At 37.2% G+C, this 72,089-nt stretch overlaps 5 protein-coding genes across 13 annotated transcripts in view; 3 read left to right on the plus strand and 2 right to left on the minus strand.

Moving 5' to 3' along the window:
* Positions 1-16,858: 16,858 nt before the first annotated feature.
* Positions 16,859-22,332, plus strand: alkal2a (ALK and LTK ligand 2a). Of its 4 annotated transcripts, none has more exons than XM_079587593.1 (6): positions 16,859-17,784; positions 18,622-18,898; positions 19,718-19,771; positions 19,864-19,944; positions 20,179-20,252; positions 21,523-22,332. In XM_079587593.1, the coding sequence occupies exons 2-5, from the start codon at positions 18,667-18,669 to the stop codon at positions 20,241-20,243; spliced, it is 432 nt and encodes a 143-aa protein (XP_079443719.1). In that variant the 5' UTR covers positions 16,859-17,784; positions 18,622-18,666; the 3' UTR covers positions 20,244-20,252; positions 21,523-22,332. The 4 variants fall into 4 exon arrangements, with proteins under 4 accessions (XP_079443719.1, XP_079443718.1, XP_079443720.1 ...); XM_079587592.1 differs by having other exon boundaries at positions 17,034-17,784; positions 20,160-20,252; positions 21,526-21,663; XM_079587594.1 differs by having other exon boundaries at positions 17,128-17,784; positions 21,526-22,332.
* A 323-nt stretch (positions 22,333-22,655) lies between these two features.
* On the minus strand, positions 22,656-39,476 carry acp1 (acid phosphatase 1). Of its 3 annotated transcripts, XM_079587590.1 has the most exons (7): positions 39,368-39,476; positions 38,361-38,434; positions 37,651-37,764; positions 32,510-32,571; positions 27,903-28,008; positions 27,395-27,410; positions 23,080-23,225 (listed from the first exon to the last, which is right to left on the minus strand). In XM_079587590.1, exons 1-7 carry the CDS (start codon positions 39,408-39,410, stop codon positions 23,218-23,220), a joined length of 423 nt encoding a protein of 140 aa, XP_079443716.1. In that variant the 5' UTR covers positions 39,411-39,476; the 3' UTR covers positions 23,080-23,217. The 3 variants fall into 3 exon arrangements, with proteins under 3 accessions (XP_079443715.1, XP_079443714.1, XP_079443716.1); XM_079587589.1 differs by lacking the exons at positions 27,395-27,410; positions 37,651-37,764 and adding an exon at positions 37,485-37,598 and having other exon boundaries at positions 22,656-23,225; positions 39,368-39,475; XM_079587588.1 differs by lacking the exon at positions 27,395-27,410 and having other exon boundaries at positions 22,656-23,225; positions 39,368-39,471.
* A 6,085-nt stretch (positions 39,477-45,561) lies between these two features.
* Positions 45,562-48,772, plus strand: fam110c (family with sequence similarity 110 member C). Its single transcript, XM_079587595.1, has one exon. The coding sequence runs from the start codon at positions 45,698-45,700 to the stop codon at positions 46,658-46,660; it is 963 nt and encodes a 320-aa protein (XP_079443721.1). The 5' UTR covers positions 45,562-45,697; the 3' UTR covers positions 46,661-48,772.
* Positions 48,773-49,291: 519 nt separating this feature from the next.
* On the plus strand, positions 49,292-59,351 carry fbxo25 (F-box protein 25). 2 transcript variants are annotated; one of them, XM_079587596.1, is made up of 11 exons: positions 49,292-49,426; positions 49,893-50,043; positions 50,927-51,030; positions 51,910-51,959; positions 52,127-52,219; positions 53,185-53,278; positions 53,423-53,607; positions 54,761-54,943; positions 56,437-56,580; positions 57,400-57,426; positions 59,089-59,351. In XM_079587596.1, exons 2-11 carry the CDS (start codon positions 49,916-49,918, stop codon positions 59,176-59,178), a joined length of 1,098 nt encoding a protein of 365 aa, XP_079443722.1. In that variant the 5' UTR covers positions 49,292-49,426; positions 49,893-49,915; the 3' UTR covers positions 59,179-59,351. The 2 variants fall into 2 exon arrangements, with proteins under 2 accessions (XP_079443722.1, XP_079443723.1); XM_079587597.1 differs by lacking the exon at positions 57,400-57,426.
* Positions 59,352-61,478: 2,127 nt separating this feature from the next.
* The window catches only part of LOC306985439 (testis development-related protein), a 22,947-nt gene continuing 12,336 nt past the window's right edge, over positions 61,479-72,089 (minus strand). The window contains exons 2-5 of one of the 3 annotated variants that reach the window (XR_013794800.1): positions 71,458-71,505; positions 65,482-65,597; positions 62,964-64,108; positions 61,479-62,276 (exon numbers count right to left, since the gene is read on the minus strand). Coding sequence is in view for 1 of the 3 variants with exons in the window: in XM_079587688.1 (XP_079443814.1) it covers positions 63,676-64,108; positions 65,482-65,597; positions 71,458-71,505 (597 nt within the window). In the remaining 2 variants the exon portion in view is untranslated. Of the gene's footprint in view, positions 64,109-65,481; positions 65,598-71,457; positions 71,506-72,089 lie in introns of all 3 variants that reach the window. The other 2 variants (XR_013794801.1, XM_079587688.1) reach the window with 2 other exon arrangements.

Below are 72,089 nucleotides of genomic sequence, written 5' to 3' on the forward strand. Positions count from 1 at the left end.
TAACAACATAAATGTATTTAAACATGTCGTGTGTGTGTGTGTGTGTGTGTGTGTGTGTGTGTGTGTGTGTGTGTGTGTGTGTGTGTGTGTGTTCTGACTAGTTTACTCATTTTTTATAAAAAACTACTTTCAGCCAAACTGAAAAATAAAAACAAGGTTAAATGGGTAAATTTTCTATAAATATTTTTGAGACTTCATTTTCTTTTCTGACGTAGCCTAATCCAGTTCTTGTTAAAACACACTAGACATGCACATTCTGTGCATTTTGGGCACTTTTTTGTGAGAAATCATATTTATTTTGTCCATCAAACGTGTGCTTTCACTTTAATTGAGCGTGAGCAGCGCAGCAAAAATAGACTCGGCGCAGAAACCCCCGCTTCACTGCTGCTCACACGCGATGCTCCTGTGAATGCACTCATTGATTAACATGCACGGCGGAAAAAATATGGGGTGTGAAACAGCCGTAATGCTTTTTCTGTCAGTGGTAGAGTACCGGCTACATACGAGAAGTAGCCGTATGCAAGAAAAAGTGCAGGTCACTTAAGAGTATAAATGTAGAAATGCCGGTACTGTGTACCGGTGAGTACCGCCCCACTTCGAGCACTGCAAGCAACAGCTAGCTTTTATAGAACAGTTCAATAAACAAGACTTTAGATACAATATAAGTCCCCTTCACACCAAGATCGATAACTATTATGATAACTATATTAGCGTCCACAACAATGCCACTTTAAAATGCTTGAGCTCTTTAAAGTCGTCATGACACGGAAGTTGAGATAGACTTTCTTCCCTATTGTGAAGTATCTCTGAGTGAAATGGCTTTTTGAACAAGAAAACATGTAGGATGGGACTTCATTTAATATCTTTAAAGCAAACAAACATGCTTATAAAATGGGATGAGTTGCATGCTAACATTGGTTACCTACAGGGTTAGGGGGTTTTATTGCTGCTATAAATATAGAGGGTGATTTTAGTCCACCTTCTGCAGCCTCTGCTGGCAACACACGCAACACATGACAGTAGGAGTATGATTGAAGCATTCCTAAATTTTTGCTTTTATCTTGCTACAGTCAGGGTGAGAGGGTCAGGGTCAGAACCGGCTTGATATGAAAGTTACAGATTACACTATGAAGGTTTATAGGTTCAACTTAATAACACATGATGCTTAGAAATGCTCAAAGAGGGGCTTTCTTTAGGCCCTGATATAGGTTTTTGATTGTTAGTGCCGTTGCCATGGTGATGACGGAGGGAGTTCATTAATAACTAACAGGATGAAATGGAACGTGTCTGGAGAAATCCACACATATACGCAGAGAAACTAACTTGGGCTGCAGACAAGGCATTACGAATGACTCCTCTCTCTCGCTCTACACCCCACCTCCTTTTCAAAGATGAAGATTTTCTGGGCAGATAATGATAATGTCAGAATGTCAGATATTATCTTTCTATTTCTGTGTCTCAAAGTCTTCTATCTACTTTGCAGCTTTAATGAATGGAATTGTGAATTAGGCCGCAGGCTGATGAAGTCGGATTGGATGAAGCACGGCTCTGAGAATGAATCCGATAAAGTGTATGATGAATGACTTGAGAGGTGATCAAAAGAATGACCAAATCATTCATTACACTGAATTTGATCAGCCATACAGCTCAGCTTCCGTATAGTGTAAAGAAATAAAACATCAAACCTCTATAGTATCTGAAACCATTATAGTTTGTTGTGGTTGGCTGCCAGGGGGTTGCTATGTGTTCTGGACTTCTGAGTGGTTTTAGCAGGGATGGATCCAGAAATCATTTAAATGAACACTATGATTCTTTTTTTATTTTTATTTTATTAATCAAATTTCAATAATTAGTCAATACATCATTAGCCTGATTCATTAGGAAGTCTATTATAAGTGTTTATATTTAAGACTTGACGGGATAGTTTTGGAAATGGCGTACATGTCACTCGCCAGTGCGAGTCTCGTCATATGCATAAAAAGGGAAAAGTTGCTCCAGCTACTTTGACGTGTGTATGGTGTGGGACAAAAAGTATACTTTATTGTATTTTAAATATATTCCCTTTTTCAATAGTACATTGCAAATATACTAACAAAAATGTTACTATCTTTAAATATATAAAAAATATATTAGCATCATGCTTTTACCTAATTTCACAGTTTCAACTTTTAACACACTTTACAATAGTTGTACTTTAGTATATTTTCTAAAAATACTTAAAGTGAAAATTCAGTTTATTTTTTCAAAAGTGTATTTATTTGCACTTTATTAAAAAATATATTTTTGGTATATTTTAACTGTGTGCTGGAAATTATCATTGTAACAATGCATTGAAAGTATACTTTAAAAATAAATTACAGTATACAATAGTATTTTGTACAAAGTATAGCTAAGTGTTATTTGTCTATTAATGTACATTTGTTATTGAAGACAAAGGGCCCTATTTTAACGATCTGAAACGCAAGTGTCAAAGCGCAAATCGCAAGTAACTTTGTGGGCGGATCCAGGCGCTGTTGCTATTTTCCCGGCGGGATAAATGACTATTGCGCCTGGCGCAAATCTAAAAGGGGTTGGTCTGAAGTAGCTTCATTATTCATAGGTGTGGTTTTGGTGTAACGTGAAATAAACCAATCAGAGCGTCCTCTCACATTCCCTTTAAGAGCAGGCGCGCTTGTTCCATGGCGGATCGCTATTATAACGGCGGATTTGCCAGCGCACGCCAGGAGCGGTTCACAGCCGAGGAGACCGACGTTCTCGTCAGGGCCGCAAAACACAGAGAAGTGACATTGGGGATGATGGGAGAAACCCACCCAAATTAGCTTCAGTTAAACAGGCGTATAATTTGGGTAAATGTGTAGCCTAACTAGATTATTTTAAAAAAAAAATCTAGATAGATCTTTTTCACATCTTCACGGACACAACAATGATTTTCCTTGTGTGTTAATATTTTTCCTTGTAATAATGTATGATTTGCAAAAATGAAAACTGCTGCGTCTGTTTATATTAGAGAATCAAAGTGGATTCGCGTTAACACGCTACATTATGGCCAAGCACGCGCCCTTAAAATACCATATCACTAACGCGCAGCGCGCCACTTTCTTTAGACTGTTTTTTTCCTGGTCAGTGGCGCAATTGCTTTCTAAAACTGGAAAATAGCACCAGGGAAGTTTTGCGCCGGAACACGCCTCCTCTTTGCGCTGAACCGCCCCCGCGAGCGCAAGTTCATTCCCTAATTTACCGACGTGCGTCTGTGGAGGGAAAAGTCTGCTGTGCGCGGGTGCAAAATAGGGATGATACATGCGTCGGTCTACAAAGTCAATTGCGCTGGGTGCAAGATAGGGCCCAAAGAGTGCAATTTGTAGTATATGGTCGGTATACTCGTGGACCTTACCCGATTCGATATTTTTTGGCGAGAACTTAAATATTAGAAAAGTTGTAAAATGTGGAGATGGCATTTTTATTACTCAAGCGAGTAAGGTATTTTATTCAACAGATAAGTTGTCATATGCCATATTAGTTAATTGTAAAGCATTATCTACTGAAGGGTCACATTCATCCGCACAGTCACGCAGAGCCGAAGCACAACCAAACCAAATGCCTTTTTATTTTGTAACCGCTAGAGCGCCAAAAGTTACATAGTGTACCTTTACATTTTTCATTTCCTCTTAGCAATTCTGGATTTGTAACAGTTCCATTAACCATTTATTTGGAATAAATAGGCTATTTGGGAAAAATATTATAGTTTTAAAAATACATCATTTAAAACAATTCTTGATTTTTTTTTTAACACATTTTATATGTATCTTTAACTACACGTTCAACAACCAGTCAGCTACATGGATTTAAGCCATGCATAGTTGTAAACTGTAGCTATATGTGTTTGATTCACTAAAAACGACCTGAGTCATTAGTTTGATATACTACACTGCCGGTTGTTCAGTAGCGAACCTTTATTTTATTTTATCATTAAATTAAATTACATTTTACTTATTATTTTGCTTTATCTTGCCTTAGTAACAGGTTTGTAAATGTATCCAGTCCTTTGGGAAATAGGAAAGTACATGAATTATTACAGGTTTGTGGGCCCATGTGCTTCTAAATGATCATATAGGATATAAAACGTTTTTTTTTTTTTTTTAAATCTGCTTGTCATTCATCTTATTAACTTGTTCAGCCGGTGCCCACATGAGGTGAGATCCTGACTCATGCTGTCACTTTACTGTCTCACATCCCCTTTCATGGCACAATGAAGGAAACCCCCCAGCTACCTTTTTTGGAATATTGAATAAAATAAAATGTAGTTGTTATCTGGTAACCACTGTCAAATGTTCAAGTGGAGGTTGATGATTTTTATGTGGGTTTTAGACAATGACTTTTTTGCTCAAGATCAATATGATATTTTTTTCTAATACTGTCTGTTCATGTTCATAACACAGCCTCACTAGGATTCATTCAAATTTTTCATATAAAAACGCTGCTTTTCTTATTAATGAGTCATTGAATCATTCATTCAATTGTTCAAAGCGCTGATTCGTTCATGAACCGAAACGAATGATTCCCGCCACTGATTCATTCAAAAACAATGAATAATTCAGGAATGAAACACCACTTATGTGTTTTGACCGGTGTTGTAAAGTTTCGCTGGTGGAGCAAAAACAAAGTATTTGGCAATATTTTGTCTGAAATATAAGTTTGTTCGTTTGTTTTTTGTTCGTTGTAATTGTATAACAGCAGAGAAAGCGGCTAAATGCTTTCTGCCGAACAGATGGAAATGAATGATGCTTCATTATTTGAATAATAATTCTTCTGATAGGTCAATTTACTAATGAAGATAAAGTTGCCAGCCTCATCGTTTGTGCTTGTGCAGTGATTAAAATACACCTAGATCCATTTTATGCACTATATGCATTTTAATTATGTATGTTAATTTGATCACATTTTGAATTCATTTTTAAGGAGGCCCAGCCTCCGTTCTCTGACAGAGCATCAATGGCTGCTTAATAGGTTTCTCTCTCAGGACAACCTTGGAAAGCCAGAATATTAATAGCGTCTCCCCCTCATCTCATGTGACATCACATCAGGAGTGAGATGTTGTCGGAAGGTTAAGTGAATGACTTCAAAGTGTACTTAAGTCAGTCTGCATTTCCCAAATCTGGTTCAGGAAGACCCCCTAAAAATGTTGCTCCAACTCTGACTCACATACTACGCTAACTAGTTGACAAATGTGTCTGGAGCAGAAACATTCTGTTGGGATAATCTGTCTCTGAGTCATTGGATCCACAGTACAGACAAGATTTCTTGTAATGACTGAAATTTATTACGTGAACATTTACCTCCCTTATAGCAAATGCACCATATTAGAAATATATATCACTATGAAATGAATACATAACATAATTGTCAACTGAAGGTCAGGAAAATCATCTAATATATGTTCAAAGAGCCACGTACACGTTTGTTGTCTTAGGTTTTCAACCAGGCATTATGAGCGATATTAAGCAATTTGGGCTTAGTTTTGTATTTGCCGTAGTAATCTTTGGCTTTAAAGATGACTAAAGTAATTATCATTGAATGTATTTAAATTCAACCAAGTGTAAATGAACATCTTGGGACTGAACAGAAATTGGGATTCCCCCTTAAAGTGAACATTTCTAACAATCACCCAACCATGAGCGTGAAATTGTAGCTAAGCAGTGCACAGATCTCATAATGAAGAACTTCAGTTGTCTTGGTAATCCCAATGATTAACAAATGTGGTTTGCAGTGTACAGCAGAGGCGGCTATTTTGTAAGGGAGAGCATCTTGAATCACTTTTGAACTATATGCAAAAGCTCACAAACGAATGACATGTTTATACAATTGAACTAAAGCTGAGCTGTTTTACCTAAATGCAAAACAAGCCGAAAGTGTGCAAAAGGCAACAGCACATGACGTTTAAAGTATCAAGACTACCATCCCCCTGCTAGAACACATGGCTGTATTTTTCTGAGGCTAAACAAGGACAGATATTTAATATGTAATAGAAATTACACAATTCACCTTTAAGCAGACTTAAGATTGAGATCCTAAAGTTTCAGTTGGTATGGTATTCTGTGTGATATGATATGGTATTCAAAAGTTTGGGGTCAGTTTTTTGAATATTTTTGTTAAGCAAACATAATTAATGCTTTAGTTAAGGATGCATTCAATTACTCAAAAGTCTCAAGACATTTATATTGTTACAACAAATATTTAGGTCTATTTCAAATAAACTGTGTTCTTTTGCACTTTCTATTCAACAAGAAATCCTGAAAAAATTTGATTTCCCACAAAAATATTCAAGATTGTTTATTGTCACTATACAAAGTATACAGTAAAATTAGAGCAATCCTTGTAGTGCAATCACATAACTAGTGCAAACTAAATGTCCAATTGAAATAAGTAAAGTTTTCAACATTAATAAAATAAAAGTAATGTTTCCCAGCTAACAGGGAATGTTCTGAGAGCTTTGGCTAAACGTTCTGGCAAGGTTCTCTCTACATCTTGTAAAAAGGGATATAATAGTTCAGAGAACATTCAGAAATAATGTTTTCATAACTTAATGGAACAAACCGTTCAACATATTTTTGTTAGCTGGGTTCACCTTGAGCACTAAATCAGCAAGCATATTAGAGTGATTTATGAAAGATCATGTGACTGGAGTAAAACTGCTGAAAAATTCATCTTTGCCAGCAGGAATAAAAAAATAATAATTATATATTAAACTAAAAACTGTATTTTTAATCAAATAAATGCAGTTTTGATACGCATAAGAGACTTCTTTCAAAAACTACCCAAAAAAGACCCCAAACTGATGAATGGTTTCGTAATAGAGATCAATTTGAAAAATAACAGTACATTTAACAAAAGACGCAGGATTTGAGGTATCATTCATGTTCGTAGGACTACACGCTAAGGTTTAATACTTGCCTAAACCAGCACCACTGAAATCAAAGCAATGGAGGTCTGACAGAAAGGGTGATTGTCAGCTTTAATAGAGACAGACAGTTTTAATAGTACAAAATTAGGCAGAATGATGGATTATAGAATGATAAAGACCTCAACTGGTCTCTGAATGTGCATTTGATTGGTGTTACAGTAAATGTTTAATCCTCCATCAGGACTGTGGCTTGTGGCAGTGGAGAAACGAGCACTTCTACCATGTTTTTGTTCTTTTAATTCTTTGTTATTGTGCAAGAAAACAATGGCAGAGGCGTTTTATTTAGCCATCTAATTGGCTATAATCAAACCATAGATTGTGACACAAGAGACGTTCTCACCTCAACCAGATGTGCCTCATCAGAAATGGATCACAGAACTCTCTTTCTCTTTCTGCCTCCATTTCCTCACCCGGCAAACTCACGCACACGTACAAAGACCACCAACACACTAATAACTACAACCACCGACACACCCACAACCACTCGGACCTCAGCCACTCCTCTCCTGATAGCCTAAATGGTGGTCATAGGACATTATCATTAGTTCTATCAGAGGACATTTGCTCAGGAAGAGAAACAGAGCCGTGACAGTGGGTGTGGAAGATGAACCCCGCGCACAAATTACGCCGAGACGAGTCAGATGATCTCATCACTATTGATAGTAATGAGTCCAACAGCAAGGAGCACAGATACATCAGATCAAACGGTTTAGGTCATTACCGAGATGCACATGTGCACTCACTCACTCGCAGGCATACCAGACGTGCAATCACAAATACCGCACACAATGAAAATTATACAAATAAGCACACGCATGCCCACACACACGCCATTGAGGCCAGTGTCCAAGGTTTGACTTCAAAAGTACTCGTGTATCTCATACGATTTAACTCATTAACAGTCATTTAGCGTGACATGATAAAAGTCATACATGCACACTCTTAAAAATAAAGTTTCCAATAAGAACAAAATGGTTTTACAGCTTGACAAGTCATTCCTGTATGAAACTTGTGAAAGTTTCGTTATTTCCACGTAGCAAATAAATATTATGTTTTTTTTAAAGTTTCACAGTAAGTAATAGAATCTTGATAAGAAAACCTTTTTCGAAATTTCATTTTGATTTCCTCTTTTTATTCTCTAGCAGGGTTTTTAATGTTAACTAAAACAAACTACAGTGTAAATTATATTATTAAAAGATTATATTATTGATAAGTTATGACAACATATGTTTGTACATTACTTTAACTCGTCAAAATAAGTATAAGTTATACAAGATTCAACTCCTTAAAGTCAGTTTAATGTAATTTAAGTTGAAATTACTTAAACATTCAAGTTTACTGTACCTAACAATTGAAGGCAGCAATTTTCTTACAGTGTAAAACTATTAAAACATTTCTGTTAATTGAAATAAAGCTGAAATAAAATAAATTATAAATATTAGTTGTTTTTTTTGTTGTTGAAATGTTGCTATAAAACTAACTAAAACTAAAACTGAAATAAAATAAAAATTTAAATTAAACCTAAATTTCAATATTTAAAAATAAATAAAACTAATGACTTATGACAAAATCACAAAACTAAATTACAAAAAGTTTACCTAAAATTAACATGAAAACTAAAAATATAAAAAACAATTATCACAAAATTCTTTCTGCAGTTTAAGAGTATATTGTGGTTGATTGTTTACCACACTTATTGGAGATAATGGATGAATTTTGCAATGTCGGCAGTTATTGAACTGAACTGAATCAACACTGAACTGACTCAAGCTGAATAATGACACTATTGTCTTTTTTGAGCTGCTTTACAGCAGAATTTAATTCTGTATGCATCATTGATCATTATTTTCCTGTTTATCTCTGTAAAGCTGCTTTGAAACTATTTGTATTGTATAAAGTGTTATAAATTAAGGTGACTTGACTTGTTGTCTTGAGTTTGACTCTGGCTTATGATATTTTCTGATCCCAGTCTTGCTCAATCTCTTATTGCTTCCTAGCTGTTCTCTTTACACTTTTCTCTCTGTGCCACAGGGCCAAATATAATGTAAAAAAAATACATTATATATAGATTCAACTGCTGTTGAGTTTACAAAAGGACATGCATGTATAGGGCCCACCATGCGAGACAGCATTTTCTTGCTGAAGAGCAAGTGACCCAGTTCAGTGGATTCCTGCATGTTTTCTTCTGACAGCATTTGGGATTTTAATATGTGTTTTCTTTATTCTTTTTTATTATACTGGTTATCCGTTGACTAACATTCCTGCAGCTCAGTGTGTTTATTGTTGCTTGCCTTTTAATCTTTCTTGGTGTTCCACAATCATTAGTCAATCGCTCGGCTCAGCTGAACCTGCAGAGAATCACTCAACATTGTTATTAAATTATTTTGTTATTAAATATTTTGGCTATTTTAAAAATGCATGTTTGACAAGTTTAAATGCATTCTGAAAATTCACACCTATAATGCACACAATGGCCTAGGGCCGACTTTATGTATTATTAATATAACATTTTTAATCTGTTATTGTATAAAAAATATAAATAAAAGATATATATATATATATATATATTTTGGACATACAATTATCTCAAAGAAAAATAAATTATTCAAAATATATCAAACTAATTTTAAAATTATATTGTTCTTTTATTTATATAATTTATATCTATTTTAAAAATTAGTAGATTTTTAATTTCCACAATTTTCTTTTAATTTGTATGTATTTTTGAACATGAAAATTATTTACATAAAATATAAATTATTAAAGGTGCAGTCCGTAACTTTTGGTGCTCTAGACTAGAGGTTAATAAACAGAACTGCATGCATCTTGTGGAAGAACATTGTAGCCGGAGCTACTTCTCTCTGTTTATGTCTATGAGAAGTCACACAAGTACTAGCCACTCCGCAGCCGTACGACCCGTACCAGTCTAAAATAGTCAGAATACAAACACAGTTTGGAAAATGGATTCGTGATGAACTCCCTTCATGGGGTGATATGATGCGATTTCTTGTTTTCCTTTTTCTTTAGTGTGTTATGTAGTTGTTTGTGCATGTATAAAATCTGCAGATTTACAAAGCTCAAACCCAAAGAGATATAAAAGGCGTGGCTCAGCCACGCCTTCCTAAAACGCTTCGTTCAAACACCCCCCCCCACAAATCTACATCTGTGGGGGCAGAGTTTCACAATCTTGCCCAAATGTATAAGCAAAGAAAGAAGGCGTAACTTTTATTCTCGCTGTATTATTGTTGCCGCCGGCGCCACCATGTCGTGGAGACACTGTGTTTTTCGTTGCGAAAGCCAAGCTACTTTGTTTGGCCTTCCAAAAGAGGACACGATTAGAAAGCAGTGGTTAAGCTTAATTTGCAACACTGTTCCAGAACAGTACAACCAAAATATTCGACTGTGTGCTACGCATTTTTCGAAAGACTGTTTCCAGAACCTGGGAGTGGTCGGCTGTACAAGGCCGGCTGTACAGAAAGGCTGATTCTGAAAAGTGGGACAATTCCATCATTGCAAGTACATTCTGGCGGTTCTGACTCAGAGACACAGACTGTAAGTAAGTTTACATATTTTAAGAATTTGCTACTGACTATTCAAACGAGTTTTGAGCAATATAGAGTAGCGCTTGTTTGCCGTTTCTACGATTACAAAATGCAGACGGTTTTATGTTTACTAGTGTTCTTCTCACACCCGTAGCGCGGCGCGACACGTAAAAAGACAGTATAAGTCATTATGTAATTATGTCCCCAATGGATGCAACAAATAAAACTTTACCAATCTGATACGTTCTGGTCCAGTCGCGCTCGCGTTGATCAGCTTGGTCATCTGCATTTTCCGGATCAGGTAGTACTAGTACCGACATTATCACCTGTCATTATTGCTTTGGGAGCTGATGTTCCAAATATTGTAAGGGGCGTGACATTTCCGTCACACGCTTAAGGTATTCGGACCAATCACAATGCCCTGGATCGCTGGCCAATCAGAGCACACCGCGCTTTTCAGAACAATGAACGTTGTAAAAATCATAGACAGTATATAAGATGGACACAGCGACCCCATAGGTTTCAACTGAGAAAAGTGAAGTCAATTAGAAGCACTCACTTCCTGATGGCTGAGCGTACTGCGCAGACTCAAACTGAGCTTGACGATGTAGATGTGACGTGAGCAACCTGTCTGACAGCTGTGAGCATTAGCTGTCCATGAGCTAGCAGCAGGAGCAACTTTATCACTCTCTATGGGAGTTTATCAGACTTTATGCCTCCATGTCCCCCCGATTGCTTGCGAGCTTCTCTGCCTGTCGATACGGTAATTTCTTGACTGTGCAACAGAGAGTCGCGTGGTTATGACGCAATCGTTAGCCTATTTTTACAAAAACTGCTTCTACGGGGCCATAACGTAAGATACAACGTAATGGAGCCTTTTATACATTGTCGTGTTTCTTTAGAAATAAATAATGGACAAATGGAGTCTTTAAACGCCTCAGATGTAAAGTTATTCGCTGTCAAAGTGACGCCAAAATGAATGGGAGTCAATGGAATGCTAACAGCAGGAGATGTTCTGCTACAATGGCGGCCCCCGGGGAAGCTTCAGTTTCCGGCTGATGGATTACCCTCTTGGTAAAAATTGACGTGTTTCAAAAAAGTGGGGCATAGAAGAGCAACAATAATCTAAAATACTTACACATTTTTTTACTTTTTTTAACCTAAAACCACGTAAACACATTGCATCAAACCAAATACACAAAATAATGTTCTTTTTAGAACCGCCATATGACCCCTTTAATAATAATTTATTTTTTTAAGCCATTTTTCTACCCTATTTCTGGAAGATGGAAGAAAGTGAGAGAGAGACTGATATGCCTGAGATCTGCTCATCTTCAACACCTCTCCTCCACAGGTGGCAATCTGAAACCCATCTCTCTTGCCTGCTGATTTTGGCTTGTAGCTGTTATCTTAACTTAACCTTTACAAACTTTTCAGAAAAAGAGAGAAATATCCCTGACACGTCCAGAAGCTTCCCATGCACGGCGTGGCTGCTGTTTCCCTTTCTTACAACAACAGCACAGCGAGTGTATGTAAACAAGACCTCTACACTCGGCTCCATCATTTCATATCACAACTATTTTCTTTTTGATGGGGAATGTGTTTTGCCCTCCCCTGACAATCAGTCTCACTGAAAACTGCGCGCACACACACACAAAGAATTTGGCAGGGTTGTTTGAACTAAGTTACAAAAAAAACCTGTTGCAACTGCAAACAGCACGTCTTTCATTTTGTCACTCGGCACAGATCTGCATGAAAACAATTCATAGATAAAGGCCGAACTGACAGCGTGACATCATTCAACAATCCTTCAATCTGTCTATCTGCTGGATTATACCTCAGTCTTACAAAAGACTCTTCTGACACATAATCAGTCATAATTTGTGATTCTATGCCAAATGACAATTTCAAAATGCATGTAAATAATCAGCAGGATCACGCATGCCTTTCACAAATACTTTAAACACCTCTGTGTTTAATACACCTGCGTTCCCGAGGAGCCACACCTATCGGCACTTTGCACGGAGACTGTATTATACACAATTGATATATATATATAATTTAAGTTAAATTAAGTGATATACTATTAAAGTGATTATTGTGATATATTTTATTGTGATATAATTTATCACAAATTATGTATACAAATACTTTAGCTAAAATAACATGTTTTTAATGATGTCTAAGTAAATAATTGTCCAAAACAACCACTTTAGCAAAGTTTGCACTATTTTCGGTTTATTTTGACAAATAAAACAATTCATTTTAGTTCAATATGCAGTCATTAAAATGTTCATTTAAAAAATATTAAAACTTTTTTTTTTTTAAGTAAAGACTCTGAAAGCACTGAATGAAATCCCATAATAATTTAATATAGATTTAATTATAATATTTGGTTTACTTATAAATATGGTAATTATCTCTTAGGTGGACACCCAATTGGATGTATGGTATGTGCATCTGAATAACCATGTCATGTTAACAAATGGAAAAGTCTGCCAGCTTTTTATCATCATGTTAATGATTGTGCCTTCCCCCAACAGCAGGGGCGCTACTTTTACATATATTCCGTTATTGATAAACTGTTACTTTAAAAGGTAACTAAACCCCTGGTCAGAACCTGACTCCACCCACTGGCAATATTTGAAAAATGCTGGAAAAGTGGGCAGTGCCCAGTGGAGGGGGGCGTGCACCTGAGACATGTCTCTCTGTAGGCAAGGGCGTGGTTAGCTGGTACCCTCTTACATCACAGGGTACCACAACTGCCAATAGGAAAATTCAACTGCAGTAGCCACCGTTCAACCTGAAGAGGGCATCACTCAGACGTTTTTACACAATATATTGTAGAAATAAAACACTTTATACCCAAATGTCAAAAAAAATTACTTGAATCAATGAACAGCATTAATAAAGCCCCAGTTTTACAGATCATTAACTAAAAAAAGTTGTTTTAGGGTTTAGTTACCCTTTAATTACCTTGAACAAAACTGAATATTGTTAACATTAACAAGACCTTTGCCTCAAAATATAGTCTATCATTTTAGCGATTCTCATTTGCTACAAAAATACAACATTTTAAAAAACATTAAATATTAGATCAAATTAGCGCAGAATCAACTTAGCGTTGCTGTCGGCGATCGCATCAAGGATCACTCAAATTTTGACAAGCATCATCAAAAGCAGTTGTTAAGAAAAGTCCTGAGCTGAATATTTGTGCCATCTAGTGGTTTAAAAGAGAATAAAGTCAAATGCACCTTTTACCCCGGTGTGCCTTTAGCCCTGTTGTATGTATATATATATATATATATATATATATATATATATATATATATATATATATATATATATATATATATATTGTTACTAACTAATAATGTTACTTTTAAAAGTATGTTACAATATTGCGTTACTCCCTAAAAAAGTAACTAATATTAATGCACCTTTTAACCCCGTGCGCCTTTAGCTCTGTTGTATGTATATATATATTGTTACTTATTAATAATGTTACTTTTAAAAGTATGTTACAATATTGCGTTACTCCCTAAAAAGTAACTAATATTAATAATAATGCATTTATTTTAAGTAATATTGCATTACTTAGTTACTATTTATGGAAAGTAATGCGTTACATTGCAGACAAAGAAGAAACATGCGATAGAAGCATTGCCCATAACGCGATCATCAAACATTACACGGCATACAAATCTAAACTGCTTAATGTTACTGGATATAATGTTGAACCCATGAAGAGCTTTTGGGGTGTTGATGGACATTCTGAATCTGGAAGTAACAAAAAAAATGTAACGCTATTTTCTCAGCTTTTTGTTCAAAATTGTTACTTTTTTAATTAAACTTACCAAAATTCAAGTGTTAATAAAAAAAAGAATGCATGAATGCTATAATATATATATATATATTTTTTTTTTCTAAGCAGAGACTCAGTTCTTTCTTTTGAGAAATAGTATGTTCAGATAATCCCAACAAAATATTCTGGGGGCCATGAAAGTTTTGTGAAAATTATCAAAAAAGCTGGCAACTTAAAAAAAAAAAACCTGGCGGGGAAAGAGTTAATTGCATCACATGAGCTAAAGTCGCTATAATCATGATAATGCCTAAATCTCATTATAATCGCATTATAAGGGTGCATGTAAACGTAGTTGTTGATATTGCTGTTTATTTGATTGTACTTATGTTTGTATATATCGTCAATAAAGTTGTAATCATAGTCAGTCTCCAGGTATAGAATCAATCAAATGCACCGAAATGGAATAATCCGTCTTGCTTGTAGGACAAGTATTGTTTTGATGCCAGTGTACTTTACCTTGGTTACAAAAGGCTCATTTACTCTCATTGAGGAAACAAACAAAAACCAACACATATTCGCCAACATCCAATAGAGCCTAATTTGTCTTGTAAATGCTTTGTCAAAGAGCTTCCTAGAGGTGTAGGACAATAGTAACAGGGAAAGAGAGAGAGAAACAAAGCCAAAAATAAAAAACAGATTGTCAAGACTGTCTGCCAGTTTATGATGATTCTCATGCAATTGCCTTCCTTGAAGAAAAGAAAAGTAAATATAGGAAGTGTATAGTTTGTCATGTATTTGTTACTTCAAAATATGGCAGCCATTTAACAAAAGAAATGTATGTCAATTTTGCCAACAGAGCACGGAATATTACAGAGAAGTACAATTATATGGACTTCACCAAAGGAGTTCAGCCAACGTGAAATAAAAGAACACAATAAAATAAATTTATTGGACCTAAAGAATCCCCAAGTGGTCACATAAAAACTACTTCAGCATCCAAATGCTATACAGATGAAACGTTTTGTCCATTTCAGAGCTGAGAGGACAAAGGAAGATAAATGGACAAACCAGATGGGCAGTCTGAGAAAGACTCCAACAGACGGAAAAGGTGAATGAGGAGAAACTCTGTTGTGAGATTGACCACTTTTCATCAACAAAAAGCCTTATTTCTACTGCAAGAATGAGATCGGCTCATTTAAGTCTGAGAATTCTGTGGAATGTCAGAATGAGAAAAAAGCCAAAGTCATTATGTCATGTAAGAATGCCATCGTTTCAATTCAGATCAACTCATTTCCCTTACATGCTTTGTTTGCTTACAATAAAGTCTATTCTATAACGGGGCCTGGTGTTTGCCCTTCAACGCTCTTCAATGATTCATGAGGCAATCCTTTGAGTGGCATGTTTGAATTATAGATTTCCAGATATTTACAGTTCTCTCAAGGTTTATTTTAATTATTTGGTACAGGTCGAGAAAAGTTGAGATTCAAAGATATCAGGGAGGCAGAATTTCCATCACTTCCTGTTACAAACTTAATTTTTAATATATATATATATATATATATAAAACACTCCCTACAGCAGCTTAAAATACTTCACCCAAAAATGAAAATCAAAAATCTATTTTTTTTTACTGTAATCTATCTTATAGCATAGTGAAAAAAATTGTACAATATTTAATGGGACAACATATAATTTTTACAGTAACATGCATGACCCATCACATTTTATAATATTTTATCAGTTATGTAGCCTACATTAAGGTGTTTAATGCTACATTATTGTTTGTTATTTCTGCCATACTTCTCAAATATAATTTGCAGATGTGTATATTAAAACTTGGCACATGAAAACCGCAAACAAAATATTATATTTTGCTTCATTGCAACTGTTTTTATGTTGATTTTTGGAGCCTGACATCTTCTGTATATGTATGTCCAGATGTTGCACATTTTATAATATTTAATTTAATACTTATGCTTTGTTCTCAGTTATGTCAAGTGTTTAATGCTATTGTTTGTTATTTACACGCCATACTCCTCAAATATCATTAGGGGATGTGATGTGCATATTAAACTTGGCACATGAAAACCACACAAAATGTTAGATTTTTGGGTCAAACTATTGCTTTATATATTTTGCTTATGCCACCAATTCATGAGGTTTGAACAACCTTTCAGATACCATGCAGTCTAAATCTTCAACCAGTAGGTTGACCGTCATTCTTTAGGTCTCACTGTACAGAAAAGGGTTTTATAATATCTGTAGTGTAATCACTTTATCATGTGTACCTGCCTTTATGAGCACTTCACTTCACTGATAAGATAACCACACACATTAAGCTGTTTCCATGTAAACAATCCAAAACAGTGGAAGACAACGAGTTTCAACAAAGTTTTAACTGGATAACGTTATGTTGTTATAAAAAGCACACAGATTCAGAGGTCGTAGGCAAGCAGGGCCCTCCTCATATACATTAACATTTATTTTCCCTTAAGTTGTTTTCCTCAATGTTCAGGTTTAATTATATGTAAGACAGTGAACACTTAGGCCTGTATTGTTAGGTGTTGGTCTAATTGACTTTTAGGGGCCCTAGACGCTGGCTGTCTAGTGTTGAGTCCGCCCATGCAGATCACCGTTCGTGACCGGGATGGGAGCCAAATTGCTCCATGTTCTCTTTTGCTTTGAGGGAGTGGTATGAACGAAAGCAAACACAAACTAATCCGAACTCACTTTTCTCTGGTCTGTTTGGCTGACTGTTTCTCTTGCGCTATCATTACCATTACGCAGAATAATTACATCAGCTGCAGCCACTTCCAGGCATCGATCTGTAACTCGAATCAATCCTCTGGAGACACGAAGGGATGAAATGGTGATCTATGGTGGTGTGTGAGGGGAAAAACCTGACTTTCAGGCACTATAAGAGTTCCAGTCTGTGCAATGGTGGGACAGTTCCTGGTATAGCTACGTCTCTTCCTGCAAGCACAGCTTTCTAAGTGCTTTAATGAGATAGTGGGCAAGAAAAAATGTCCATGGGATGCTGCATGTGAGGAACGGGAATATGAGGATGTGCAGCGTATGTGTGACGAGTTTCTAATTAAAGACACGGCGATGTAAGCCCACGAGGGACAACTCCTTCCGTCTGACAGCCTCAATAAATTGGCGAGAATCGACGACGAATGTTTCGAGACGTTTAAGCGGCGCGCGCGCTCAGTGTCCACGAGGAGCGTTCACTGGAGTTTTCTCAAGTCTCGGAAACATCAGAAAGGAGTCTGACCACTCAAACTTCCCACGCTTGAGTATAATAAAGGACGATTCGCTTTAAAGGATAGTTCTCTCTCTCACTTTCCCAGCTCGTTTTGCAAATCTTGCGTGGTTATATAGGCACCGGATACTCGAGACTCAATAAAACACACCGCGCGCTCAATTGCCTCAGGCTGAGCCGATTGAGAAAGAGAACAGCAGCCAACGACCGTCCTCAGGTAGGTTTACTGGAGGCATTTATGACCTATGGTGATTTTCTTTTCTTTTCTTTTCTTTTCTTTAACTTTTTTTTCTTTTTTTGACCATATCATACGTTATTGCTTACACATTTTTTTCTCCGGAACTATTTTTACTTACGAAAGGATTGTAAATTAGGAGAAAACCAATACGCTTCTATGGGCTGTGATACTTTAAATGCGAATGTTTAGTTTCTTAGTACTTTCATAGTTTAACTAGTTACTTTATCTACAGTATCAGTCAGTTTGAATTTTTATTCATTGATGTTTAGGAGCTTATTGCACATGCCTCTTAACTTGAATGGTGTGCTCATTGTGTCTCGTAGATTTTTCCATAAAACTCCTAAGACATTACGAACAATGGTTAACAATAAAATCCAGGTGCAACGCTGAGATTATTTGGTCTTGGAAGAATTTGATGAGACATGAGTTGATACTGAAACTTTCGATTGCATTTGTGGGTATCTTTCCAAATCTGAGCACAGTTTGAGACATTGTTGAAATCTGTAACTCTAGAGAAAACACGTGTGAGTTTCTGGGATCTCTTTCTCTGGAGAAACATCCGAGGAGCATGACACTTCTTGTTTTGTTCTTCATGCAATGATATTGCTCTCGAGGAACAAAATAAATGAGTTTTGATTACCTAAATGATTAAAAACGACTGTGTGAATGACAAAATAATGACTAGGTGTGTCCAAACTGTCTGGTAGTGAAAGTGAAATAACACTTCTCTTTTAAGAAATCGTAAAAGCATCCAAAGTTTATTTTTAACGTAAAGTGGACTTTTGCATCGTATAAACCCTGTGACTTCTTCACCAGGACCTGGGCAGTGCGGGACGTGCGCGCACTCTGGTTGCGGGAGCGATGTGCGCGCTGCGGGCTCCGGTGATGCTAATGGGGCTCGTAATGTTAATCTGTACCTCCGCACAAAGCGATGCCAGGGCGAACAAGTTCGAAAAAACATTCAGACGTATAATGGAGATCATGAGACAGGTGGAAAACAGATCTGACGACACGAGCGCGCAGAAGACTGAGCGCGCACTCGAGCCAAAGGACGCTCATAATCTCAAAACGGAAAGTGGGGAAACAATTCTAGGTAAGCAGAACATTAAATGTCCACACAACTAAGTAAGTAAGTTGTCATTGCATTGGATAATTAAATGTGGCAAGTTGCATTTACTTTAAAAAAAGAACAAGGATAGCACTTTTCAATCAAACTGTTTGTTTTTAAACTAAGATAAAATGACACCTACTGGTTGTCAAATCTTATGGACTGACTTCATGCTTCCACCATAAATCACCTTGAGACCAGTTACTTAAGTCATTGCAAAAAATAGTTAGAGAGAGCTTTCTCTGAACTAACTTCACTTTTCTGAACCATTTCAGTCTATAATGTTGCCACTTGGTTTGATATTTTGTTATGTCATGCAATGAAATCACATAGGCCTTATTTTTCCTTGACCTATATTTAGGAAGGATATGACTTACCCACTAGGGCACTAGCCAAAATCTTAACTCTCAAAGCATTGGGTGAAACAGTGTTGCATTGCACCTGTTGTGTGCCGAGTCAGACACGTGGTATTGGTGATCAGCGACTCCCAGTTATATCACTGGTCTCTGGCCTAGAATTTTATCATATAAGAGAGACATAAAGCTACATGTACTTAAAAAAGTACTGAACATACACTTGTGTTGAATGAATAGTTATAATATTGATAGTGTGTCAAATGAATACTAAGAATAGGTGATCATGGTGTACAGAAAGCTTGTTTTGGGGGTCTAAACCGCTTAGTCAGAGCATGTTCATTGCTGGGGAATGTTGAGCTGAGTATTTGTCTGAGCTTCAGACTCATCCCTCTTGAAGGATCAGTGCATATTCAGGATTTGACCTTTGAATGTTTCTTTCTCTTTGCAGAAATCTTTCCCAGAGACCTCAGAAAGAAAGAGAAGGTTATAAAACACTTAACAGGTGAGAGACTTTTGAGTTTCCTGTGACCTCAAAGCAACAAAGAAAAACAAATGTGTTTGAGAATTTTAACTGGGGTGTTTTCCTTCCATCAGGTCATCTTTATTTCAGTCCAAAATGCAGGAAGAATGCCTACAGGCTTTACCATAACACCAGAGACTGCACCATCCCTGCATGTGAGTACAGTCAAGCTTTCCCATCTCTTCAGACCCCACAAACAGGTTACACCTCTGCCCACATGCACCACGACCCTGTACAAACTGTCTATATATTCATGACAGTCTCATGTCGGCTAGGTGCCCCTGATTTACCCCTGCACATGGAGTTTTAACACAGAAACAGTATAGGCTACAAATTCAAGACTCATCCAGCTGATTATCCAACTCATCAGGCTTTACTCCTGTCCTCAGACTACAAAAGGTGCGCGCGACTCCTGACGCGACTGGCGGGGACTCCGAGATGTCAAGAGGGTTAACTTTACCAGGTAAGACACTTTTAATTCCTTTTTTGGTTACACTTTATTTTTATAGACCACTTTACACATTCTACTGACTTTAAGTAACTTTGCAACTACATGTCAACCAACTCTTATTCAGTTGCAACTACATGTCAACTAACTCTCTTTAGAGTATTAGTAGACCGTTAGGTTCAGGTTAGTAGAATAAGTTGACATGTGCTTGCAAAGATACTTATAAGCCGCGTTTCCACCGAAATCACCCGGAACAATTTGTCCAAGGAACTATTTTCCCTCAGACCTGTTTCTGCGTTTCCGAGTACATTGAAGATTAGGCAAATTAGTCCGGTGACGTAGGAATGCACGCACCGCAACAGATCAACAAATGCGGCATGAATTTCAACCAATCAGCATGTTCAGTGCCCAAGTCCCGCCCCCAAAAGTTCCTGAACTTTGAAAAAGTACTACCTCACAAGCAGGGACTTTCTAAGGGGAAAATTGTTACCTGGAACTTCATTTAGACCCTCGTTCCTGCGGACAAAACACACAGATTACCACCCCAAAGTTCCAGGGGACAGTTCCTGCGGTGGAAACGTGGCGTAAAATGTAAAGGGAGCATGACAGTTGACATGTAGTTGCAAAGTTATGGGTAGTAGAATGACTAAAGTGGACCATCAATATGAAGTGTTTCCCTTCTTTCATCACTAAATGAAGGAACATTGAGAGTTACAAGAAGTTGGAGAAGAGATGGGTAATGGGATATCCAGGGTTCCCATGATCCTGGAAAAGTTATGATAATTATGACTTAAAAAGTCATTTTAAAAGCCTCAATTTAAATAATTACATCTATATGCATCGATTAAAAAATATAAATATTTTAATAACTAATTTTAATTAGTCAGTTTTAATTTCACATTTGTCAGAATTTGTGGGAACTACTACACAGATTCGGTAAATGACAAAAGTACACCAAAAAAGGGATTGACTCCGCACTTTCAGAGAGGATGCATGCAGTTTAATGTTTTAAGACTGAGAACACATTCCAGGATTAGATCACTTATCCAACCTATTACAGATAAACCACCGGGTCTTAGCGTTAAGATCTCTTGGATGTGATTTAAGCATGTATACAAACTTTACATCAATACTTTAGAGACCACTTTAGAGGGAGTGCATGTAACAAACCCTGTTTCCAAATTTTTCACAGAAGGGAAAGAATTTTCAGCTGCATCCAAGTGCACACATGTATATGAACACAGCCAAGTCTGAAACATCACTAAACTTCACATCCTTTATCAAGCAGGTTGAAGCCAAACCAGAGTGACCCCAAGAAGGAGAAAAAAAAAAAACAGCAGTCAAGTGCCTTTGGACAAGAGAATTTAAAGCAACACGCAAACATTCCACATAATCAGCATATCGCGTCCAGAACACTGCTCTGCCTCTCCGGAGAATAGATGTGAGAATTGGAGAGGATCCGGAGAATTGATAGAGCAGTAAATGGACACAGAGTAAAGGGATGCACTTGCCCAAGGACGGTGTGATGGACTCCGCATGGAGCCGATGTTAAAATGCAGGACGACAGAGAAAGCAAGCTAAAAAACGCATCTGGCGTATTGGGCTCTGAACCTGTCTGCCAAAAAAGAAAACCATTTTTCCATCGTTTCATCATGAAAAAAGGGATTGCCGTGGTTTTCACAGTCTGTTCTCATCAGATAACAAGACGCGTCACAGCCAGTGATTATTTCGTGCGACAGGCCTCGATGTGGTTACAATTCAGAGCTATGACGAGAAATTGTCCATTATGGTTCATTGCAACGAGAGAGCTTTCCTTTTTCTCTGTGCTAGAACTGAAAACCAGTTAACTGCATGAACGTTTCCTTTCGCTTCTGTTTGCCAGCAGACAGGTTGATCTTTGCAGTAAAACCGTGACCAAAAGCTTTTAGTTTTTGTGAGACTGAGTGTATGACTGTGGAATATATTCAATATATTTTGATATGTAAATAGTGTACAAATGAGACCTATAACAAACATATCAGCGTCTGACGTACGACTGCTTCGTTGGGATATGTATATTTAAAAGACAATATATTTAAATAAATTATGATTGTTTAAACATTGTTGTCTTTAATATATAAAAGTACACCAAGAATTTTTAGGTTCATCTTTTGCAGCATAAAACATAGCCTCTCTATGTAGTTTAACAGCTTATCTCGGCATCAGAAAATATTTTTTTTAGGGAGTTCAGGACCTCTTATCGCTCATGGTGGATGCTTTGAATGCTTCAGAGATATTGAATTTTTTTGTAACCACACCAAAGATAACGGTCAACTTCTGTTGCTAAATATCTTAGCTCATCTGCTAAAAATTCTCCAGAGAATTCCCCAAAATATGAAGAGGATGAATGAGAGAGGAGGATAAAGGGGGGAAAGGTGATGGAAATAATAAAGAAAATGGCACAAGTCAGTTATGTGACATCCATCTTTCCTCATCTAAATCACCTAGATCCTAATTAATCAAAATGAGTGGCACAACTACAATCATATTCAAAGAAACGAGGGAAAAGCCATAAAAATGTCATAGAAATGTACAAAAATGTAGCTAAAAAGAGTTGGTCTAAGAAGTGGAAAAATAATTTCATGCCAAAGTAATTTCAGCATTTTTTGCCGGTTTATTTTGGTTCATTTACTCTCTTCAGAGAGTATGGTCAACAGAAGCGGTTTACCGCTGCTCAAACAAGCATCCTATGACGACTTATTTTACAATTAAGACAAAGTGCTTCTCTATACGCTGCTATCATTTGGCTTGCGTGTTTAGCTTATGAAGACACTTAAAGAATGTTTCAATCAGATATTTATATTTGAGTTTCTCATGATGAGGCGTCGAAGGGTTCCAGAAGATGGTCGTTTTGTGTGTGTGTGTGTGTGTTTATGAGTGCTGCTCCAGGAAGACTTTGCAGCACCTCGCACACTGTTCATACACCGTCTCAAAGTCTTTATCACTCCCCTGCAAGCGAAAACAAACAGAAACCATTAAAGACACCAGAGCAAAGACAGCACAGCTGAAATGTCTTGATAATTGGTTATGAGCATATTCAGCCCTAATTTACTGCTTGTGTTTTTTCTCTAGAATGCATTAATGACTGAACTGAAACAATACTTTTTTTTTTGTTGTTGCCTAATTTGAGCTTAAAAATAATACCTAGTATGAACTACTGTTGTCAGATTGTTTTATTATTGGCAAATAGTAGAGCAGCTGCACAAGTATTACAATACTGGCCAATATAATTCATCTGTCTATATAAATAACAACAACAAAATCAGTCGTTTTAAATGCTACAAATGTACTTTGACATAACAACAGTATAATGTATGTACAAAATATATTTATTCTGTGATTTGCTAAATTAGTAGCATTTTTAAAGATTACGTTTAAGTGAGTGCTGGATGACAGCAAAGCTAATCTAAATGTAAAATGTAAAAAGAGGAAATTAGATTTCTATAGACTGCAATATGGAATAATAATAATAATATGGAGAACACTTAAAATATAATAAAGGCTTCGCATCAGTGCTATTTTAGAATTATTTTATATACTGTTGTAGTATTTAGTCATTTTAAAAACGGCTTATGTTTATGTTTTTAGTTTTAGTCATTTTGTTATTTGCTTGTCATTTTATTACTTTTTATATTTCTATTTAGCTTTAATTTATTTTTATTACAGATTTAGCTTCAGTAATCTTAGTACTTCAGCTAAAGCACTTTATGGACTTCAAAACAGAAACCAGCCATTCACTGATATTATAAAGCTTGGAAGAGCCAGGACATTTTTTAATATAACTCCGATTGTATTAGTCTGAAAGAAAAATGTCATATACACCTAGGATGGTTTGAGGGTGAGTAAATCATGGGGTAATTTAAATTTTTGGGTGAACTATCCCTTTAACGCGCATTTCTCTCTAAAGGCGCATACTTGTCCCATTTATGGAGATGGCAAGTCAGAATTGTCAACTTCATCTTTACAGCATACATTGATTCAGAAAACACTAGTTTATTAATATATTGTTAAAGTCCTCCTGTAGTGTAGTCATTCAATTTTATCCCTTAAAACTAGTCTTTGATCACCAAAATAGACATTTAAAAGTTTTTTCATTGAAAAAAAAAATCTTTCATGCTTTACAATAGCTTGAATGTAACTACTACACACTTTTTTTATTTGGCATTTACGATTCTATGAATATGCAAATTAGCCCACCCTCCCCTCACTCACACAGCTCAGAGAAATACTCGCTGATGATCACACGTTGACCTGATTGGTTACAAGGTAGTTAGTGACGTCAGAAACACCAGCGATTTCAAACCGCGTCTTTGGTTCAAAATACTCAGCAATGGGTGCTGACATATGCATTTGCACATGGTTTGTCTTAAAGCATATTAAAAATATCACATTGACATAAACAACATTAAAAACGTGATTTTCAGCACAGGGGGACTTTAAAATGTTCAGCAGTTTTTTTCTGACACATTCATAATCATTCTGCTTGAGCGCTTACTTTATATTTGAAATGCTCATTATAATGGTTTAGTATTTCTATTATTAAATCAATATCCTAAACGTAAGATTAGTCTACTAATAGCTTAAATAAGCAACTAGTCGACTTGGCTGGCGAATTGGAGCGCACAGCAAACACAGTACAGCGTAGAGGCCAGTTTCCTATTCTGCACTGGCAGAAAGGCCTTCACACTTCAGCCAACTGGTTGTCTGCCATGAAGAAATACAAGAAAGGAAATATACAACTTTACACCTTTCAGCATGTCAATGATAATCTTCAACAACCTCAGAATGGCAGTGACCCACATGTTCTGGAAGCCTTCAGCCTAGTGAAACATCTCCACAATGTGTCCTTAATCAGCCCTTAGACACCTTCTCACCTAAAAGCGAGTTTGCTGACCTTCACAGATGTGGCTTAGAGAGCTGGTGGTGAGAGCGGGATGACCTGACAGTGTCTGGAGGGGGAATGCTAATGATCTCAGTTGGGGTGGCCCGTTAGGGACTTTCCAATTTCTATTTCTCAACGCACTCACCCCGGTTCCCTCCCTATCATCTATCATAATCGGACACTGCTCCCTTCCAAACATCAGTTTTGAGGTTTTATCTGTTGGCTAAAAAACGTATGTCTTACTTGGGTGTTTGTGACAAACACCTCTTTTTAATACAGTTAATAATACTCGTACATTGGTTTTATTTCAACAAACAGACATTGAACACACAGATTCATCCAGAGTTTTTGGCCTAAATTGTTAAAGAGATACATCACCCAAAACAAGCTGCAATTTTATCATAATTTATTCACCGCATGCGGTTCCAAAGCCATGTGACTCTTTCCTCAATGAAACACAAAAGGAGATTATTGGATAATGTGGACCCTCTTTACCATGCAATGACAATTGAAGGAAGGCTAAAGTTCTCAAGCTTCAAAAAGGACACAAAAGCAACATAAAAGTGGTCGATCCAAAACTTGTATCTACATTCAAAGTCTTTTTAATACTATATAATAACTTTTGCGAGGAAGAGTCCGAATTGAAGTCATTATTCACTGAAAATCTTGATCTGGTTTAAGAGACTTCAACATAACAAGCCACTCTTCTGAGTCTGATCTTTTCAATGAAAACTTTTCAACCGAATCAATGGTTCACGAATCAGACTGATCTGGCTCTCCAGTTCAACTGCATTCAATCACTGTGTATCAATAGTAGGCCTACATCATTTTATTTGTCTGTTCCTCCAGCAAATCTATTTTATGACTACAGAATACTTGTAATATTCCATTGCATTAGAAATAAGGAATTATTTGTAAAGTTTATTTGTATTATAAGTTTGAAAGCCTCAGCCCAAATCACTAAAACTGTATGGGGAAAAAGAGCGTCCTTAAAAGATATCCTCTTTTTGTGATCCAAGGAAGATATACAGGCTTTGAATGACACGAGGACCGAATTTTCATTTTTGAGTGAAGTATTCCTTAAAATCTGTCCTCACCCACAAGACATTAATATCCAGTGTTGACAGTTTGCAGAAACTCTGCATGGAGTACGCCTTAAACACACACAGATATCCACTGAGGAATCCTCATTCTTAAACATCAGTCGGAGGCCATGACCACACAATGCATAAAATTCTCATCTTTTCTGAAAAGATCTAGACATGATTTATTGGCTAATTTATTGGGTAAGTTCATGATTATGCCTTTATACAAGCACACCACAACCAAATAAGCAGCTTGCAGCATTCCAAAAAAGTTCTCTACACGATCAACCCTCAACCAACCACAACACGCACTAATAAACTCTCCTGTAGTAATCTTAAAGGTGAACTGTGTGTGAATAATTAAAAAAATGTAATTATAAAAAATTAGGGCTGTCAGCATTAACACGTTAACATATGCGATTATTTGAAAACCCTTAACGCGTTAAATTAAAGCAAATAACGCAAGTAACTTAGTGAAGCACGTGCAATTGTGTCATTAACGTGGCTTGCACATTGATGATCTTAGAAGTCGGGAGTTTATCACACTGCGCTAATGTGAAGAAAACCAGGCTGACTACATCAGAGATGGCAGAGAGAATAGTGACTCGCAGCCAGTTTTCAGTGAATAATTCAGTATTGTAACTTGACTAAAATGTAGACAAGCTCTTTGCTGATGCACTGTACACATACAACACATTGAATTTTCTTCATGTGTGCAGGCATTTATTAATTATGTGGACTCCTTATAACATTTGGTTACTTGGTGTCCTTTTGGGGTTTCCAAATTTTTGGAAAGACACTTAAATTTAACTTATGAATCACCCTTCAAACTGATTGTTTACTTTGCTGGATAGCATCATATAAATTAATGATGGGAAAATGAACGTGTTAAACAAGATGGTGTATGTCTGATTTTACGACAAGTGTCCAATTTATCACGATTAATCACACAAAAGGTGCGATACATTTTTTTAATAAGTCCTATAAAAAAATATAACCATCAAAAATAATTACATATTAGCAATAGTCCTGGCCACAAACTCACACCATTAGTCGAGCCACTGTTGTCTGTCAATGTCGGACTGGTCAGGATGCACAAACAGAGCAATGTTTCGATAGTGCCACAGTGTTTTCTAAAAAATTAACCTTACCTTCAGTTCGCTTTGCCTATTAAGCAGGGATAGAAGTATTCCAAAAATAGCAATATATAAAACATGAAATTATGAATCATCATGAATCACACAAGAATCCTCCTTCCAAACAATGATTACATTTTTAAGATGAATGTGAAAAGGAAGTGATGGTTGTGGGAAACATCAAAATTATCTAACATTGCTAGGTTGATTTGAAACGGTTCCCACACTAGTAAACAGCTGGAGTCGGACTCAGCTGGAATAGCGATTATGGAATGGACATGAACCCCAAGACATCATATAAACTCACCATATGTTCTTAGACCATAGGATCTGAGGCATATGTCTCATTGACTGGATCTTTCATAATAGCTAGGATATATATATAATATATATATATATATATATATATATATATATATATAAACAGGTTTCTTCATTTTATTTTGGGCCTTTTGCCACTTTCATTGAGTATTTGGCAATAAATGAACAGGGTTTGGCAGGGTGTGCATGTGTGTACACTTACATAGTACGGATCTTGGATAATAAGCTGTTTTTCAGGATCGTAGGAGCCGAGCAGCTCAATCTTGGCTTTGCTGTTTTTTATGCTGCTTGCCTTCTTGTTCAGATCTCTGTAAGAAAACCATACACACAGCTTAGATCCTGTGCAGCCAGTGAACTGGTGCATAATCATATCAATGGTGCGATTTCTTAAGTTCTTCCAGATTAATTCAGGAATATGATTTAAGCGCAAATTAAACTTGACAGGATCTGTCTGTTCTTTCTGCAAGTCTCCCAGGACCAAGATGTTGCAACACACACACGCGCACAAACACACAACTGGATATCAGAAGGATCATGCGATATGAAGACTTGAGTAAAGATGCTGAAAAATCAGCTTTGCATCAAAGGAATAAATTACATTTGAAAATATATTCAAATTGAAAAGTGTAGTTTTAAATTGTAATAATATTTCACAACATTGTTTTTATTCAGCATTTTCTTTTTATAAAAAAAAAAAAAAAGCCTTGGTGAGCATAAGAGACTTTTTAAAAAATATTACCGACCCCAAACTTTTGAATGGTAGTACGTTAAAATATAGTTGCCTTTAAATTTTAGGAAGGGAGTACCTAACCTCACAAGAAGATAACTATATTTGGGGGTCAGTGGCATCAAAAAGTTTGAATGATTATTAAACTAATTGGCCTTTAAAGGAAGGTCTGTATAATTAGGCTGGTTTCAGATTCACCAGACAGTGATTGGATGAGTTTCTTAAGAGATATTCACATAAGATGTCATCGAACAGTCTTGCATTTAAAAACAACTAGACAGAGCACAACAAAAATCAGGAATCTCAAAGAACTTAAAAAAAGACACACACACACACACCTGACACACTTGTGCTGAGGTTCAGCATCTTGACCAAGATTCTCATTAACTCTCCAGTTCAGAGATCATCCCTTCCAGGTTTGAACCTATGACCTTTATGTAGGATTACCAGCTCAGACCTTTAACCTTTAAGGCACACCACCCATTCACATAATAATGTCCGCAGGAAAAATACAACAATTGATGACCTCACATGTATATTTTCAATCTTGATTAACCCAAGAAAGATAATCATCGCTAAAGCATAACTGTGAGATCGCGTCGGTCTGTCGTGCTGAGCAACAGAGAAAAAGCAGAGACCTGGAACCACAGAGAAAAGACAAGGAATCTAAAGAACTCAGTAATCTTCTTAAATAAGCACTGGATCTAGCAGGAACATGTGATTCCGACAATACCCCTCCCCATAAAAAAAAGACCCTCCTGCCCCCTTTACTTTATTATAACACTCATGATACGCCTACAGACTGCTGACAGATCCATGATATAATTCATTCACTTAAGTGTTGTTCAACATCAAACATCATTCTCATGTCAGTAAGGCAAATGCCAAGGGTCAAGTTGCTGCTCATCACTTTTGTGCTTGTAAACTCAAGAGAAGTTTTCTCAAATGCTCAACAAATGTTCCCTAAAACTGTTGAGGCCAATAAAACAAGAAAATGCATGGCAGTAACAGGAACACATGGCAGCAAGTAATATAAACAGAGGTGGACAAAGTACACAACTTCCTTACTTGAGTAAGTGAAAGTACAGATACAACTGGTCAAATATTACTCTGTTACAAATAAAAGTACAGAAGTACTCATTTTTAAAAGTAACTGTCAATGCATTGTTTTACTATTGTTGTATGTAATACTTACAGTACCTTATGCCTCTATATTATAATAATAATTTTTTACATGTATACAGTGCTTTTCTGGGTACTCAAAGCGCTTTACATGGAAGTGGGAATCTCCTCAACCACCACCAATGTGCAGCATCCACCTGGATGATGCGACGGCAGCCATATTGCGCCAGAACGCCCACCACACACCAGCTTACTGGTGGAGAGAAGACAGTGATAAAGCCAATCATTATATACGGGGATGATTAGGAGGCCATGATGGACAGAGGCCAAGGGGCAAATTAGGCCAGGATGCCGGGGTTACACCCCTACTCTTTTTCGAAGGACATCCTGGGATTTTTAATGACCACAGAGAGTCAGGACCTCGGTTTAACGTCTCATCCGAAGGACGGTGCTCTTTGACAGTATAGTGTCCCCGTCCCTACACTGGAGCGTTAGGACCCACACAGACCACAGTTACACCTTTTCCACCAAGAGGTTCAGAGCCAGAGCCTAGTTTCAAATCAGTTCTCTGTCTTTCGACACCCAAAGCACCAGCTCTGAACCAGGAAAAGAGGTTTTTAAGTAGTGCCATTACATTGCTGGTCTAGAAGTAAGAACCGCTTGCGTCAGGGGCGGGGTTACCGTGAACAACAAGATGAATAGAAACTTGTGACGCCATTTTTTAAATAGCAGCTAATCGAGCTAATAGCAGCCCGATTGTAATCTCCGTCTATGCAAGTTACGACGAGCAGCACGAACGTGTTGGATTCGCCGTGTCTGAATGCCGATTCAGGTTCGCAAATCCATGAGCATCAATAGTAACGCAACGAGCGCCATTGTTGATGGAAGGATTGATCGAGATGCATCGGAGCGGAGAGGACCGATCGGTCGATGCATCTTGAACAAGCCTGGTGTGTTTGTGTTCGGCACTGCCACGCCAGCGTTGCTGGGCAATATGAGTTGTATACAGTGACATAAGACCTGGCTCTGTGGTGGCTCTCTAGCATGTGGAAAGGCAAACCGGTTCTTAGAAGGCTCATCAGTCGAACCAACTCCGAACTGGCAATAGCTCTGGCTCTGAACTAGCATCCGGTTCATGCTGGTGGAAAAGGGGTAAGGGTGAGCGCCCCCTGCTGGCCTCACTAACACCTCTTCCAGCAGCAACCTGGTTTTCTCAGGAGGTCTCCCATCCAGGTACTAACCAGGCTCAGCCCTGCTTAGCTAGAGTGGGCAACCAGTCCTAGGCTACAGGGTGATATGGCCTCTGAAGCAACCTAGTAAATACACCTACCAGTTAGTAGTATCTGTGGAATTAAGAGCTTTTAAAATGTTATAAAACCTATAGAAATTAAACAAATGAATTGACAAAAAATATTTAATTTTTTATGTAACACTCCTACAACCCCAAAAAAAAGATGTCCATTCATGCACATTTGAATCAAGTGGTCTGTAAAATAAAATAAAAACCCAGCTACACAACCATAGCTGTATAACTGCCCAACAGCAATACTGCTTTAACAAACAAACAGCAAAACAGAAAGACCTATTTGCGCGCATGCGCCTATGATCTGTTTTCATCCATTTTTGCCACCAGTTGATTGCCACCAGTTGAAATCTGTGAACTTTACGACATGTGACCCTACAAGAGTGATTACTGATAGGCTGTCTGTCAGAGATGGAAAAAAATGATCCCCTGACTGACGTTACTACTTTCTGCTCAAGGACCTTGACAGAAATGTAGTGGAGTAAAAAGTACCACATTTGTCTTTCAAAATGTAGTGAAGTTAAAGTAAAAAGTTTCCAGAAAAAATAATACTCAAGTACAGATACTCAAAAAGTGTACATAAGTACAGTACTTTGTTACCGTCCACCTCTGAATATAAATAATCAGGGTCTAAAACGTTTTGAGCTTGTCCACTTTCGACCACTTCCAGACGTAGTAAAGAGGAAGTGTTTTTTTTTTTTAAACTAAAAACGCATTAGACCAGATTTCTTTCGCAGTGTAAACGCTCATGTGGTCGAATGCGTACGAACAGCAGCAAAAGACCACCTACTCTCCACCTACTGACCTTATCCGCAAACATTATGTGAAGTGTGCTAGCTAGACGGGATTCAAACTTAGTCGGCTGAAGAAGAGCCAAGTTTGGTTTGAAGACGAAAAATGAACCAAGCACGATTATCTCTCACCATTCCTGATTTCTAACACACTCACAGCAGTTGGGTGTAGTCTTGTGGCTGTCAGTGCAGAAACGAAAGTTGCTGCTCTCTGTATGTTTTTCCGTCGTCTCTGGGCAGGTTCATATGTAAATTGTGCGATCTTCTTTCGTCAATTAGATCGAAAGATCTAAAAAAAAAGCCCATTCATAGACCCTTACCTTGAAGAAATCAGTACAGAAAAGGTCGAAAGTGGACAAAAGAAACGGATTAAAACACCAGGTGTAAACAGGAATGAGTCTCCCTCGTCTACTTGTGATCTGATCGACCAAAACACATCTTAATACCAGATGTTAAAGGCCATAATCACTGAGACAAGCATGTAACTGACAGTATCAAAAACAGGCAGCCATCCGGAGCTTGAAACACACGAGCGTCCGGTCTCACCCATCTGTCTCATAAAGAGAAGCATGCAGAGGTGAGCGTGGTTGATCATAATAGGACTACACAGGATTGATCATATATAGGCCACCCTTGGTCGGCCAATCTTTCGCTTTGCGGAGCTGGTGAGAGGAACCAGATAGCGTGATCATATACTGTAACTGTATATATATATATATATACTAACTTTATATATGCACACACACACACACACATACATACCATATACATTCATAGGTAAGGGTGTCATATCTTACACACAAGGTATCAGAATAACCAGATTTAGGATCCCACCACCAAAATCCCAATTGAACCCCTGCACATACCTCAAGTTGCTATCGTCCATGCAGAGGATGTGGTCAAAAGTCATGAAGTCATCTTTGGTGACCTAACAAACAGAAAGACTGTATAAGTAACGTATGTAACACTTCATTCACATTGTCCATGCAGTGACCCACTAAGCGCACGGGCCAGTGGTTTCGGCCCACAGCCACCCCCCACCCCCCTCTCTCCATTTTCCTCTCTAATTCTTCCTGTCTTTCACCAAAAGAGGCAAATATGCAGCCAAAAGAGCACGTTGCTGGCTTGGACAAGTTCCAGGAAACATAAGCAAAAGGCCAGAGAGCGAGTAGACGTGCCGTCTTTGCCTGTTCGAACATTCGCTCCCATCGCTCAAGACATGGAGGTAAGAAACGGATCAAAGCACATCTGTGGCTGCATATATATGTGTGCATATATTGAGCAAGAACACATTATTCATCTGGGACGCCACTGCACAGAGTGAGCCATAATAGAAATCTATGTTTCCAATTTACAAAAACAACAAAGAGCAAAAACTTGAAATCATGAACAACACATACATGTGTGTGTGTGTGTGTGTGTGTGGGGGGGGGGGCAATTATGTTTCCTTGTATAATTGGGGGCTGTTGATTTGTGTGAGGTCAACGGGACAAAGATGTCTTTAGTGTGAGCTCAGCTCTGTACAGCCCCGTATAAACCTGACCTCTAAAGGCCGAGGTAAAGCTTGCCCACATGACTGGAATATCTGACTGACGGCTGGAATATGTGGGTGGAAAGCACGCGAGTTTGCAGTTTCTCTTAGTAATAGGTCAGTAATAGGCCAGACCATGTATATTTCAGGCAAAGTGATACAGCACCCAACTTATGTTTGACAGGTTTTAATGAAGCCATATAGGTTGTGATGACCAGCAACATAAAACTAAATAAAAACTAGTGGAATAAAGGCCAATAGTATCAACAAATATGCTTACACGCCTAGCACCAGTGGCGAAATCAGAGACCTAGAGAAATCTGTGATTTCACAAAGTATTTAAAAAAGCATTTTGCTCTGATGTGAACATACAGGGTCACCAAATATGACAACACAGCATTAGAGATTACTGAAATCCAGATTTTATAATAAAAAATAATAGCAATAATTATTCATGTTTGATGCATAAATAATCAAAATGGTAAAAAACTGAGAAAATGTACAATAATGAGAGAGAAACAATAACTCAGACAGCTTGAAGTAAATTTATTTGTTTTACCGCACCTCTCACAAGGCGCGACTGTTTATTTACCGTGCGCACCATAATGTGAACAAGGGCAAGGTGCGCTCTCGTGCGAACATTTAATTGTTAATGAAATCTTGTCACAGATTTCTCTAGGTCAGCGATTTCTGCACCATTTCCTAGGCTTAGTCTTACTGTTGTCACATTGCTCAGCTACTACAGCCACTTTATTTGTCCTATCTGCCTGAAACTAAATTATAGCAAACTTAACTATATTTAAGCAATAGGCTATCACATGAGCGGTTGTTCCAAATATCAACAAGGAATTTCATATATTAAGACCAACCGCAAGTGTGACGTTTTTTACAACAGTTCAATAAATAAGTTAACATCGAGTAACTTACATTTGAGTCACAATATTTCGAGTTAGAGAATCACTTGTTGCCACCTACTGGCGTAACAGTCTTAGTAACGCCATCCTTAAAAATATTTTTGTTTGCCGTAACCCGACCGACCCCGTCAATTTAGGACCAACCCAATTATTTATTTATTTTCCCTTTTAGTCCGACCGACTTGCCGGTTGTACACTTGCGTTAAGACCGACCGATTTTTTTTTAACTCTTCAAACAACTAATACAAATGCAATAAAATAATAATAATTCTATTTTAGTAAGTATTGTGAATATAAATTGCCTAGGCCTAAATACAAATTAAATTAGTTTAAATTCATACCTATGTAATCACCATGACCAAAATTTTACTTTTTATTTTTACATTGAATAAATAAAAAAATAAAAAAGACCTACCTACTGACCCTTTTTTTTTTTTTGCTGTTACTGCAAACCAAAATATTTTTAAGGATGGCCAAACCTGCATACATAGTGACAGAAAAATCCCCAACACTTGAGAAAAAAAGCCTTTGGCCTGGTTTCAAAGACAGGGCTTAGATTAAGACAAGATTAGGCCTTAGTTTAATTAGGAGATATAAGTAGCTTTTATAAACATGCCTTAGAAAAAAACATTACTTGTGTGTGCATCTCGAGAAAACAATAGCATTGACATTTTTAACATGTTGCTTTCAATAAAAATGGCTCAAACATGCATTTAAAACGGCTCAAACATGCATTTTAGTCTGTGACTAGGCTTAAAGAGATAGTTCGGCCAAAAATGATATTAAACCCATGATTTAAGCCGTTCGAGATGCATATGTCAATCATTTTTCAGACAAACACATTTTCAGTTATTTTAGAAAATGTCTTAAATCTTTCAGTGGTTATAATGTCAAGTTATGGGGTCCACCTCCTTCCAGTCCCAAAAATGTGCATGCATCCTTCACAAAAGTAAGCCATCCGGCTAATCGTAAAAATATACATATTTAAAACTTTATAAATGAAAATAACTGGCTTCCGGCAACGGTCGACACGCGTTCACGGGAGATGGTTGCCAGCGTATGACCAGTGTTGTGGGTAACGCGTTATAAAGTAACGCGTTAGAGTACTCTAATTACGTTTTTCGTGAAATGTGTAACTTAACGCGTTAGTTTTGTGCGTTAAGTAATCAGTAACTTCGTTATTTTTTAAAAAAGTAATCCGTTATTTTAAGGAAAGGAAAATCCCGAATAAAAAAATTTCCCCAGGATCAAGACAGTGTTTCTGCGCTTCAATATCCCACCACCCTCCAGCTTCATTAAGGCACACGCGCGCAGTCTCTTGCTCTCTCTCTCTCCCGCTCTGCCATGCACGCTCTGCTCTAGATTCCGGGAGATTTTAACTAATTCGCGGGCATCAGTGAGCCGCTATCAATATGCGGGAGACTCCCGGAACTTCCGATAGACTTGGGATGTCTGCATTTCTATACTGAAATAATATCGCCATTATAATTATTGATTTTTTTATTGAAATAATAGCCCATCCGCGCATCTCTACTACCCGGGCTGGGAAGGTGTGAATTTTGATTAATATGTTCTGTGATAATAAATAAATAAAACGCTATGTGGAATAGCCTATTGATGACTGTCTTTCCTGTTATTGTTATCCTGCAGTGTTAATTTAGTCGGATGACTGACGTTATTCATTGCCAGGAGTCACGACTTCTAGGTGCATTTAAAGGGGGCCGTGTCTGTCAATTAAGCTGCAGCGTGTGAGGCGCTGCAAACGGCTTTTAATTTTTGGTAACGCATGAGTACTCTAACGCGTTACTTTTATGAATAGATAACGCAGTAACGTAACTGATTACTTTTAATTGATGGTAACGTTGTAACCTAATTAACTACTTTCCAAAGTAACTATACCCAACACTGCGTATGACATAGGACGTAGCGTAGGAAGCGTCGTGACGTAGAGCGTAGAACTCAATATCCTCTTCTCTAATATCAAAATCCTCCGACATTTTCTTTTAAACACAAATCGCAGAAATCCTGAGTGGAGTTTTGTTTTGCTCTGCTCTCTGGCTGCGCTGTCGCGTTCGTTCTACGTCACGATGCTTCCTACGCTACGTCCTACGCCGGCAACCATCTCCCGTCGTCAGAAGTTTCAGGCGTCGACCGTTGGCGGAAGCCAGTTATTTTCATTTATAAAGTTTTAAATAGGTATATTTTTACGACAAAACCGCACAGATTATCCTCAGAAGGCCTTCGTTTATCCCCCTGGAGACAGATGGCTTACTTTTGTGAAGGATGCATGCACATTTTTGGGACTTGAAGGAGGTGGACCCCATAACTTGACATTATAACCACTGAAAGATCGTAAGACATTTTCTAAAATAACTGAAATATGTTTGTCTGAAAAATGATTGACATATGCATCTCGAACGGCTTGAGGGTGAGTAAATCATGGGTTTAATATCATTTTTGGCCGAACTATCCCTTTAAGCCTTGTCTGTGAAAACGGGAGTTTATGTTTGTTTGTGGGACCCGCCCAGCAACAGTACCGCTTCCTTGGAAAGAAGTTTTGTTATTTTTAATTGATCAATTTTTGATTTATGCATGTGCTATGAAAGATATGCTTGTGATACATTATGGGCCAAACGTGTTTTTTTTTCACAATGCACACCAAACACTATTTGGAAGCCAATTCAAAACAAAAACACTGTGGAGAATTTCCTCAAGAAATGTACAAGATAGATGAAAAATAGCAGAAAACACAGAGGGAGATGGAGAAGAGGGGTCAACAGCAGATAGGCAGTCACGGATGCCTGTCAAAATCAATTTATAGGCAAGAAGTTAAAAATAAGGAAGAAAGATAAAACATCTATAGTGTGTGACAAAGATGAAGTGCTTTTGGCTGTAAGTTACGATTAGAGAATGCTCACATCAGTTCTCCTGCCAAAACTGGCTTTATTTGTGTATCTGCAAGGTTTCCGTATGAGTGACACTGACTGAAGTTAGTGAAATTTTGATAAATGTGTCATTAACATCGTACTGTACAACAGTACTGTGCTGAAAGCTTCTTGCACTCTTTCTCCTCCATCTATCCAGCTTATTTTTTTAATGTGAACGTGTTAACTTGAATGTGCAAGGCTTCCAGTGTCATACGCTTCCAGTTATATTGGCTGTACAAAAACGTCTGTTATGCTGCTTTATAATGCAAACTGTTATTTGTTATCATGGTATTTTATCTGGTTGTCATTCTCATTAACACACTGGTTTGTAGTGCAAATAATTCTATGTTATTCCTCTAGTTATTTACCTATACCGGAAATCTCACACGTTCAAAGAAAACCGCATACTTCCGCGTAGCAAAATAAGGTGGATAACACATGTACAGACAAAATCCCACATCTGCAGTACCTGTCGTGCCCTGTGATCTGTCTCTATGTCATGTTTCCTGAGGCAGGCCAGACCACGGGCGTCAGGAGCGCTGCCAATATTCCAATCTGAGGTGGCACCAGAGTCTATAACCCACTGTAACACACAGAGAACACGGTTCTAAGTGCTAATCAGGACCCCGCCGTACCTGCCGCGCCACGTGCCTCATGGACACGTCGTGTTTCTTCATGCAGGCCTGGCCACGGTGATCCGGGGGGTTTCCGATCTCATAGGTGGACGTGGCGGCACTGTCTATTCTCCACTGAAGACACACATACACACAGCATTGATGATGATGATGAAATTAGACACGCAAACAGAACAGAAGAATAACATTTATCTGAAGAACTAGGCCCATATATACTGTATGTTACTACATGAACAATCGGATCATGTTGGCCAAGTATTCTTTTTTGAATATTTCTGGCCTTAAACTTTAAGGCTGGAATCAATCTGAAACCATTTCTTTTTATTTCATCTTTTGACTCGTCAAACTTTTTGAAAAGCAAAATGTCATGTTTGTCCCTTGTGCAATCTCAGTAATAAAGCCAAATCTCCATAAGAGCAAGTGTATCTGGCAAACAAAAATAATCATGACACTGATACACTCATCCAAAGGGTAGATGAGGTGTTAGGCTAAAAGTACTTCAGAGATTTTGCTCTGGAGTGCCAGCGTAACTTTGTTACATACCTGCTAGAACTTCAAGAGCAGACACATTACATTCATCCAGAAGATGATACACTGTTGCAATCTATTCACTGAAGCACATGCGATTATTTATAGTCTTTGTAAGCTAAGATAGCCAAATATTGATATATACATCATTCAGTAAAGAAGCATCACAAGCAGCGACGTACCTCGTCCACCACCCCACTGTCTGTGGCCATCTTCCTGAAAACAGCCTCAGCGATTGGGGATCTGCAAATATTCCCTGGGTATTGAGGAAAGGGAGGAATTTTATTGCTTTAGTAGCCATGTGTATTACATGTGACCAAATTCCATACACACAAACATGTAGGCTACAAAATGTAGTATCACATCATCATTACTCCACTCTTCAGTGTCACATGATCCTTCAGATATCATTGTAATATGCTGATTTGATGCTCAAGAAACATTTATTATTATTATCAATGTTGAAAACAGTTGTGCCGTTTTATATTTTTGTGGAAACCGTGATACATTTCTTTTTCAGGATTCTTCGATTATTAGAAAGCGCAAAATAACAGAAATATTAGTCTTTACTTTAACACAATTTAACACATTCTTGCCTAATTGAAGAATTAATTTCTTTAAAAATATATATTTTTATGTAGACTACTTTCCTTGATTACTTGCCATAACATAAAAATAGACAAATAAACTGAAATATGTAAATAAATTAATAAAATCCATAGACAGTAAAGCATACAATCTTATGCAAACTGTAAAGTGGATAATAACAATTACCCTCATAACGTTATGAAAATGTATAAACCTTAGTAAATTTAATTAGTTTTTGTGTTGAGCATATGACTCACCACGGGCAAGTAAAAAAAAAAAAAAACCTAAACTATGTTTAAGAGAATAAGCATATACAAAATATACATACAGTATAGCTTTAAGCGCCAATATTAACATGAAGTGTTTATTAATAATGTCTGAATGGATGAGATTTTCGTGTGATTGCATCACTGTGCATATCCTGTAATTACTGTACAGCTCACGATTCATTCACTGAACGAGGCCAGTGAAAGAGTGATCATCGATTGAAACGGTGATGAAGGTTTGACGGTTTCCTCCAGCTGAAATATTACTTTATCAGCTTCCCGTCTAAATATCACAAGTTAGAGAAGGTCTGGCGATATTTTATAATCTTTCTTACCCAAGCACACGAATAACACCGACCTTCCACCGGGAGCCGCCATATTGGTTACTTGAGGGTTGCCCGAATTTCCGCCTGTACCAAATTCACCTACAAAAAAGTTGGTAGGTTTTTGAGGACATACATGAAAGTGTTGAAAATAAATAATTGTTTTTAAAAAGATACTACTAGTATTTTTAAGATACTACTAAATTACAGTATATATCATTAATAATATGAAAACAAACCTGACCTACATACACACCTATACTTTCAATTGTATTCTCTCTCATAAATCATAAAACATAGTTATGACGTCCTCAAACAACTTATGAGGGGGGATCATGTAGGGCTATTTTTGCAGCCTATATTTACACAGCAAAGGCACCACAAAGGTTGCATAATGTGCCATATAGTATCACAGAGCATTCTGAGAAAAGGTATTGTGTTATGGTTTGTGTGCCTAAGCTGCACAATAATGCATGAACTTTTCCCTGGTGTCTTTTCAGGCTTGCATAAGCTTAATCAGTCCTGATTCTATAATTGGTATCACTATCCTGAGGAATGTCATTACATATCTAGGTGGTCAGTCAGGTTGTAGGAAAGTCCTGTTTTCCAGACCATATTTAGAGCAAGTTTAGATTGAACTATTTTTCACTCAGCTGCCCGGCCTGCTTAGCCATACTTTCTCTGTTATAAAACCAGATTATACTTAAGTGTATTGATCGTGAACACCATATGAGTGAATTTACTACACAGCTAAATATATGTGCATGCACATCTGACAAAGTCAGCATAAGAAACTCAGAGAACCCATAGGCTATGGAGTGGGCCAATAGGTTCTGCAGAAATGTAAATATAGTTATGCTATAAGCATATGATGAGGGTTTTTTTACATTATTATTTTACATACATTAATTTGTTACACTTTTAAACAAAGCACCACACAGTACATTCAATATATACATTTTAACAGTATCTACGAATTAAATCCATGACTTTATCGACATCAGTATGAAAGTATATCTATCTATCCATCCATCCATCCATCCATCCATCCATCCATCTATCTATCTATCTATCTATCTATCTATCTATCTATCTATCTATCTATCTATCTATCTATCTATCTATCTATACATACATATATATATATATATATATATAGAGAGAGAGAGAGAGAGAGAGAGAGAGAGATAGGGATATATATATATATATAAAACATAAAAACTAGTACATTAAGAATGTATGCCCTTGTTGATGCAACTTTCGTTTGCAAAAAAAAATCTCCTGAATAGAAAATAATACATTAAGGTTAATTTTTTGAACACAAGTGCTTTAGGTGTTCATGAAAAAAACAGATATGTATAAGTCCATTCATTTAAGAACATAAAAAAGGAATGCAAAATAATAAAAAGGTGATTTGAAAAATGAATTAAAGTTAGAGAATATGTGAGAATAATTTGAAAAATCACTCTCTGTGTTAAATTATGTGTTGTATGGAAAATTTGATAAATTTGTCTTTTTATAGCCTATAGCCTACCGTTAAAAAAAAACATTTGAAAGATTTATTCCCCAGAAACTATACATTAAATTGATCAAATGTGACAAAAATAAAATTCAAATAAATGTTATTCTTTTGAACTTCCCATCCATCAGAGAATCCTGATTTTTTTATCACATTTTCAACAAAAATATTAAGCAGCATGTTTTCAACATTGCTAATAATAATAAATGTTTCTTGAGCATCTTTAGCATATTATAATAATTTCTGAAGGATTATGTGACACTGAAGACTGGAGTATTTATGAGAATTCAGCTTTACATCACATGAAGAACTAAAATTGCATTACATAGAAAACAGTTATTTAAAGTGCCCCTATTATTATTTTTTTAATGACCTTTCATGTAGTGTGTAACTGAGATCCTAAGTGAATGAAAACATCCTGCAAAGTTTTAGATCTGAAAATGCACCTTATATCAAACCAGTCATAAGCCGTTTCGTTGTGACGTCAAGACGAAACATTAGCATATGCGTGCTTAAGTGTGCAGACACCAGGGAAAACTTGAATCCCCTCAAAGAACCAGCAGCTGATTCCTGTGGATTCTGGACAGCATCATGTCGAGAAGACGTTGTGCTCTACAATGTGAAGGTAAAGCCAATTTTTTTCACTGCCCAAGGACGAGCATGTGAAGAATCAGTGGTTCAAATTCATCTTTATCATGATACCAGCAGTATAATCCTAAACTTTTGCTGTGTTACCTTTATTTTACTGAAGACTGCTTCTCAAATCTCAGAGTTCAATGCAGGATTCACAAACTGCTTGCTCTCGAAAGATTGTGTTCAAAATACTTAGTTTTTAGTTTTATATTGTGTTGGTCTCCTGCTAACTGGCTAACACACATTATTACTGTCCTACTGAAATACTTCTGCTAATCAGTTGTGGGCCACTATTAATGCAGAATGTCTGTCGTTCTCACTACTTTGAGGAAAGTTAAGCATGGAGCAAGATCTGTTTTTCCCAACGTTTATGTTTAACGTTACATTAGTCATTCACGCTAGAGCTCGGCTAACGATATTGATACAGTTTCCACATGTTCACCGCAATACATTAGAAACATACTTGGTAAATAAATAAGTAGGCTATAAGTAAAATAATCGGTATGTTGATGGACATGCACTTGTTAATGCCCGGTGAGGAATTACAGTAACAACATCTCATAATGTACCTCAAACTGAGTAGCATATGAGAAACTGCTCGAGTTGTCCTTGCGATGGAGGTTCGGGTTGAATAACTAGTACAATGTCAGTTTCAATGTTTCATCATCGGACACGCGCTCGCATTGATATGGTAAAATCGACGTCATTGTTCGTTACTGTGTTTAGTTAATGGTGTAGGAAGCCTCAGGACATGCAGAGCTGACTTATGGCAAATGGGAGTTTTGTTTTCAGCGCGCTGTACGCGGTAAACCAATCACAACAGACTGATCTGTCTGGCCAATCAGAGAAGAGTAACTCGTGGAAATGAGGGAGAGAGATTGATTCATCTGACGAATCATTTGAGAATCATTGAAGATGGGGTGATGTGCAAATTATGAGAAAATGAAAAAGTTTTTTTTACCTTTGATGCATGTAAACCTGTTGTAGGAGACTCCAAAACACCAACTTTAAAATAGCGTAATATGGGCACTTTATTTCAAATTGTAATCAAATTCCACAATATGTTTTACTGTATTTTTTTATCAGATAAATGCTGGGGTGATCAAAAGAGACTTTTTTTCAAAAACATTAAAATCCCTAAAACTGAACAGGTGAGTGGGATTCCAATGCATAATAAAAAGGTAACAATTTGGAGATTGCCATAAATTTCAGTATTTGTAGATAAATAAATGTCAGGTATATCAGCTTTCCTCCTTTGGCTTTGATGCATAACACTGTCAAAGAGAATGACCGGTGAGAGATATAATGAAAACCATATTCCAGGGTCAGTGACTCGAGCAGTGCCAAACTTTAAGGGAGGTGATGTATGAATCCAACTTACTGAGAAATCCAGCACAGCTTCTCTGTACAACAACAAAATTGATATCCATTGACATAGTCATTCTGTTTTGACTGACCAGAATTATTATGCAGCACAACTACGTTCCCCCAAACTTTTAGTGTTAGCACACAAGCCATGCAGATATCGATCTATAAATCTTGATCTCTTCAGCATATACATGCTGTATTCACACATTCAAATTCAGCTGGTTTGCAGCTGCTCTGCACACAAATCTTCTTAAGGTTTACTTCTCGATAATGAACTTTCATTAATTATGTCTTCACGTTAACATCCTTAGCCTTGCATACGGACACAATATGCTGTCTTCAGGAAATGCCTGTCAGATTTGAGTAAATGAAAAAAATTGATTCCCAATTTGAACTTTCCTTGTCTGCACTTCATCTACTTAAATTGCAAGTGAAAATCAAAAAAAAAAAAAAAAAAAAAAAAGATGATCATTTGGTCATGTGCACATTACTTACGCATTATTCAAGACATAAATTGTAAGGTTGTGTGTTGAGAGACATAATCATAACTCACTCCAGGCCTCAATGGTTAACCTTGGAGGTCATGCAACCACATTGCTGTTTCCTATATCAGAAATCATGTCTGGAATCATTCATACTTGTTCAGAAAAACCCTGAACAATCCTTAGGATTGTAGCACATTTTGCTTTGTGAGATGTGTAAACAAAGTTAGAAGTTTGTGGTTTTGGTTGTAATTTGTCCTTACGTGTGAAAGTAATTTGTCCTTTCACACGTTAAAATTCATATAGACAATTTCAAGGACGTAAACAATAGTAAACAAACCCGTTGGAATTCTAGTGCGCATGTCTGGCCCTGAAGCATTTCCGGTGGCGCCATTTTAGAACCACAGATCCGTGAAAACATCCTCCTATTTCAAATAGCCGTTGAAATGGTCTATATGATGAAGAGGGCTCTGTATTTTGGAGTACCTCTCATTGTGGGCTTTAGGGTTTGCATACCACTATCAATGTGTTGATTGAGTCCGTATACAATTATTGTTATTAAGGGTTCGTATGTGATGCAGCATGCATGAATATTTAAAAATGTCCATGTGTTTCAGACCAGACTGACATGATAATGAGTCTCACTCTATATCTCATCGGGATCCACAATTTTGGAAGCTCTGAGGTCAGAGAAGCCATATATTGGTTTTAGTGTACTGCTATTACCTTGGGTACTTTCCAGCTTACTGCACAGCAGGCCCCTTGAAACATAAATTACATCTGCACAAATTCCTGGTTTTGACTGGTTGATTTAAGAAATGAAATGGGCTTCACTTAAAGTTGCTTTCTGAAGTCAGCATTTTAGTGCATTTTGCACATTGAGCAATGCACAAACACTCCTCAGGAATCCAGCCGGGTGAAAAGTCTTGCCAGGGTGTTGATATGAGGTTGTTACCGTGGTTTTTGATGTGTTGCTATGCGGTTGCTAGGGTGTTTTGGGTGGTTGCTTGCTTACTGGCCATGAGTATAGTAGTTTTAATGTTTGCCAGGTGAAAATCATTTGACTGATGGCTTAGGAAAGTCAGAGCAACTATAAGTTATTTTATTGATTCAGAAATGATGTATAACAGCAGGTCATTAGGTGCACATCATGCGTGCTCTCTCGCACGCACGCACACACACACACACACACACACACACACACACACACACACACACACACACACACGCACACAGTACATAGTCTCCACTAGTCTGCTGCCATCTACTGGTTTCATGGAGATCCTGCGTTCATCTACATCTCCAAATGTCTTTCTGACATTTATCTAATTTTGTAGAATGTTTTTAATTAGAGTAGGAGTGTAAGCCAGTTATATTTGATGTGTAAGTGCATGTGTTGCTTCTTTTCATTATACTGACACATGACATAACACTTATATGACTTCAATCCCACACACAAGGATACACCAAACAAAAGTTCAGCAAGCCATATCTGTCAAAAAAACTTTTTCCCTTGTTTGACTGACTCTACAACCCCGCACAAAAGGGGGAAATATGATTGAATCAGGCCACACAATGCATAAACAGATGTTGAGGAAAAAACAAGAATCAAGTCAAGTATGATATCCTTTAAAAAGATTTGTCACAAAGGATAGTTTAACTGTATTTTCCCCTCGCATGGGAAATATTCCCTGTACACTGTAACACATTTTTTGATTAATAAGTTATGACAAAATGTTTTTACATTGCTTTAACTCAAAATTAAGTCAAACTTGTTATAGGAGGTTTTTTTAAAGTAAGTTTAATGTAATTCAAGTTGAAATGACTTAAACATACAAGTTGATTCTACTTGCTTTCCACTTGTCCCCTATAGCCTAGTGGTCTAAGCTCTGTCTTTTAACATTTTTTGAATTTTGACGACCAGAGTTCAAGTCCCGGGACCCGGGTCAAAAAAATGAAAGCATTTCTTTTTACAGTATTGGCTAGTTCCAACCCTAAGCTTGGAAGCTTCGTTTACTGATTAATTTATTATTATACAATATTCCTAAAGATAGCCTAAGTGAAAAACATATTCAAAAACAATGCCCTTATTTGGAGCCGTTAAGTTAGCCTACATTTAACGTTTCCTGACAGTATTCCTCATTTACACCTCTTGTGCCGAGCTCGCGCTGCCTTGACCTGTTAGTGGGTGGAGTAGGTGAGTATGAACAGGTAAAGGTGTGCGTCAGTAGGCTACTGTGCGTTTTTCGTCAACCTACTATATCGGACCCCTCAACACATTTTGCAACAGTTGCGACACAGCTGTTGTGGATTTAACACAATACTAATCTAGACTGGATAATGCTGAAGAAAACGCAAGGCATAGCCGACGTGGACGCGTCGCGCATTCTTGTGAAGGGGCCCGAGTTTTTGAGAAGACAGATGGAGCGAGAAAGCGAGGCGAATAAAGGACGCGTCAGTGCGGTGGAGAGGCTGGCAGCCACTAAACCTCAATATGTAAAAAGCCAACATGTGGTCAGCATCGGGTCTGCCTCCGTAAGCAGTCAAGGGTCTTCAAACGGGCACGGTTCCGTTAGGAACGCCGCAAATGTTGGTGTTAAGGACATACCGTCGCCTGAAGAAGACAGCAATGTGGTAAGACGTAGCAGCTCGAAGAAACGACCGGACTCGATTTTATTATACAGACAGAAGTGTGAACTTATGAGAGGGTTGCCTGGCGGGAGGAGATTCAATAAAAAGTCATTGTTCTCTCTTAAAGACAAGACAAACGCATTTTCTGAGGCGCGCGAATCTGACGTTGAGGTAAACGACAGAAAAGAGCGTGCGCTTTGCGCCACACGTGAGGACTGCGTGAAAGAGTCCACTCGGGTAACTTTACCCATCTCAAACGGGCAGCCAGGACCTCCTCCTCACAGGAGAGTCACTAAAACCCAAGAGCAGGAGCGCAAGAGCCGGAGAGGGGTGGCGCGCTCCAGCTCTGACATCAGCTCACGCTATTCGAAAAACTTCGCGGACTTCGACGTATTCTTCAAATACTGCGGGCTCGAAGGTGACGTGATTGATTCCATGGGCAAAGAGAACTTTTCCGCGCGCTCGGACGACCTCAGCTCCAGAATGCGGAGCATCAGCGTCTCGACGACAGATGACGCATTCTCGAGGAGCAGCGACGGCCTGCATGAGGAGGAATTGCAGGAGACTGTCCGTCAAGTGTCAGTTATCGAGCGCAACGCTCGGATCATCAAGTGGCTTTACAGCTGCAGGAATGCAGCGGAGTCGGGAAAGGTTCTTCGAGATCTGGATTAATGGGTCATGGCTTTTTTTTTTTTGGCTCAACAACGCTTAATGTCACGGCTACTCGATTTAAAAAAATACTAGCCGGCCTATGTGACATCCCTTAACTGTTACCATTAGAACTTGACTGACATGTTCATTCCATTCATGTTCAACTAATCGGCTAATTCACCAATTCTAAAATTTCTTAAAGGGTTTTAGGATGGTGTTTTTTCATTTCATTTGTGAGTGGGTAAAATAAGGTCTGATAAACATTTAGTTTGAGGCCTACATAAATTACACACACCTACAATTTGAAGCCACGTGTTCTTTGAAAACATAAGTTGATTACAAATATGTAATAGGCTATACAAATATGCTATATAACAGTTTTGTCAAGCATTTCTTAAATGCTAAACCTTTTGTATTGTAGCCTATTTACCAGTATATCCTGTTAATTATTATCTACAGATGTCATGTTACTTGATTTTATAATATATTAAAGTTGTCTTTTTATATTCCATTGCAGTTTATTTTCATAGAATTCTGTGAAAACTGCCTTTGCACATAAATCTAGTCTACAGATTGTTTGTTTAAGTCGAACAGGCCATGATACAAGCCTGTCAGGAATGCAGGGAGCACCTGGCCCTGAGATATGGAAAGATATGGCTTCAAACCAGCAGTTTTGCCCATTGTTGCGTAACAGCAGAAGCGATGGACAAAAAGCAAGTATATTCACATAAAGTGTGGGTGTGTATAATTCGTCCCACTGTCACTCAAGTTCAAAGATTATTAGGTGTCTGTTTATCCTGACTTAATACTGACTGTCTACTCATGTCTTCCCTGACTCATATGCCTTGTAAATGGCATACAATTGTGTTTGAAGTAACTTGATAAGGTGTGTGCACTGTTGAGTCAAACAACCTTACACAATTATGTAGAAATGCTGTGTAAATATGAATACCAGTCAGTAAAATCTTACTTTCTTACTTTTCAACACTGTTATCTGAGCGGATTTACTTTTGGAGAAGTTATAGTTTAGATAATGCAGGTCTATAGTAATTTAATGATTATAAATGCATATTTATAATTATAAAAAAAAACACATTTTATGAATGTTAACTAACTGAACCTATGCTTCTTTTCTCATCTTGCACACATGACATTTGAAGAAAGAAAAAAAGTCAGTGTTTTCGCATGCACAAAAACGTACCCCTCTGGCCTCCTAAAGCAGACTGTGCAGGTTAGATCTTGCAGAGGGAGTGTTCGTGGCCTTTACACTACTTCAAATGATTTTGGAAAAGCTGTAGTTTTTTGAGATTACAAGAATGCATGTGAGAATTATGCAAATTTTTTGGTAACTGTATTCTAAACTGACAAGTTTGTCTGAAACCGCATCAAAAACAAAGATGTATGACTGTCCTACGAGTTTTTGGAATTTGTCTCTGTTGAGTTCATTATGAATTACGAAATACTCTTCAAATAGTGTTGCAATTTAGCTGTCCATTCTGTTCAAATGATTCAGGAGTCAGCCTTATTGGTGCAGTTAAAAAGGATGCCATTCTTCATTGGCAATAAACACACAAATAAGTTACTTGCTATATGCTTGCAAATGATTATTTATGCAGCATGGATGGACTGTAACTTTTCTTATGGCAAGACTTCTCAGCTCTGTTTGACCTTGGCGGGGTTTTACAAATATGAGTCACATAAGGATATATCAGTAAGGGCTTTGAGTCAAACCTATATTACCATAAATGGTTGTTGTCTGTAGCAGTCATTAAATTGGTGGGAAATTGTTTTGAATTCTGACATATCCGTCATTTGTTGGTAATAGAGTGAAGTAGTGAACACAAAGAAAGCACACTGACAAGTGTCAACTGTACAGTATAACGAAGGCAGGTTTTATTTGCAATGTGTTCTCAGGACATGGGGTTCTTTCTATGTGCCAGGTGTTTGTTGAAAACTACAAATAGTTGAAAACTGCAGTATTCACCATTTGAAGTGGATCAAAACCTTTCATCAAAGTTAAACATGAATTTTGAACAATACCCGGTCTTGTTTAGGACAACTTTGATAAATGTTTTTGATCCCCCAAATGTTGACTAGCCTACTGTAATTTTTGGGTAAGACTTCAAGGTAAATGACAGAAACTCAACAAATATAGGCTACAAAAGTAAATAGGTCTACATCGAATATTAATATATACATATATAAACATGCAGTATAAGTAAATAAGTATTAAAATACAATAAATATTTAAAACACCTAACAAATTAGACATAAGACTTGAACATTTTTACTTTTTTAATTTAAATAATTTTCTTTTTAACTTGATTTTTATTTTTCTATTTTCTCTCATAAAGCTCTGTACTCACTGCAGGCTGAGGGGGTTACAAATAAACCTAGGCTAGGCTATATTATACTTCTATCCAAAACCAAGCAGTGGAAATGTTTATTTTGTGATGTTATTATCCAACATGATTGGTCAGTCTATTCCATCGCTCATTCTAGCCATTTCCCTTCCCCCATTACAAAATCAAAACATGACAACATGTGCAGCGTCTGTGTCACGTGTAAGAAGCTGTAGAGACAGAGAGCTCGGGATAAGTCGGCGAGTGATCGACAGCGTCACGAACCAATCAGCTTGGGAATTCCGGGTAGCAACACAGTAAATACAAATACGATGGCCAATCTCAATCGACGGGAGGCGTGTCTTACATTCCGCTTTTCTGACTGTTTACTTCCGTCAATATTCAAAGAAAAGCAGAAAATTATCACCATAACAAAGGAATCGCTGTAAGTAAAGTTAAATATACCTCCGTTATCAATGCAAATACACGATTTTGCGCGTAAAACAACAATAGAGCTAGAGATGTAAGCTGTCTTTGGTGTTTTGTCGACGTTTAGAAAGATAAGGTTCTTGGCAGGCTTTGCATTTGAGCAAATTTGTTGACAGTAACGTTAACGTTACCGGAGTTTGTACAGAAGCCAGAGTCTAAATGCAATTAAAAAATTAATATCATATATATGTATGTGTGTGTGTATATATATATATATATATATATATATATATATATATATATATATATATATATTATATATATATATATATATTTGTTTTTTCAAAGATAATGTTTTACATCAAGATTGTGAAATAAGGCTTGAATTACTGTTATTGTGTGTTGTCTGATCAGATCATAATGATATTAGATAAGCATTTGACGTGTTATAATGGTTTGAGATAAGAGTCTCTTGTATTCAGGTTTTTGGAGCAGGTGGAAGAAGATGCCTTTCTTGGGCCAAGACTGGAGATCACCAGGCTGGAGCTGGATCAAAACTGAGGATGGCTGGAAACGCTTTGAATATTTCAGCCACAACTTGGGAGATAACATCAATGAACTTGGCTTGGAAGAGTAAGAAATGCAATGAAATATACTTACCAATATAATGTGGAGTGATTGTTGGACCTTGATCTTGGGTGATAGTTTTGGGGTTCAAACCTGCAACCTTTCAGTTACCACGTCCTAGCTTTAACCACAAGGCTACACCACCCAAAGAAAGCATTGAGGAACAAACTAAAAAGGAAGTGTGTATGTGTCATGTGTGGGAAGTCAGGTATCTGTGTTTAGAAATGTGTTATTGTTACCGCCTGTGGTTATTGTCTGTAGTAGCGTAGAACAGACATCCCCAAACTGGTTTTGTGTGTATTCAGAGGCAAAATACTGACACGACCCTTAGTCTGACCGTGCTGTCATGGAAACAGACCTGAGGTTGGTCAGACTGAGGAAATGTGGTTGTCTGGTTTCTGCTATGTGGGGATACAAGTAGTTGTTTGGATAGCTTTAGTGTAAATCTGCATCCTATGTCTGTGTGTTAAATTTCACTTGACATTAGACCGAACACTCACCTGTGTGCGTTGTGGACGATAAAACGTCTTCAGATCTTAAGGACTCGCCTCATTCAGCAATACTTGGATTAATAATTAAAAAGAAGTTGCATTGGCTTGTTTATTTGCACTAGGTTTTATTGCATTATCTGTCAGGTTTATGTCTACTAAATAGTACTCATAGCAGCATCTAAATAGCAGAGTCTAACAGTCTAAATTGCATGCTTGCCATCTGTTGATCACATGATATAATACCTGTTGATCACATGATATAATACCTGTTGATCACATGATATAATACTTTTTGTAGGTCGCTCTGAATAGCAGCCTCTGCAAGATGCCTTTAATGTAAAATGCCTAAAGCTTATTTTGGGATTGTCATGATTAACTTTACCTTATTAACTCTCCAGATTGGACAATGACAACATGGAGAACGTCTACATGGGAGATGTCTGCGAAGTAGCCGCCAAGAAGAGAAAAAAGGACTTTTTCAACAACAACACTAAGTCACAGTGTAAATATTACATCATATTTAATTGCATCACACTTAATTACAACAATGATCTCAAATTTCAAAGTGAATTAGATTTTCTTTGGGCAATAGGCAATTATGCAGTTTAGCAGTCGTTATACAAAAATATATAACTTTGTCATCAAGTTGTTCCAAACAGTTGACGGTAGCTAATGACATGAGGATGAGTGAATGATGACAGAATAAAAAATTTTGGGTGAAGAATTGACCAATCAGAATGAAGTTTTCCAAAGCTGTGTATAAATGGCTAATTAGTACATATTTTTACATAATACTTAATTACTTCATACTTAATTATCACAACACTGATCTCAAATTTTAAAAGTGAACTATAGTTTTTTGGGACAATGGGCAGTTTAGTGGTCATTATACAAAATATACGACCACAGAATGCTATATTGGACCAATCTGAATCAAGTTTTCCAGAGATCTGTGTAATTACAAATTTATTAGTAGTATTTTTTTTCACATCCCACCCAATTACAGAAAAATACAAACCTAAGCAGTTAAAGGGATAGTTCACCCAAAAATGTAAATGGTCATCATTTACTCACCCTCATGTTGTTCCAAACCTGTATGCATTTCTTCTGCTAAACACAAAAGAAGATATTTTGAAGAATATTTATAAACCAAAGAGTTTCCGTTTCCATTGATTTCCATTGTTTTTTTGTCCATACAGTGGAAGTCAATGGGAATCAAAACTGTACCAACATTCTTCATAATATATTCTTTTGAGTTCAACAGAAGAAAGAAAGTCATACAAGTTTGTAAACTAAATGATGGCGTAAATTTCATTTTTGGGTTGACTATCCCTTTAAGGATGTAATATATGGGTTAAATATATTTTATGCTTTTTCTCAGTTTTGTTCCAGGAGAGGTGGATCTACGTTCAGAAGGAGAGTACGAGAGAGGTGAGAGGAATTATGTCATAGCATCAACACGTACAAGACTCAAAAAGTAGCAAATAAACATCATAAGTCACACAAAGCTATACGTCATTACATTGTTTATATTTTACAGTTCTGCCATTATTCTTTTGCAATCTCTTTCAATGTGCACCGTGTGTTTGTTGTTCCAGAGACATGGGTACTGTACGCTTGGTGAGGCCTTCAATCGTCTGGACTTTTCAAGTGCCATTCAGGATGTGCGGCGATTCAACTATGTAGTCAAAGTAAGATGTTCTGAGCAGACAAATATGGTGGAGCCAGATTATTTAGTGATTTGTACACAAAAATGAAAAGTTTATACTCCACTCTATAACGTACTGGCAACCAGTGTAAGGAGCGTAAAATTGGCGTGATATGATTCCGTTTTTTTGCACCCGTCAGAAGTCTAGCTGCCGCATTTTGTACTAATTGAAGTCGTGACATTGCTAAATGGCTAGTCCCAGCATAAAGAGAGTTACAATAATCCAGCCTAGAAAAGATAAATGCATGTATTACTTTTTCGAAATTTTTAAAAGTGAGAAATGTCTTTACTTTTGATAGTAATCTTAACTGAAAAAAGCAGGATTTCACTACTTAATTTATTTGCCTCTCAAATTTTAAAGCTTCATCAAATACTACAGCCAAATTTCTCACCCACGGCTTCACATAAGAAGATAAACCACCAAAATGAATTTTAGGTATGGTGGAGTAGTCTGAGGGTCTAATTAAAATAATTTCCGTTTTGCTCTCATTAAAGTTCAGAAAGTTTGAGGACAACCAGGTCTTTACTTCGGCCAAACAGGCCATAAGAGTTTCCAGACTATCTGACGAGCGTTTTAAAGGCAGGTAAATTTGAGTGTCATCAGCGTAAAAATGGAATGACAGCCCGTGTTTTCTAATAATAGAACCTAGTGGAAGCATGTATAAAGAAAAGAGAATGGGGGCCAAAATAGACCCTTGAGGAACCCCACACGATAGCACAGCCTTACTAGAGGAATATTCTCCAATTTTGTTTTAAATATTGACGTTTATTGCTAAGTTCAACTAAATTACCGGTAGTTTAATTTTCTTCTCAAAACTGGCGTCCGTCCATTGACAATAATGCAGGCGGAAGTTAGTTTACACTACTAATGGGAGCCGGATGTGATGACACACGGACTGTGATAAAGGCCTATTTTCTCCCACTTTCTCTGTCTGTTCACCCTCTCAGCTTCTGCAGTTGATTGCCAAGTCCCAGCTGACGTCTTTGAGTGGAGCTGCTCAGAAAAACTATTTTAATGTCCTGGAGAAGATTGTGAAAAAAGGTGAGCTGGTCTTTTAGCATTATTCACAGACTCCCTTGTCTGTGAATGAACACTTTCATTCAGAAGCCACACTGGCCTGAAATATGTGCATCTACAAAATGATATTAAAAATGGGCAATGATTCGCTATTGGTTTGTTTGGCAGTTCTGGATGACCATCAGAACCCTCGACTGATCAAGGCGTTGCTGCATGATCTGAGCTCCACCCTCTGCATCCTCATCCGAGAAGTCGGGAAGTCTGTGTTGGTCGGCAACATCAACATTTGGGTCTGCCGTTTAGAAACAATCTTAATCTGGCAACAGCAGCTCAACAATTTGCAGATTCCAAAGGTAGTCTTTTTCACAGTCTTTTTTTATATGGGTTAGGGAAGTGCAAAAATCTTTTTCAAAATCGACCTATATAATTTTGTTTTTCCAAAAATGTATAAATGAAAGATAAAAAATACATTTATATAAATGGATTAGTAAATTTCAGTCACATGTAGTTGGTTGTGGGATGACTAATTCATTATTATTAGGGATGACAAATGCTTGACAAATGCATTCACAACCTTGCAACTATGTTATTGTACATAAAGTAATACATATTTTCCTTTCAACATTTGGCCCGCAACAATAGAATTTAGCTTTCAACGCCTTTTACACTACAGTTTCTTTTCAAGACCATTGGTTAAAAAAAATAAAAACAATCAGTTTCCATAAAAAAACACTATTTCAGTAAAAATAATTTCAGTCCTCCAGATGTTCTCGTGTGTACTTTCCTTATGTGGGCTTCGAGGTCGCTAGCACCTTTATGACACGTACGTGCCAGCTTTGAAGGTCATGCATTCTGCTTCACACGGATCCCGACCGAGACGAAAACACAGGAATTTTCTCTGTAAATTTACATTTGGGCTTTTTTTTAATGCTGTTCAGGAGCCATGTGCCACTGTTGACAAGCAAGCGCTGCTCTGTGTCTCTTGGCTGTTGACTGGTGCTGAGGGTAATGGTTGAGATGCAGTTTGACCAATGTTTGCGTTACGTACATGACCGACCGGCCAATGGTGCCGTGCGAGAAGGCGGGACCTAAAGCAATGCAATAACGCACATTAACCGATCACTTGTTTATCGTTCATGTAAACAGTACATTCAGATTCATCAGTCCGATTGAAACAAAAGGTGTGCATGTAAACATAATGAATGGGGACTGTAGAAAGCAAAAGCCGAATCCCGGACATTTTGGGCGATCTAGAAATCCCGGCCGGATGCATTTTCTTAGGTCCAAAAAGAGGACATGTCCGGGGAAAAGAGGACGTATGGTCACCCTATCCTATATATGATAATCAGACAGCAATCTCAAATATATTTTATTTATATAATTTAATAATATATATAGAAATAAAGTATATTTAAGATTGCTGTCTGTTGTATTTCTTGTGGTTGTACTTGACAACAACCTTCTGTTTGTATGTACATACATAACGCTAAATATGTTTCTTTGCAGCAAGTTTCAAATGGGACGACACTGAGCGACCTCCCTTTGCTCATGCAAAACAACATTTTGTACAAGTTTACTGATGCCTGTGACATCATCAATCTGGGAAAGGCCACACCAGCACTGCACGTGCTCAGTGAGGACCGGCAACTGTGGAAGAAACTGTGCCAGTTTCATTTTGCTGAGAAACAGGTGAGGAATAATAATTTATTAAGTCACTCGTAATTGGATAATATCATTCGGTTTACCATCACACGCAGCATCACAAATACTATATCAATATTTATTTTTTCAAAATTTCAAGTGGTCAAAGGTGGCCTCAATTGAAGTATCACCCATATATGAATGTCTCTTTAGGCACTTATGAATAAGGTTTTGTCTGAGATTCTTTTATATGAATCATTTTGGAGATTCAGAATGGCTGAAAATTGAGTCAGTGGCTTAATTTGAGCACAAGATGGCAGTACAGAGGCATCATGCCAAGTGTGCCGCACAATCCCTGAAAAGTGAAGCCAAAGCATTTCGATCGCCCTCTGGTGGCTGGCTACAGTATAAATCTTAAACCCCGCCCTCTCCATCGCATGGGACTCTAGCCCAAAAAAATAATAAAGGTTTCTGTCATTTTAGGCAGTTCAAGTCTTCTTTTTCCCAGTACGTTTGGATTTAGTTAGTGTTTAGATGCTATAAAATAGGGTTTAGCATCATGATTGACAGCTGTGCTTGCGGTTGAGTCTGCGGGAGTGAGAGTATGTGCGGTGTCGTGAGAAATCGAGTCCCCCCGCCGGAATTGAGTCTCCTTTAGGATCCATGCGGTAATGCCTGATCAAAAAATTGTTCTCGCAATGTCTTGACTAATTATAATTTATAACCTATTTAACTATTGTATGATGTTTATTACATTAAGTGGACAAACTTGAAAAGCTTGAAATAAGAATGAATGCCTATGTAGTGCATAATAAACAAACTGGAATCCCAACCATGCCTCACAATATATATATTTTTTTATATAAGGATAAGGATTGTTGCAACATACTATGTTCTGTAAAAGTAATTTAATATTAATTGTACACAATAATTGTAATGTGGTATAGTATATAAAACATTAAAAATTTTGTGTTCACACAAACATCATTCATTTGAAACAAAGCAAAACAAATACCTAAAATAATATAAGCTAAGCTAGCAAGCTAATCGGATAATTTCTCAAATAGTAAATATGAGAAATGCTTGATTTCACAACCTATAGCTTCAGTTATATGCTAGTAAATTAACCATGTCATTTAAAATACATGAATGGTCATTATAACGCATTTTAAACGATATAGATCATAACGTGTTTTTGCAGGAATTATAATCAGGTGCTAAAAATACTATACCCATTAAAAGTCAGTTTAACCAATGGTATCTCTCGGGGTCCTAAAGGAGACCCGATTCCTGGGGGGACTCGATTTCTCAGCACACCGGCTCCACTTTAGGATCACTACTGCGCAGACTCGGCCTCCGAACGGCGGTTACTGGGATATTTTGGCTTCAATTTTCTACAGTAAAAGGAAGCAGAGATGCACTGTCCCTCTTTTTCCACAGTCTATGCATCATGCACACAGGCCTATAAACCAGTGGTGTGCAAGAGAGGTCTCTGTTCCTCAGCAGAAGTCACAGAGGTCTCTGTGTTTGTGTGTGTTCAGTTCTGCAGGCACTTGATTCTGTCAGAGAAGGGCCATGTGGACTGGAAGCTGATGTTTTTCACACTTCAGAAATACTACCCTCAGAGAGAACAGTACGGAGACACTCTGCAGTTCTGCAGGCACTGTAGCATCCTCTTCTGGAACGTAAGAAATCCTTTTTAAATGTCAAACATTCTGGTCTGTGAATAAACAGTAGGGACATCCATCCGGATTTTGTGTCTACTTAGATACATGTGCTCTTCTCAAATGTTTCCCTCGTTGAAGGCCAGTGTTGTGATCTTCTAGAACTGCCGTTTGTAGTTAGAAACCCCTTATAGATCCACATATTAATAGATAAGCATCAATTTGTTTCAGTTATTTTTTTATTTTTTATTATTTAAAACATAAATAAATGTAATTTATTCCTGTGATGAATTCAGTGTTAGAAACTCTAATTTACAGCTCAAGAAGCATTTCTTATTATTACCATGGTTGAAAACAGTTTTTCTGCTTATTATTTTCATGGAAACTGGAATTCAGTTTTTAGTAAATGTTTTTCAGCATCCTTTGATGAATATAAAGTTTATTTATTTGTTTATTTGAAATATAAATCTTTTGTAACATTATAAATGTCTTTACTGTCACTTTTGATCAATTTAATGCATCCTTGCTGAATAAAAGTATCTTTAAAAAATAAATAAAATCTTACCAAACTCTCAAAATCCCGAAACTTTTCAGCGGTTGTATAGGTATGGATAGTTATTATGAATAGTTCACCTAAAAATGACAATACACTCAGTTAAAAAAATTATGCTGACAGTGTTAGTTCTAACGTACATATTTTCACTTCAAAAAGTTTAATTTCAACAGTTTTAGTTTATATCTATCTTCTATGTCTTGCCCTCTGTGATATCAGCCCTCTTCTTGTACCCTTTGACCTTTGATTATTTTCCTGTTCTCCTCCTGGTCCCTTATCTCCCAAAGGACAGACACCTGGCTTTGATCTTTAAGGTACATGCTAAATCTGATATTAATGTGCCAGCTTTTTGAAATCATTGTCTGTTAATCATTTTGTTTGTTTCATCAGTCCTTTTTTCTCTTTTTCTCTTCACCTGTCGTCTTTTTCTGTTTCTGCCTGTCATTCTTTCTTACACTTCAATCCATTCAAATCAACTGGACTTGATCTGTCTTGTTTACATTCTTAATATTTGAGTAGATGTATTTATCTTTTTTGTAGAATGTCTTTTTTCCCCCATTTGCTTTCTTGTGTGTTCCACATCAACATTATACATTAAGGCTGTGTGTCCACCAAAGCGTTTTTTCCCCGAGGCTAGCATATTTTTATTTTTTTATGGGTGCACTGCGTTTTTAAAACGGCAGCAGTGTGATGAGGTGCTGAGTGTCTATTTCACTCAGTGCTTTTTTTTTTCGGTCGCAGAGTTGAAGAAAGTTCAACTTTGGGTAAAACGCAGCGCTCATCACTGTCAATTTTTAACCAGCCGTCCAATCACAGTGGAGGAGGTGCGGGACAAATACCACACTGATCGTTGAACAAGCAGAATGTGACAGTTGATAACAAATGACAACAACAAGCACATCTCTTCATCCAAAACTAGTGCCCGCGCAGGTGTGTTACATTGTTTCTCCATAAAAATGCCGACACAAACTATTTGCGAAATTAGATACTAGTAACAGTTTCATGGATATTCCGCATCAGCACATATAGCATCTCAACTGAAAAACACAGCAAGGCATTTTCAGAAGAGCCAGTTTTCAACTGGCAAAAAAATGCTTTGGCGGACACATGCGTTAATGCTCATCTCTTCTGATCACTTAAACATGCTTACAGTGTCAGTAACTATAATTTCTGCTTATACTTAAGAGTTAGGAATTAGAACAGATCACTAACACTGAGTATTACACTTCAGGTGTGTTTAACCTTTTCTAATCTATTAGAATTACGAATCAGAATTCTGAATTTTTGTCTGACGGATGATAAAAGGGGCAGCAAAATGACAATGACTTACATTGATAGAGGGACCCTAGCAACCTAACAGTAGCTACATTTTCATCCACATATTTTTATGCAGATTTAATAGAAAATAAATGCTGGATGGAAACACCAAGATGAGCATAAACTCAAAAAATTGTATGCGCCCAATTGAAGCAGATAATATTATCCGATAAGAAGACATGCTCATAAACTATGATGGAAACACATTTACCGAATAATTCCCTTGATGCGCAACATACAACCCCATGTGACTCTGCCTCAACAGAGGATGTGATCGGATAACTGGACTAACCAGTGGACCGATTTCATCGCCTGATCCAAAGTCTGTCATCAGAATGATTTGGTTTAATTCCCTCCCAGAACGGTCACATGATTGCATTCCCAAACATCAGGCATCTTAACGCAAAATAACATGACAGTGTTTATGGCGTTTCAGTAAGTAATTTATGATTTACGATCGATTTTGTTCTCCTGATCAAATGGGATGGAAACGGTGCTTTATTCGCAAATGTTTTATGCGATATTCCTATTATGTGCATAGTTTAAATGTATGGAAACATAGCTAATGTGGCTGCAACTTTTGCATGGACAAAAAGCGCCGACGTCTTCCTCCAAAAATGTTGAAATCTGATTTTGACCGCCCTCCCTTTCCATCGCAGGACTCGGGACATCCTTGCACGGCCAACGATCCCGACAGCTGCCTCACCCCCGTCTCTCCTCAGCACTTCATAGACCTCTTCAAGTTCTGAAATCCAGAATGTTCTCGGACCTCTCGCCTTCCCATCTCCTCTGGAACACCCGTAAACAAACACCTCTAACCAAGACTCTGAACCTTTTTCCACTCTGTGCTCCAACCATGTTTCTTCTTCTCCTTGACGTTTCCCAGACGGTTGTTTTATGATTAAAAAGTGTGAAAGTTCAATCCTCTGACAATGTAACGAATGATTGAATTTTCTCTTGCCTCGCTCAAATTTTAAGGGCTTATCATGAAAAGATGTCATAATATTAGTGTTGATTTCTTTTTCTTGTTCCCCGTTGTGTTCATATGTTCTTTGAGCACGCGAAAAGAGGCGGGATATGGGAAGGATTTTGTGTTAAAAGCTAAAAAAACCCTGCTTTTGGGAAAGACTAACTGAAGGGAAAAGCGCGGGAGATCTTAAGCGGAGGTTATCTTGTCTTTTCGTGGATGTATTTTCATTTCTGTACCGATGGAATGCACGTCAGAAATAGTCGTAGGTTTATGTTTACGTAAGTTCTTGTGTTGTCTTGTCGTGCTGTGCGTATGTATTTGATGCGTCAACACTAAAGTCTACATTTGCATTTGCTGCACAAAACAACTTTTTACGATACACTTTTGTTAAGTCTGTCGTGGGCAGACGGAAAATCTAATGTAAGCTTTGCTATTTATGAACAAATGTATTTTATATCCTTTCTCTGAACTTTGTAATATTCCTTTACTATTACTGTAATATAAATGTTATTGAAATGGCTGAACTGTAGCATGTGTTTGGTACTATCAAGCATTTGCCAGAAATATCTAAAATAATTAAAACTTTTGAAAAAAATGTTTTGTTTGTTTCCATCTGAAATGATAGTCTCCTCAGCTCCTTTCGAAAATGTTAAAATAATTAAATCAGCTATTTTAGTTCACAAATTAGCACGGAAAATTTTAATCTGAGAGATTTCGGTTCCTCCATTGACAGCTACGCAACTACCACTTTGGCGCTTCAAAAAGTTCATAAAGAGTTCGTAAAACTAATCCGTATGAATTGAGCGGTTTAGTCCAAATTTTCTGAAGAGACGCAGTCGCTTTACACTCGTAACACGAGAATGAACCTCATTGGTTCTAGCTGAAGCTCAAATGTGCTGCGTAACAAGAATGAACCTCATTGGTTCTTCCTGAAGCTCAAACATGTTGCGCAACACAAGAGTGAACCTCATTGGTTCTTGCTGAAGCTCAAACGTGTAACACACGAGAATGAACCTCATTGGTTCTTGCTGAAGCTCAAACATGCTGCAAAACACGAGAGCGAACCTCATTGGTTCTTGCTGAAGCTAAAAAGTGCTGCGTAACACGAGAATGAACCTTATTGGTTCTTGCGAAGCTCAAACATGCTGCGTAACACGATAATTAACCTCATTGGTTCTCGCTGAAGCTCAAATGTGCTACGTACCACGAGAGTGAACCACATTGGTTCTTCCTGAAGCTCAAACGTGTAACACACGAGAATGAACCTCATTGGTTCTTGCTGAAGCTAAAAAGTGCTGCGTAACACGAGAATGAACCTCATTGGTTCTCGCTGAAGCTCAAATGTGCTACGTACCACGAGAATGAACCTCATTGGTTCTTGCTGAAGCTAAAAAGTGCTGCGTAACACGAGAATGAACCTCATTGGTTCTTGCGAAGCTCAAATGTGCTGCATAACATGAGTGAACCACATTGGTTCTCGCTGAAGCTCAAACGTGTAACACACGAGAATGAACCTCAAATTTAACAAATGTTTTTTGAAACTACAAAAGGTGCAACTGGTTATGAGATTAGGAGGATAGTTCAAACAGGCAAAAAAAAAAAAAAAGAAATACGACAAATTTGTCATTATAAAAAAAAAAGAATAGGGCTTTCAATTTCCAAAAAGTGACAATAATACCGTTATTATGATAGAATAGATTTCTATTTCAGATAATTGCTGTTTTTGAACTTAATATTTATCAAAGAATCCTGAAAAAATGCATGTTTCCACAAAAATATTAAGCAACTGGTTTCAACATTGATAATAAACATTGGGCATTGAATCAGTATATTAGAACGATTTCTGAAGGATCATGTGACACTGGAGACTGGAGTAATCATGGGAATAAATTACATTTAAAAATATAATAAAGTAGAAAATAATATAAAAGTTATTTTAAATTACAGTCTTCACGCTATAAGCAAATAAAGGCAGCTTTGGTGAGCATAACAGACTTCTTTCAAAAACATTGAAAAATCTAACTTTTGAACAGTAGTGAACATTGGAGAAAAAAAACTAAAGAAAACAAGACCCAAGAATAAAGTCTAACTCTTTAATTAGATTCACAAGCTTATGTGAACCCTTGGAACTACAACATATTGATATTGCCATTTAAATCATCATACAGAAAAAGAAAATCATTCAGTAGTATCAAGATAAAATCAAAATAAGACTCTTGCAAAGGCCCCAAATAGAAAGAGAAAAATCTGAAACTAACTACATATAATCACATTTGTGGACTAATTATATAAAGCTAACATGAACAACTGAGAGCAGCAAACCCACTTACTCTCAAAATCTGATTAGAAATAAATCTCCTAAAAACAGCAATAAGACACATTCTTCTAGCAAACCAAATATATTATAGGCTGTTTAATGGCATTGTTAAAAAGGTTGATATATAAAATAGGCTACATTTCATTTTAGACTTTTAAATGATTGTCATTTTTACCGTGTTGAGGGAGTTGGGACTTTTAAATCGAGGCACAGCAAAGAAAACGTAGCCTATACTCCACGATAAAACGGCACAGCTCTGGAGGTCTTTGGAAGGCTTGAAAATAAGGTTTGTAACAGTAATCATTACAGTAAGCATTATTACCGGGATCTGGATGCTAATCCCATTCCTGGATATCCAACCTACTTCAGAGTTTGTTTTTCTCAAATTAATCTGAAGACTAATGATTAGCTGGTTTATGTTAGTTTGATTAGTCAAAATCTCCAGGGGCAGGACTGAACACATACACATTCAATTTAAAGTGTTAGTTCACCCAAAAATATTATCCCATAATGTACTCACCCTCAAGCCATCCTATAGGAAGTAAGTCATATAACTACACCTTGGTGGATTGAGGGTGAGTGATGGGATCATTTTCATTTTTGGATGAACTAACCCTGTATGTTGTATAATAAAGCCACAGTAAGTTATCTTGCTTGAAACAGAAAAGTGGCACTGAACGCATTGTTGGCATGATCAATATAGCAAGTAGTTTGGCATAGAGCAGGTAGCTTACAGTACATTATGATTGTGAATCAGCAGGCAATAGCGATTCTAAATCTACTCTGTGGAAGGCGTTTCTACTTAATTTCACATTCAATCTTTAACTACATACCAGAGTAAATTAACGACAACCGAATCGGCGCCAATATAAACATTACAACGCATCGATCTCTAGTCAGCAGTTATTATGGAGATTGAGACGCGATGCGTCTGTGACGGTGGGAACTGCAGCCTCACTCATACCAATCGCCACGATGGACGTGGATTTAAAGGCACCGTTTACCTAAAAATGGGCATTCGAACTTCATTTCTTGACCTTTATGACGTTACAAACCTGTTTGACTTTCTTCTGTAAAAAGAGGGAGTTCAGCAGAAAGTCCTGAATGCTCTTTTTCATACAATGTAAATGATCTGGGATATGTTCATTGCAGTAAACAACAACTTATTCTTAGGTCTGCTGCTCCTCCCATAAATGCATCATATAAATAAAGAACACTTAGAGTATAGTGCAAAAAGTCACTTGTACTATATTTATCATACTTTCTTGTCATTTTAGCAGCTACAGTTTCATTGTATGGACAATAGTAGCCTACTTGGTGCATTTTGCTAAGCTACTTCTTTTGTGTGTTTCAGTGAGGAAAGGAAGTCATTCAGATTTGGAATGACACAAGGGTAAATAAATGACTACAATATTTAAAATTTTGCCTGAACTGTACCTTTAAAGGGATAGTTCGCCCAAAAATAAAAATTCTGTCATCATTTACTCACCCTCATGTTGTTTCAAACCTGTATGAGTGGAACCTAAATACTATGGAAGTTAATGGGTACCGGCAACTGTCTGGTTACCAACATTCTTCAAAATATCTTCTTTTGTGTTCAATGTTAGAAAGAAACTAATACAGGTTTGGAACAACATGAGGGTGAGTAAATGACAACATTTTCACTTTAGGGTGAACTATCCCTTTAAGTGTTTAAATGTCATTTATGGCCTTTAAAAGTAATCTAGAAATCGTCAGTGACGTCAGACACCGACTGAAAAATACATCCAGTGATTTCTCTGAAGGAGCTTCATTCAAAAAGCATTTTATATCAAATTATAAAAGTGGAAATATTTTTGATTGACGGGCATTTTGAGTAGGCACTCTTGGTCTGAGGGTCCTACTATTCCCATCTGTGGACTGTCCAATTTGAGTTGTATACAAGGGGGCGTGGCCATTCTAACAAACATTAATATTAAATCATTTAAGCCCCTCCCAAGTGCTCTCTGATAGGCTGGCTGGACTTCTGCGACGAACGGCAGCTAATTTATCTCTTGCCCGGGCCGCCCACTGGGCAGGGCCGCCATTCTGTGACTCAGTCAGACTAGCGTAGCGGGACGAGTCCTCCTCCAAACCCAAGCCAACCCAGGACGGCAAACCTAGAGAATGCGGCAAAGACAATGACAAAGGGGAAGACAGCGGGGACGAGTCACTCTTCTTCTTCTCCGGCTCATGTTTTTCCTCCTCCTTTCCGTCGTTCAGCTGAGGTGGTTCCCAGCCCTCCATCTTATCAATCTTCCTCGTAGGTGTGATTTGCTTCATCGTCATGGTGATGCTGTCCCATAGACAGTGTGCTTTGTCTTTTTCTGTGTGCGGTTTGCTCTTGTCGTCCTCCCAGGTTTTCTTAGCAGACCTGAGAAAGAGAACGAAGGAGCATGATTTATTGTAAACTGAAAAAGTTCTTCTTATACAACTTCTTATCATCGTTGCTACTGCTTACATAACTGAAAAAAAGAAAAACACTCAATAGCTGAGCAAACAAATTACTGGTATGCAAATTTCAATAGATCTCAGAGCAGATATTAAAAATGTAATATAAAGTAATCATTATTATTAATAATAATGATACATTTGTAATGTTTTCTAAAGCCTCTTATGTCCACCAAAGCTGCATTTATTGGATCAAAAATACAGTAATGATGTATATACAGAACATAAACACACAAACACACACATATATATATATATACATACACAGGAAGGACAGAGGCCGGGCGACCGGGTGCGGTTTCCATTTCAGACACTTGATGGTTAAGTGGCTTATTTAAAGTTACACTATATGTTTATGCACGAAACCATACACGTCAAATTTTCCATTGCTATCTAAAGATGTATTTATTTATATTCATATAGTATGAATATCTTCATTTATAGGCCCTCAAAGGTGCTGTGTGTACAACTTTACTGTTAAAATACATTTAATCCAACTTTAATATGCAGAGTCAATAAGTAAGCCACTGGTTCATTTCCCCAAAGACTGTAAACACTGCGGCTCTGTGGGACTTTTACAACATGGCTTTGTTTGCTTCAGCTGTCCAACGTGTCAATTTCTGGCTCAACCAACAGCAAGAATTAAAGGCAGACCAAAAGATTTAGATAATGTGGCTTTGAATTTTCCCACCAAGCGCATAAAAGCCGAGAAGCAGTCTGTAAGAAGCAAATAATCTGGAAAGCTCTGTGTTCTATTTTAAGCATTTTTTTTTTTCTGTCTGCAAAGTAAACATATAATAAACATCTATCCATCCATCTTAACCTTCAAAATAAAAATACTATAAAATAAAAATAGATCATGTTACTGTAATATAACATTTATACATTTATGCTATACGATTTCGGTCATGCTACCTAGCCCTACTTACTGGGTATAATCATCTAAAAATACATATTGAACTTTGATGCTTAAAACACGGTCACACTTTAGACTAGGGTTTAATTCTCACTATTAACTAACTATTAACTATGACTTTTGCCCAAACTCCTAATTACTTCTTATTAATAGTTAGTAAGGTAGTTAAGTTTCGGGTATTGGCAAGATTAAGAGATGTAGAATATGATCATGCAGAATACGGCATTAATATGTGCTTTATAAGTACTAATAAACAGCCAATATCCTAGTAATATGCATGCTAATAAGCAATAGTTAATAGAGAAAATTGGACCCTAAACTAGTGTTACCCAAAACATTCACCAACTTCATTTAACATTAGTAATCAAAGCCAGTCTTACCCTCTTCTGTGAGAGACCGTGACTCCTGTCAGCAAGATGTGTTCATCGTCCTGAGAGGGAAACAACTTTTTGTCTCCTTTTTCTCGCTTTGATTTAACCTTCTTTAACTTTGAATCCTACAAGAAGTCAAAAACATAGTCACAAACCATAGAGAAAGGGCTTGTTTAATTATACAACAGGGTTCAGCCGGCGCACAGTAAAATGACTGCTTGTGTGTGATGTGTCAGAAAGCCTCAGCTTTGGTTTCTCAGTGAGACGGAAATACAGATGGTCAGGGATGATTGCAGGTTTAGGCCTGGCACAAAGACAACTAATCACAAAGACGCACTTCATCTTGAATCCAGGAGCAGAAAGCTGGATCTGACGGACAGAAGGCATCACGCAGGGAAAACAGGAAAGGCCTATGTTGATTACAGTGGGCTGCAGGGACGGATATCTGAGCAGACGCGTGCGTGCGTGTGTGTGTGCGTGTGTGTTTTGGGTCATTTGGTGATCTGATACATTCCTTCAGATTCCCTCCTGCCTGCGTCCAGAATGACCCTCAGGATTTGAAATACCGGCCTGGATTTGCAGCTTATTATATAGGAAAGAACCTTTGACACAATTTCTAGCTCTCTTTCACAACTTTCTCGTTTTTCTGACTTGTACAGAATGTCCTTCCCTTTGACCAAAAGAAAGAAAATAACTATTTTATTATCATACTGTTGGGTCATATTTCACAGCAAAATCACAAAAAAATTACATATATATATATGTGTGTGTGTGTGAAACAAAACATTTTTTTTTTACATACCGTAATAAAACAATATTATTACCAGTGTTACATTATTATTATTATTGTGTTACTATTATAGTCTTTATTAATATTTTGAATCAGCTGTCATTTTTAATTTTCCATATTTTTTTTAAATTAATTTTATTTCAGATTTAGTTTTTTAAACGAGTTAAACGAAGTTAAAATGAGAAATGTTGCTTTGGCAAATAGCGGACATAAAATAAGTTGAAGTTTTCTACATTTTATTTGATTTCAGTTAACATTTATTTTAGGTAATATTTTTTGTTTGTTTGTTTAGCTTCAGTTTTGGTAACTATAATAAACCTGCACATTACTGTAATCCACCAAAAAAAATGCTCATTCAATTTTCTAAGTGCTTCATTGTGTTATTGTTGGACTGGATTGTTTTCATTAGAGTAATCAAATTTTTGGGGAAATATCTGCTAAACATATAAAAAGTTTAAAATGTGCTTGCTTACATGGTAAATTATAAATAGCAAAAACCATTCTAACATCCAACGAAGAATGTTTTAACAAGTAAACTTTATTATTGTTTACAATCCGGATTGTAGTCCAGATAGGATGATTTTCATTACATTATTACAGTAGTGGGAATGACTTTACTGCCATGAAAATTTTGTAATGCAAAAATAATTTCTCATTTTAAATTTTTTTACATTTTTATTTTAGGGTGAAATATTTATTTTAGGGTGAAATATGACAGGAAGTTCTCTGTGAGATTCACCCAAAAGCATATTTTCTTAATATGTAAAGATCTACAAGTCGTATTCATTTGTGTGTGTTATACAGATATTCAATATTTGTTGCTGCATGTCTTAAGGAATTAAACTCACCACAAAATTACCAAACACTAAAAAAGGTAAAAGCACATGGTTCATTCCATTCGCCACTCCCTGTCTTGTATCAAACCAAAGACCTTTGTGTTCGGTCACTGTGCTAAAACATGCCATCTGATTATGCGCAAACACATAAACGCTTGTTATGTCGGGGGCCGGCTCTTATTAGGAGTTCCAGCACATTTATTTAGCATTTATGAGCATTAGGAGCACATTACTCATTCCATCGGATAAACAGACGTTAGGATCGGGCTCGTCTTTGACCTCAAATAAAACACAACACTCTCTTTTGGCTTCCGTCTATCGCTTCATCGGTCTTGTCCTCCCTATCTCGGCTTAGTTTGTTAAAGCACGCAGTGGAAATAAACAACTGTCGCTTTAACTTGAGGTTGAGCTCCTGCCGTCGCTGGAGGACACAGCAGAAATTCCCTTTCGGTTAGCCTCTTTAAAGGGGTCATATCAAGGAAAATTGATTTCTCATGATCCTTTGAGATTAAAAGAGTTCATTGTGCTATGAAAACATACTGGAACTTTCAGAAGCCAAAACATCCAAGTCCAAACAGAGCATTTATTTCAACTAATGCAAAGTGCACATTGAATGCTGCCAGTTTCGCTCCTGGGCACTCAAGTTTCGTAAAGCGATTCTTTAAACCAATCACCTAAATAGTAAATTCCAAAAATAAAAATAAAATATAGCTGCAGGCAGCAACACGGGGCCATGCCAGAGCAAGCAGACCAAGCATGGCGCACACATAGCACAGCCAGCACATCATGTACAGCAGCACAGCAAGTACTGCAAGCACAGCAGCACAGTAACAATTTAATCACCTAGAGCAGTGCGGAGCCATAAGAGCAAAACATCTTAAATGTTATGAACATGTTAATGTACATAGAGCACAGCAAGTACTGTAAGCACAGCAGTGCAGCAATCATTTATGCACCAAGAGCAGTGCGGAGCCATAAGAGCAAAACATCTTAAATGTTATGAACATGTTAATGTACATAGAGCACAGTAAGTACTGTAAGCACAGCAGTGCAGCAAGCATTTAAGCACCAAGAGCAGTGCGGAGCCATAAGAGCAAAAGATTAGAACAATACAGGAAAAGACACAACATAATACACAATTTAACATAGTCATCCCAAGCAGGATTCGAACCCACGACCAGAATGGTTCGGGATTCATAGCACATGGTTTAGCAGCTTGCGCCACTCAGAGGATGCTGGTTTAGGAAGCTGCAGAGATGTTTCAGTGTAAGAATGAGCACACAAAAGCAAGTTAACAAGGTTAGCATGCTAAGCTAGCTTAATGCTAATGTAGCTAATTACTTATGATGTGGTACATGGTACAAATTATATATCCACGGATTCGTCATGATGCAAGGAGTCGATAGACACCAATTTTATAACTTTCACTTCAAATGTTTACAAGTTACAGCCTCTGAACCAATTTAGGGTCATCCTTGTTAACTTTGTGACACCATAACTTTTGAACAGAGATGAATATGAAAAATCGGGGACAGTACTTCTGTGCGGCTTTGTCCAAAGATCATGTGAGCAAATTTTGGACAATTTTGAACCAACTTTGAAAGAGAAGTAGCAAAATAACTGTTTTACATTGGTTCCAATATGGCGAACAGTCATATTGTTGGAAAATGACAAATGAGACATCGTTGGAATCGGCATTAGCCAAGGAATATAATGGCATAAAGAAATCAAATTTCAAGCAATGTTTGCAAAAGTTATAAGCGTTTTTGCAAAAAAACATTATATCTCTGGAACACTAGGTGGTGCTGTAATAAAACTTATCAGATACCTTCAGGTCATGGTAATGATGATCCATACCAAATTTGGTGAAACAATTTCAAACAGTTTAAAAGATATTGCAAATTATAACAAAATTCAAAATGGCGGACACATGGTACCGCCCACCATGGCAAATTTGATATCGACAGATTCGGCATGACCCAAGGAATCGATAGACATCAAGTTTATAATTTTTTGACAATCCGTTGACGAGTTATTGGCCAAAATAGCCATTTTCCGTATCTCATGACCAGTAGGTGGCACTGTTTCCAACTTTGGCATGGACCCTCAGATCAAGCTTCCGATGAAGCATACCAATTTTCATTTCAATGCATTAAAGTTTGGCCGAGATACAGCCTCTGAACCAATTTTGGGTCGACCTCATTAACTTTGTGACGTCATAACTTTTGAACAATGACGTATAAAAAAAATCGGGCACAGTACTTTTATGCAGCTCAGTCCAAAGATCATTTGAGCAAAATGTGGACCAATTTGGATCAATTTTGAATGAGTAGTAGCGATCAGACTGATTACTGTACTTTTCAAAATGGCTGCTACTGTAATGGGCGTGGTCTTAATGTATTATATTGGTTCAGATCAGTATGATGAGAGCAATCAGGTGTACTATGTCTCATTTTTGTGGATCAAATGGTTCAAAAGTTACAGCCATTTCAATGTTGAATTTTTGAACTGGTGGTGGCGCTATAGAGTGTGTCCAACAGACTCCAAATTTGGTCCAATTACTATTCATGGTCATATCTATAACTGTGCCAAATTTCATCATTTTCCTATGTACGGTTCATAGGGCTGCCATAGACTTACAGAGGAGGAAGAATAATAATAATAAGAAAACTAACGGATACAATAGGTGCCTTGCCCTACGGGCATGGCCCCTAATAATTAAAGTTCCTACAAATCGTCTATGGCAAAACCTCTCTACAACCAGGGCCATAGTTGAACTCAAAGAGTTTTGCAGCAAAAAAATTTAACTACAATCCTATTAAGTAGTAATCATGAAATATACAGTTCCTGTCAAAAGTTTGGAAACATTACACATTTCTAACGTCTTTTATGCTCACCGCTGCTGCATTTATTTGATCAAATACAGTAAAAACAGTAACATTGCTTAATATTATTACAAATTAAAAGAACCGTTTTCTATTTGAATATATTTTAAAATGTAATTTATTCCAGTGATGGCAAAGCTGAATTTTCAGCATCATTACGCAAGTCTTCAATGTCACATGATCCTTCAGATCCTGATTTGCTGCTCGGGTAACATTTCTTCTTCTTATTATTATTATTATTATTATCAATATGTTGAAAATAGTTCTGCTGCTTAATATTTTTGTGGAAAGGTGATACTTTTTCAGGATTCTCTGATGAATAGAAAGTTCAATGAACAGCATTTATTTATTACATTTATTAAATAGAAATCCTTTGTAACATTATAAATGTCTTCACTGTCACTTTTGATAAATTTAATTTGTCCTTGATGAGTATTTATTTTTTACCTTACCACAAATGTTTGAAAATAGGATCAATGGGATCAACAACAATGTGAAGTATAGCAAAATCTGTTTTCAACATTAATAATAATAAAAGTCTCTTGAGCAGCAAATCTACATATTACAATGCTTTCTGAAGGATCATGTGACACTGAAGATATAGTAATGATGCCGAAAATTCAGCTTTGCCGTCACAGGAATAAATTACATTTTAAAATATAGAAATAATATTTCACAATATTACTTTTACTGTATTTTTGATTAAATTAAACTTAAATTTTTCTAACTTTCGACATGTACAGTATATATTTCAACTCTCGGAATAGTTTTATATTCTGCTATTGCATAAATACACATACATAAATCCCATATTTATTTATCACTGCTGACCTCTTTTGACCTTTGATTTGTTTGCAGCAGATTGTTGGACTTTTCTGTTCAAGATTATGGGTTGTGTAATTTTACTTACAGAAATTAAATATTTGTGATTTATGTTACTTGGGGGAAAAATTATTCATCATAATACACCGTTAGTTTTGAATACCCGTCAATGGACAAACTAATATATTTAATTTTTATTTACTGCATTTACCAATTGCTCATGCCACAACATCAAAAAATGTTAACTCATGATTACACAGAAAGCAAAAAAAAGTATTTTTAATTCTGGTCACAGAATAGTTTATTTGATAATATAAAATATGACATTTAACAGCAGTCCACTGAAGGAAAGCAGGACACTGAATGTTTGCTAGTCTCAAGAGTCAAGACTGTTTTGCTATTGTCCAGATTGTTCTGAAAGAATGTGTCACATCCTCTCTGAGTCTGTACATTTAACAGATTATGCACAACACGCACACACACACACACGCCACGCACGCACGCACACACTTTCTACTCTACACTGTACCATCAAACTATAAATCTTGCCTTTAATTGCATCCATTCACAGAGAACTAACAACTGTCAACAAATTTTAGCATTTCTGTTGAAAGCAACTAGGCGTTATGTGTGTGTGCATTAGTGTGTTTACCTTTGTTGAGGGACTCAGAACTTCCTCTGTTCCCTCTGAGTCTTTATCCTGAAAAGCAAAGGAGCGCAAAACAATGAGAACATGCGCACACACTTAAACACATGCTAATGTAATGTAACAAACACACAAAAATGCAAGGAATATTTTTAGCATGCTAGCAAGGTCTTATTTGGGGAGTTCTTGAAAATGAGCTCAAACACAGTCATAACGGTAAGAAGTAGAAGACTCCTAGACTAGAATATCCCTCAATTCTGAGGCGATAATCAGATCTATCATTATTAAATGTAATCCATAACTATTTTGGGTGATCTATCAGAACTGCTCTGGCATTCAACTTCCTGTTAAGGGTCTGACCTCTTCCCCTTCCTTCCTGCTCCACCTGCACTAGGAAAGTTCCTACTCACCTCTCTTTTGCACTTCCCCACAAAGACAGGAAACTTTTAGCACTAGTGCAACAAACTGAAGAGCAAAGGATGCACATTGGGTGTGTAATTGATGCTTTATCTGCCATAAGGAATTATGGGAAATGTAGGTTTGTCACCCAAGACTGTCACCCTTATAAATCGGTCTAAGTTTTATTGCTATACTTCATCAAGAAGAGCACACAAGTCATTTTGATGCTTCATCTGCCA

Source organism: Phoxinus phoxinus, assembly GCF_949152265.1.
Source record: "Phoxinus phoxinus genome assembly, chromosome: 18".
NCBI lineage: Eukaryota > Metazoa > Chordata > Actinopteri > Cypriniformes > Leuciscidae > Phoxinus > Phoxinus phoxinus.

Coding starts and splice junctions, on each gene's coding strand:
- alkal2a (XM_079587592.1), top strand. CDS start 18,667: ATGTGCGCGCTGCGGGCTCCGGTGATGCTAATGGGGCTCGTAATGTTA. Junction 19,772..19,863: donor GGTTATAAAACACTTAACAG/GTGAGAGACTTT, acceptor TCCTTCCATCAG/GTCATCTTTATTTCAGTCCA. Junction 19,945..20,159: donor AGACTGCACCATCCCTGCAT/GTGAGTACAGTC, acceptor CCAACTCATCAG/GCTTTACTCCTGTCCTCAGA.
- acp1 (XM_079587589.1), bottom strand. CDS start 39,410: ATGGCGGCTCCCGGTGGAAGGTCGGTGTTATTCGTGTGCTTGG. Junction 28,009..32,509: donor ATGGACGATAGCAACTTGAG/GTATGTGCAGGG, acceptor GTTTTCTTACAG/AGATCTGAACAAGAAGGCAA. Junction 23,226..27,902: donor TTATCCAAGATCCGTACTAT/GTAAGTGTACAC, acceptor TTTCGCTTGCAG/GGGAGTGATAAAGACTTTGA.
- fam110c (XM_079587595.1), top strand. CDS start 45,698: ATGCTGAAGAAAACGCAAGGCATAGCCGACGTGGACGCGTCGCGCATT.
- fbxo25 (XM_079587596.1), top strand. CDS start 49,916: ATGCCTTTCTTGGGCCAAGACTGGAGATCACCAGGCTGGAGCTGGATC. Junction 54,944..56,436: donor TTCATTTTGCTGAGAAACAG/GTGAGGAATAAT, acceptor GTGTGTGTTCAG/TTCTGCAGGCACTTGATTCT. Junction 57,427..59,088: donor ACCTGGCTTTGATCTTTAAG/GTACATGCTAAA, acceptor TTTCCATCGCAG/GACTCGGGACATCCTTGCAC.